We start from the raw sequence: 72,089 nt of genomic DNA, 5'->3' as shown, positions 1-72,089 counted from the left end.
AGGCAAGCACTGAGAGGTCCAATCCAATTGCGATGCAAGCTAAGAGAAGAGACAACTATAAGGGAAACTCCATGTACTATGAGAACTGTCACACGAGAAACCACACAAAGAGTGACTGCTATAGAATCATTGGATATCCTACAGAAAGAGACAATAAGTTTAACAAAAGAATGAGAGGCAACTATGAAGGGCATAACAACCATCGAGAGGGTTGGAGGAAAGACACATACAAAGATAAGTACAAAGGAGATAATAATGAAGGATGGAGAAGAGACACACATACTGCAGTTGCCAACAATGCAAGTATTCCTCAAGAAAAACACTAAGGCACAACTGACAGCCGAAGTCAATATGCCGATGATAACAGGAGAGATGATGGCAAGAGTGGACATTATGCTTTAGATGGCAAGGATTCTGCAGAATATCAAGCTCATATGACAAGTACTATAACTTGTCTGCTGTCTCAGCTAGCAAAGTATGAGTGGATAGTTGATTATGGTGCCTCCCACCATGTCACTGCAAATGAGAAGCTGTTGAAAGGCATACATAGCACACATACTGGTGGAGATTTGAAAATGCATTTGCCAAATGGAGACATAGTACCAATCACACACACAGGGTATACTGAACTGTTTGGAAGGGAGAAAATATCAAATGTGTTGTTTGTGCCAGATTTCAAATATAATCTTCTGTCAGTGTCAAAGTTAACTAAAGAGTTATGTTGTTCAGTCAATTTCTTCCCTGATCACTGTGTTTTTCAGGATCTGTATAGTGGCCGGGTGAAGGGGATTGGTAGATTGCAAGGAGGTCTATACATCTTTCAAGGATCAGATGAAGATGCAGAGTGGAAAGAAAGTGTAAAGCAAGCTCACCTAGCAGCTGTCAATGAAAGATGCAACTTATGGCATATGAGACTGGGCCATCCTTCCATCTCTACTATGAAGAACATACAAGAATTCAGGAATAAGATTGATGTCAATACCTATAACCATTGTAAGATTTGCCCTATGGCAAAACAAACTAGATTACAATTTTCTTTAAGTAATTCTAGAACTTGTAAGCCTTTTGAGTTGATTCATTTAGACCTATGGGTCCCTATAGAACTCCTACATTTGACAGAAAGAACTATTTCCTCACCATTGTTGATGATCACACAAGGTACACTTGGTTTATCTGTTGCAGTTGAAGACTGAAGTGATTGTTGTTCTAAGACAATTTGTTGCTTATGTTAATACTTAGTTCAATTGTAAAATCAAAGTTGTTAGATCTGATAATGGGATTAAATTTTTTAACTCGCAGTGCTTTGAGCTGCTGTATAGCTTAGGCATAGTTCATCAAAGCAGTTGTCCTTGCACTCTCCAACAGAATGGGGTGGTTGAAAGGAAGCACAGACATATTTTGGAAATGGTGAGGGCAGTCAAATTCCAAGCTCATTTTCCTACTAAATACTGGGGCTTTTGTGTCAAGGCTGCATTTTATCTGATGAACAGGTTGCCATCAACTGCTATGCAGAATAAAACTTCATATGAATTATTATTTCACAAGAGGGCTATTATTGATCATCTCAAAGTCATTGGCTGCCTATGTTATGTCACAACACTGCCCAGAGCTGACAAGTTTGCCTCCAGAGCCACAACAGCTGTCTTAATGGGATTTTCAGAAACACAAAAGGGCTACATTATCCTCGACCTATCTACCAATAAGTTCCTTGTTAGCAGGGATATGGTATTTAGAGAAATTGAATTCCCCTTTCTTACCACCTCAGATTTAGGTTCTGATTTTTTCTTTCCACCAGGCCCAGATATCACTTATTCTGATTCATCAGTCCAACCTAATCAACTCAAGTCCACACTAGTAGTAGCAAGGGATCCACTACCACCACCTGACAATAGGGATAGCAACAGCAATCCTTCACATGTTCCTGCTGCTATGGATCCTGCTGCCACTCTTGTTGAACAAGCCACTCCTGTTGAACAAGGCGAACAAATTCCATTGCGGGTTAATACTCCTCCTGTTGTGAATGCAAGACCAACAAGGACTACTAGGAGGCCTGGATGGTTGAATAACTACATTTCCAACAATAGCCATAATGGAACTAGCACTTATCCTATTAACAAATACGTGTCATATGCAGCAACATCAAGCAAGTACAAGAGTTATTTAGCAAAATTCTCAAGTCATTTTGAACCCAAAACCTTCAAAGAAGCCTCAAGAGATAGTAGATGGGTGGAAGCCATGAAGCAAGAAGTCAAGGCTTTGGAAGAAATCATAATTGGAAGGTTGTTGACCTTCCAAATGGGAAGAATGCAGTAGGTTCAAAATGGGTCTACAAGATCAAATATAAAGCTAATGGAGAAGTTGAAAGATTCAAGGCAAGATTAGTGGCAAAGGGGTACAGCCAAAAGAAGGGCCTCGACTATCATGAAACCTTCTCTCCAGTGGCCAAAATAATCACTATGAGGTCTGTAATTGCATTAGCAGCATCAAATAGTTGGAATCTTCATCAGATGGATGTGTACAATGCATTCTTGCAAGGAGACTTGTATGAAAAAGTGTATATGGAGCTGCCAGAAGGCTTCAAGAAATAGGGGAGACCAAGGTGTGCAAACTACTGAAATCATTATATGGCCTGAAGTAGGCATCAAGGCAATGGAACATAAAGCTGACTGATGCCTTAGTAGCTGCAGGATTCAGACAAAGTGCACATGATTACTCCCTCTTCACAAGGAAATCAGGTACTGATATTATAATAATTTTAGTATATGTTGATGACCTACTCATCACTAGAAACAACAACATTCTTATAGAAGAGGCAAAAAGGATTCTGCATCATTACTTCAAGGTCAAGGATCTGGGAGAGCTTAAATATTTCCTTGGAATTGAAGTCCTGAGATCACAGTCTGGCATTGTCCTCAATCAAAGGAAGTACATACTAGAACTTATATCAGAAATGGGCCTAGCAGGAACAAGACCAGCTGTTACACCATTAGAAGCTGGAAGCAAGCTGACCACTGTGGAGTATGACAGAATTAATGGAGTGAAGGGTGATGAAGTCCTTGAGGATGCTTCAAAATATCAAAGGTTGATAGGTAAACTCCTTTATGTCACTATTACAAGGCCTGATATCAGCTTCGCAGTTCAAACACTAAGCCAATTTATGCAAGTACCAAAGGTGTCACATTGGGAGACAACCATTAGAGTGGTCAAATACCTCAAGAATGCACCAGGACAGGGCCTCATCTTCAGATCACAACAGACATAGGAGTTGACATGCTGGTGTGATTCAGATTGGGCGGCATATCCAAACACAAGGAGGTCCATCACAGGATATGTAGTGAAGTTTGGAGAATCCTTGATATCCTGGAAATCAAAGAAACAAGAAATAGTGTCAAAAAGCTCAGCTGAGGCTGAGTATAGAAGCATGGCAGGAGTGGCAGCAGAGGTCACTTGGCTGCTGGGACTGTTCAAGGAGCTGGGAGTACAAATACATCAACCAGTGAAAGTTTGGAGTGATAGTAAGGCAACCATCCAGTTGGCTGCAAATCCAGTGTACCACGAACGTACTAAACACATAGAAATTGATTGCCATTTCATAAGAGATAAAATAAAGGAAGGAACTATCCAAACTGAGTTCGTAGGCATAGGTGATCAACAAGCGGACCTATTGATGAAGGGGCTAACCAGGCAACAACATTCGTATTTGATGACCAAGTTAGGAGTGCTGGACATTCTGCAGCCTCCAACTTGAGGGGGAGTATTGAATATTAGTTGATGTAAATATTGTGTGTGTTAGTTGGATTAGTATCATGTATATGTAGTGTTTGTTAGATGTGGGGCCCACACTAATTAAAAGGTAGTTAGTTGAGATTAGAGAATATACTTAGCTGCTAAGTATATGTAGTTAGTGAAGGTAGATATTTTGTATATTCTGATAACTTCTTCATCTCTCTAAACTTTACCTTTCTCTCAACCTTCTCTCTAAGTTTCTCCAAAGATGCATCATTTACGTTGGCTGCAATGGTGATTTCTACATGTTCAAATATTTTTTAAATGTTAAACGAAAATGTTGTTATAAAAATTATGTTACATCCTATGAAAAAATAATTCTAAACAGAATTTGACTGTGATAGTGAAATTTCATCGTTACTAAGAATGATTACTATATAAAAAATATAATTATATCACAATAATTTCCTATAATAATTTTAAAAAATCAAAACTTATTTTTTGATAATAATTATTATAATAATTAAAAGAATATCTAACAAACAATGTTGTAACGATTCGAAAGGGTCTAGTGTGGGTTAAAAGGTGACGTTAGAAGTGGCCAAAAAATAATGGTTGGAGAAATGGGGACAGAATTTGGCTGTCGGCAAAGAGGAAGCTACCTTCTCCTTATCCTTCTATGCATTATTGCCTCTAACAATTATTGGAAAATTTTATGGAAACTTTATAGTATAAATTCAACGGTGCGAAATAATACTTGTATATCTTTTTCAATCAAGTTGTAAACATAATAGTGGAGAAAGTATATACGTACATATCTATACACCGTCATTGTTCATTAATATGTATTGTATGTACGTATATGCATTAAAATACGTGCATTGAATACACAATCATACAAATCGAGGTTTGTGCGCACACATTTTTATTTTTGTATTTGTTTTTACATTCATATCTAATATTTATAGTAGAGTTCAATTAAATTTAAATTTATGTCAGAAAAATTTACATTAGAGAATAAAATACTCTTTAACAAAAGCAACTTTTTATATAAAGGAATTCGAATTTGAAACTTCGCTCAAATGTTGATCGGACGTTCGCACACATTTCACTCAAGCGCAATGTTAGACCATCGGTGTTACGACTTAAAGAGTCTAATCGGATCGAATAACTTTGTATATATTTATCTTAAATATCTATAAACTATTAATGTAATATTTGTGAAACATAAATTCAAATTAATCGCAATTTGAAGATGAATATAAACATCAAATAAGTTAAACAAGAAAAAGGATGAATATAGGGGACCATGGTGTTGGGTGGGGTGGGACACACGTGGCAATAGGGAGCACCAGCCATAGCAGGAGGCTTAGTTGACATGTCTACATCAAAGCACAGTACATCATTCCAATGAAATGAAATTGTTATCTTTTTAGGGCTTCTTTTACACTTTATAAAACCACTGTGTTGGGATTCCAACATTTTACTATTATCATGATATTTATTTTGACCTCTAAAATCTTGCTAATGTTTTTGATAATTTCTCAAAGTACCTGTCATATTTTATTTGTTGAGTTAAATTATAATTTTTTTGTTAATATTTTTTGCTCTATATACCCCCTATGTGTAGGAGAAGGAAAGAAGGGGATTAGCCTCCTCTTCTTTTCTTTCTTCTTCTTTTTAGCAGAAAAAATTAATCAATTATCACGTAGTATCCTATTTTTTGATATTGCAAAGAAATGAAGTTTGAATTTAATTGAATCTTAAAAGTTAATTCACGAGGGATGTGATTATATATTTTATTAGTTAACCTTTAATATTGTGGGGCTTTTTCATTCTTTAGCACTTTCATCCTATGTTCAAGATTGGACATTTTGAGCGTGAGACATTTAATTTAGACGTCAATATTGAGGATATCGATTCAGCTTTAATATTATGTAAAGAAATAAATTTTTGACACAGTTTAACTTAACTAATTCAATAAAAAATATTATCAAAGTTTATATAAGAAAACCATCGATTTCATTAACAACTGATTTGAAACCTTATATATATATATATATATATATATATATATAGAGAGAGAGAGAGAGAGAGAGAGAGAGAGATAGATATAGATATAGATATATAGATAGTAGACAAATCATGACTCGCAATAATAAATTTTAAGTTTTCATCCAATTTTTGTACGACAAATGAATTTTCAAAAGGAAATTTTAAACTATATTTAAAGGTCTGATCATCCAACTTTAAACATGCGACCAAAAACTTTGCAAAATCTGTTTTTTTTTTTGCGAGTCTTCTTTCAAAATTTAAACCAAATAACACCTTGTTATTTAGATTTGTCGTATTAGTAGTATTTTTTAGATTTTTATTTTTCATTTTCTATTTTTTTTTTATGTTTTAATTATCATATTATATTTTCCATTAAGGCTATATATTATTTTCTCTATCAATTGTCATATTTTTTTAAATTTTGTGAGTTCCTTTATATAATATTTGATATTCGTTATTTGAATCGGGTCTTTCAAAATTCGTTGCTCTGTCACCACAGGGTAGAAGGTTTTGTACGCTCTATCTTTCTCAAATTTCACTAGTAAAAATACACTAAGCATTATACAATGAGATTTTTACATTTATAAAAATATGCAATTAACAAAAAAATGAGGAATATAAAATTAAATTATTTTTTAATATAAAAATATTATTATTATTATCATATAAAAGTTACACTCTTAAAGTTACTTCTATGGTTTTAACATAGAAGTATTAAAAACACTCTTAAAGTTAATATGAGTTATTAGTTTCGTTCTTGAATTATTAACGGAACTAAAAATATCTCTCTATTTGACTGACTAAATTCAACTACATCCCCAATTTTTCGTTAAGTTTAAAGGTGTCTTCAACATTTCTCTCAATTTTTTATTAAGAATTTCATACTCCTATAAGTGTTTGAAACCTCTTGTTATGCCATGTGTCAAATCAAGAGTGTATTTAAATTTAATTAATTAAATACAAAATTATTTTTAAAACTATCAATAATTCAAAAACGAAACTAATAAATCACGTCAATTCAAAATACTTCTCTCGTCTCAAATGAAATGCAACCAAAATATTCACTAACTTTTTTTTTTTTTTTAAAAAGAAAATAGTATAATAATCTTGATGTTGAAATTAATCAAGAATACCTTTTTGAATAGCTTGAGTTGTCTTCTCGGTAGGGCTGGCTATCCTACGAATTTTATAGCTCTCCCAAAAGTCGCACACCTCACGCGCCTCCGTACTTCACAGCTCATCTTCCGATGCTATATCACGCGCTTCGGGTAGGCTAGGACAGTAGACAGAATCCAAAATGCCACGCGAGATGCACGTGACTCGATCTTTATTTTCTCACTTAATTCGTGGACCTAAAAAACACTACTCGTTCATCTATCATTTTAATTTGTTTGTTCTATTTTATTTTTTAATTTATTTTAAAAATTATAATTCATTTAATTATTTTTCGAAATAATTAAGAATAATATAGTTATAGTAATTATAATTTTTCATTTATTTTTAATAACATAAAAAAATATAAAGCTGACAATTAAAATGAGCTTAGGTAATGTTGTAATTTAAATATCTTTTGATTGTGTGGTCCGGGAGAACTGCCAAATAGAATATAGAATTTCAAAATCGGGGAAAAAAGTGATAGAGGAATGACGTTTGCTACCTTTAATTTTAACCATCAATGTACACATATTAGCGTAATCTTACAATAGAAGAAAAAGATGGTGTGTATGCTATGAAAATTTATAGTAGAAAAGAAGGCTTTGCATAATGAGCCATTGATTTGGATAACATAGAAATTGAAGAAAAATAATAATTATTCATACGATATTGATCTCAAAATATTTTAATAATAATAATATACTCAATATAATTTTATAACCGAAACTCGAAGGATTTCAAAACATTTCATATATGCTAAAGCGTAAAGCTTGAAAACCTTATATTATGATTGTTAATTATTCAAACGTTATTTTACTTTATTCTCTATATAAGTTGATGAATAATTGAGAAAACTATTTTCAAATTTCATGGTATATATATATATTCTTCAAGATAAGGTATACATGTACGTCCTAAAAATTATGGGCACCTTCAAGATTTTAATTTTTACAATGACTATTTGTCCCAAGTACAATGAATATGCAACTCAAAAATTTATAAAGCTTGATAACTTCACCTTCTTAATTAGACTTTTAGGTTAATCCATTGTGTCTCTTTCAAATTAATAGAAGAAAACTTGAAATATAGCTCCAACCTGACCAAATAATAAATTGTTGATTTATTGTATATGTTATTTGAGATATGTATGTATTAAATTAAACCATTTAGTACTCCAACCAGCAAGTGGTTGATTTAATTTCTAGTTAAAACTTATCAGTAAATGCTGTTTACGCTAAATTAATAGAGTTTTTCCACTTAACTAAAGTTAATTAAATATAGATGTTTTACCTGATGAAATCATTTGATAAGTCGATTTAATTTGGTATGAATATCTTGTGTGGATAATTTTTTACCCATAATTTCCTCAATTCTTAGAAATGATAATTCCTCATAGTTTATTTAACCTGATATGACAAAAAATGTATGAACTGTTTCATTTAAAACTTGAATATCTTCTCGTTTGAGCTGATGGCCTATTTACCCTTGTCATATCCGTGGAACTATGCTGATATATTGTTATTGTTTATTTTAACAAAATTAACGAAGCTGTACTCAAATACTCATCAGTATTAACAATAAATCCATTTTTTTTTATTTTCTTATGTCGGTTCTTTCTACATAATATTTAAGGCATGTTATAATGAAGAAAGATCTCCGCCTAACAATGTTATAATGAAGAAAGATCTCCGCCTAACTTTTTTGACAATGAGGGAGCAAATCTTTAATGAATCATAACTATTGAATATCAACCACATAATTTATATAGGGAAAAAGTTAAACTATTTGAAATAAATAAAAATGTCTTTTATTTATAGTTTGATTTTAAAATATTTTTATTATTAATATTTTAATTTAGAAATATTCTTATTGTTATTTAATGGGTCAAAAATATTCTTTTTTTAAAAATATATATTATTTATTTATTTTGAACATATTTTTTTTCTAAGAATATTTCTTTTATTGACAAATATTTATTCTACTTCAATTAGAAAAAATAAAAAAATTCTTATTTTATTATAATAAATTTTTATAGTTATTTGAATAAAAATTAATGAAAAATTTATTATGATCTTATATATATGACATATATTATCCATTAAAACTTAGAGTTTATAAATTATTATTTTTTTAATTGATCAAATGAGATTACGAAAAATAAAATAATTTCCTACATTTTTATTACTTAAATTGATTTAAAAAACAAAAATAGAGTTCCTTAAATATATTTATTCAGAAAAGGTCATTTTTGATCCTTTTTGTATCAATAGAGGCATTTTTGACCCATTATATAATAATAAAGTTATTTTTCTTTATTTCAAATAGTTTAAGGGCATTTTTGACCCTTTTTTCATTTATATATGGTATATTGAATGGTGAAATATTTTAGTTGGCTTAAGTCATGTACAACCCCTTCAAGTTGTTAACATATTTAACTTAAACACTTCAATTAAAACTATTACCTATTGAATACTTTTAACTATTTAAAACTTGTTCCTATTAGATATTTTTAGATAATCAGCAAAAATACAAAGTGTGTGTGATACAATCGCAATGACATAACAAAATAACTAATTAGAAGTTGACATGTGTCACTTGGCCCCAAAAATTATAGAAAATAAATTTTATATTAAAAAATAAAAATTATTTCAAATACATTTTCAATCTTTCTTTTATAAAAAACAAATAATTGACAATAACAACACATTTTACCCAGCCCCACCATACCCCACCCGCTTTCTTCTTCATTTTCTTTCCCAAACCACAAAACTCAACTTCTTCTTAAATTACTTGGAAATTCAATTTTTTTTTTAAAGTATATATTTCATACCTAATATGTGAGAGAGAAAGATATAGAGAGAGATTGGTATAAGAGTGCTGTAGAAAGAGAGTTTGTTGATGGATAATCATTTCGAAATCAACGATAAAGAGAAATCAAGAGGACCCAAATTAATTTTATCGAATTCTTTGATATTATTTGTGATAAATTTAATGGATTTACATTTTAATTTGAATGGTGGTGTTTGTTCGGAGTGGCCGAAAATGGCGATGGACGAACGTCTGCCAATTTTTTTTACTTCAATGTTCAAAAATCTTCTTTCTTCTTTGTTTTTGCAGATCCAATTAGTTGAGTAACAAAATAGACAATTAGTTCAAAAATGGACATTTTCAGTGGGCTTTGAAAACCTAAATGGGGTGAAGAAGACAATTGAAAGCTGGGGTGGGTTGGGGGCTTTTTTATTTTTGGATTAAGAAATTATTACTTTTAAAAATATTTTTTTTAAAATCTTTTAAGTTATTTATAATATCAAACGTTAATAGAAGAAGAAAAAGTGTAAGATTTTTCAATAAAAATAAAAATAAATATTATTTCAGACATTTTCACGTGCTAAATAAAAGTGAAGAACACTTTTTTTGCATTTAATCAGCATTTTGTGTTTAATAGGTACACGTTTTGAATAAGTTAGATGTTCAATAAGTAATATTTTAATTAAGATGTCTAAGTAAAATATACAAACAATTTTAAGGAATCCTCGATGACTTCAGCCATTTTAATTGATATAGGTAAATCTAAGGCATCAGTGTAGTTTTGCTAGCTAGCAAAGAATATTTCTTAACAAAATAAAACAAGGACCACTATTTTATAATGCAGAGGATGTGATTGTCAATCTTGCAATTTACATGAAAATCTCTGACTATATTCAATAATCTGATATAGTTGAACCAACTATAAATAAATAAATCATATATGTAACCTAAACCCTGAATATCTTTTTAACATGGGGAAGTAACATATTGAGAAGTTGAACACTCAACTTGAAGTAGGAAATGAACATAGAATATACATTCTTTTTGTGTGCGTGTGGGGGATGGAGTGGGGTGGGGTAGTGGTGAGTGGGGGCGGGGTGAGGGGGCTTCGAGGTTAAGGAAGGTTTTTTTGTTGTTTGGGGCATTGGCGAAGCTACAATATTAGGTACGGATTCAGATAATTAAAATGCAAACCTTATTCCTATCTAGTGATGATAGAAATAATGTTTCTAAAGATCCCTCTACATATAGATTTAGACAAATTTATTATTTTTACTTAGACTCTATGTATATTATTTTATAAATATTTAATTGTAAATCTAACAACTAAAATAAGTTATAGGTTCGCTGACGAGTTCAAAATCATAAATTTCAAATTCTGATTTCGATATCTTTGAGACATCAAAAATGGACAAATTCTTTTTCTTAGGAATACATACAAGATTCGTCACTACAAAAAGGATAATGGTAACTCTATCATTACTACTTCATTTATGAATTTCATAGTAATAGAAATACATGTCCTACCGAGATAGAATTTGGAACTTGCTATCTTCTTGCCCAGCAAACAAAAATTTACCTCTGTATAAAGGATGATTCATTCGAATCGACACGAGAGTCCAACTACATTACTTTTTTTTTCTTTTTTTACCCCCCATTTTGGAGGATTTATAGTGTTTCCACACTTCCCCTCCAGTGTGACTCGAACCCAGGACCTATCGGTCGTGGGTGGAGGTGCTTAACCAATTGAGCAATCCTCACTTGTCCCAACTACATTACTAGAATTCATGTTGTATATTTGAAAAAAATTGACCTAGGTTGGAGAGAAAAAAATAATAAAATCAAAAGGGTAAGAGAGAAGGGTGGGAATCTAAGGATGTCATGTGCTTTGGGAGTTTTAATTATAAATTATTCTATTAATCTAAGATTTTTATGTTTTGCTTAGTATATTATAATGCAAGATGCTTTCAAACAAATTGTAGGATGCTAGAGATGTACATCTAATTATAAAATGTTCTCAACTAGCCTAGAGCAATTAATTTCTTTTATTCTCCCACAAGGCCCTCTAGATTGAAAAATCATCACGTTTCAACTTTCATTCTTTGACCAATGGATTTAATTAAAAGTAACAGTCAAAGACAAAACTAGCTAACATGTAGATTAAAACGCAAAAAGGTCTTTTTGATTTTACAATAAAAAAATATAGTAAAATTGCTTAAGTCCTCACCAAAAAAATAAACAATAATAAACAAAAGATAAGGAGCAAAGTTAGAAGTTATTGCTAGTTTATGAGCCGAAATTGCAATTTTCTAGAACTTTAGTCTAATAAAATCAAGAATTTAAATTTTATACAGCATTGTGTAAGTAACTATTAAATTATCAAGACAACAAATGATATTTATAGATAAATCTCCTTAAAATATTAAAAATTGAAATATTGAAAATTAATAATTAATAAAATAAGTTATCTGCTATAACAAATAAAGAGAATCTAGTGATGTAAAGTTTCTTACACTGATGATATACAACAACAATAACGTAACAAACTCAATGAAATCTACGTAACCTTACTCCTACCTTACAAAGATAGAGAAATTATTTTTGACTTTCCTTTTGTTCAAGTAAAACACATTCAAATAAATGATAAAAGAAAATGCAATATAGAAAAAATCAAATAAAAAATAAAAATTTATTAATAACAACAATAGATAATACGATAATTGAATATGATGAAAGGAAAACTATGCATTGTCAATGTAGATACTATATAGGTACATGGAGAATTTATAAGCATCAAATTGGGCAAATCCAAAGAAAATTAAGCTACTCATTCAATAGAATACATTTTTGGTATTGTTCTTAAAGAGTCTTATTCATTAAACGATTTTTTCATAACAGAGTTGCAATAAATTTCTACGTAAACTTTTTTCCAGCAAGTAGGTGCTAGATTAATTATTTCAAGTATGAAAAAGATGGTCTATATGGTACATTTCTTAAATTACAAAGGAACAAAAGACTAGACAACGTGTATTAAGACTATATATATGTTACTCTTCTTCAACATGTATTTGACGGTTATTTATTAACATTACCTACAAAAGAAGAACATTTATTACCATAGGGATAATCATTTTTCTTTCAAAATGATTTATTTAATGTGGCCGTAAGTTGATTGCAATTGTAGTAACATACAATGGATGTGTTGAATGATTGAAATTTCGCTTATTCTTAATTCAAAGTTTAAATTTGAATTTCAAAAATGAAAAAAAAATCTACGTAGGAGTACCCTTTAATAAATCTACCAAATGTAAATTCATATTAATCGGGTCAGTAGATTATAGATTTCGAATGACAAAGGTGATAGAGTTAGAGTTTTAGTCGTGGATTTGATAAAATCTTGTAGATTCCACCAAAAGCATATATTTGTGTTAAAATTCACTTAATATGTATAAATAATTTTTAAATTGGCAAATTAATACCACTAGACAGAGTGTCTAACGATATTCTATTGTTATTAATAATAAACATGAATAAGTACAAGTAAGGAGGACTACATCTTACTTTACCAATCTTAATGAGGTAACAAAACTATACTACTTAACAAACATGAAGGAAATAAGAGCTAGAGAAAACTAGGTATTCAATGATCTTCACAAAGTTTATAATATACTTTATCATGATATTACAAATGAGAATCCTTAAGTAATGCAAAAATATAAAAGTAAAAAATAAGGTTGAGTTATCAGCCTCAAACTTCCTTTTATATATGTATAAATTATAAAAATAACTTGCCCATCTAAAGTAACCCGAAGGATTTTCCTTTTGTCTTGTTCTTCAAATCTACCCAATAACGTAACACTTGATAGCTTATCACTTCTTCTTGGATTTGTTTGATCTTTTTGAAGTTGTTGATACTAGTTATATGATTTTGTTTTAACAGCTGAATCGATAGGGACCTTGAAATAAATTCCTCAATCACCTTACCATCCCAAGTATGCTGTCTTCCATGTGTCGTCTTTTTAATTTTTGTTGCTTTCACTTCTTTGTTGTCTTGAAAATTTTTCATTCTTGACCACCTTATCCAAGCATATGTTCAACATATCATCTTCATTTTCCTCATCGAAGATGTCATTGTCCAAATCAATATTATAACCTATAGTTGAACTAAATTCTGAAACTATAACTTCTGGCTCATGACTCTTTTGCCAAAACTCTCATATCCTTGGTGGTAATGACCAAACTATTTTTAGAATTATCAATTGCATTCATTATATTCATATGATGAGAAAGAAGAAAAAAACACGAAGAATATTTCTCCAAGTTATGTATACTATTGTTGCATTAAAATTAGATGAAGTATTTTGTCAGTGTTATAGATGATTTTCTTACTTGAATGCATCAATACGGATGCTTTAGGAAAACTTATACCTAGGAGGTGAAATAATATGCTTATTTTCCTCAACTAAATCTCTCTACATAGGAGCATACCATGAGAGGTTGCATAATTTGGAATTGCTTGAGAGATAGGTGGTATATCTTTCACCAAATCTTTATCATTATTCTATGTGGACTTAGTTGTTGCTCGAAATCTCCTAATTTGTCTTGTTAGGAGCATCTCATTAATAAGCACATCTTTCATAGTAGCATGATCATTATCTTAATAAAATTTGTCTAAAAGAACATTAAAAGGATTAGATGAAATATTTTTTTTTAGATTCAAAAGTTAAACGTTAGGTGTTTTTATAGTTTAAATGTGCGAATCATTCTAAGAGGTTGTATCTAGCCTTGCATTCCGAGATGCTTTAGTATAAACTTTCACAATTATTGAATCTCTATCATGAAAACATATAATGTAATATGGATTATTCACTAATTATAAACCCATCTCTAATGTGTATTGATTAATTTCCTCCATCGTAAATTTAAATGTAAGTTCACCACGTATAATTTATATAGATTTTAGCTTTGTTATTGTTAAATTTTGACCAAATTGTTGGGTAGTTGGTTTAGATGAGAGAAAAGATACATCATCTAATTTAATATAAACTCAAAATTGTTGATCCATTTTTTTAAAAAAATAATTAAAAAGAATATTAGTTAGTTTAGTTCTTGAATTGTAGTCGTTACTTTTACATTTTCGATGAAAAAAGAAACAACAAATGTGAAGAAGAAAACAAAAAATAGAAAGAAGAAAAAAGAGTAAAGAGCATCTATCTTAAATTTCAAAACTAGATTTGTTTTTATTAGCAATATAATGCCCGTTTCTAACAAAATTATTTACTTTCCCAATAATTTTATCATATAGTGTGTGAGAGGGCACGCGTGGGGTGTTGGTGATGCGTAGGAAAGAAGGAGGGTGTGGGTGGGTGGTGAAAATAGGACAAAGAAAAGTAAATATATATAAATTTAATTTTTATATATAGTGATGTCGTCACGTGGTTATGCATCTTTAGTTCATGCAACCCACCACTCTATTGGCTTCTCTACATAGTCTCTCACAATAAAATCGAGTTTCTCCTTTCAAAATAAGTGATGATTAAAGTTTGGACACGTAATTATTAATTTTTTGAAAAATATCTTTTTAGTAATAATTTATCTATAATTAAATGAGTAATATCCATTTTAAGTTTTTAGTTAGAAACAATTGGATTAATCTAGTATTCAAATATATAGACAAGTTAATATTTAATACCTTGTTGAATATAAGGGCAAAGTGTGTATAAATTTCATTTTATAAACCCTACGAGTAAATCACATCATTGACATCGTTAGGAAATATGGTTAAATAAATAAGATTTACGATAGAATAATGTTTCTAGACATAAGTAATTTCAAAAAAAAACTTTTAATATAACATAATTATTTGTTTCGGACCAAGTTCTTATCATGAATTTTTCTAAATTCCTCAGCCAAATATCTTTAAAATTTATATATAACTTCTCATTTTTCCCCCAACTATTAACATATATAAGGAAAAAAAACAAAAAACATAGCTAAATTATGTAAAATTAAATAAAAATACTTTTATTATTAATAAATTTAATTAGAAATGACTCTATTGAGCGATTTTATGTCTTGAGTTATATCACAAAACAAGACTATATAATAACAGTATTTTAGGTACTTCTCCTACATGTAGTTAGTTCTCTTCTGCCCTTTGCCTTTTTTCTTTTCTCTCTCTCTCCAATTATTTTTCCCTTTCACCAAAACAATTAACTCCTAAAGGAGAAAACCAGCGTCTCTTTCTTTTTTTGAGGTCTGCTTAACTACACATATAGTAGTACTCCACTATATAGCTCCCCTATTCTGCTATACAAATTCCCAACACTTCTCACAACTCCCCAAACACATTTTATTAACAAAAACAACAAAACTGAAAGGAAAAAAAATGGTCCTTGCTCCTCTTCCAACAACAAATCATCTTCTTTCTGTCGGTTTCTTTAAATTTCTTGCTATCAAGTGACCCCCATTAGCCTTGTTCATAAAAAGGGTGATCTTTGGTTTCTTGATTTATTTTCTTGTTGGATGGATTTTGGGGGTTTGGATAGTGGTGGTGGGGGTGGGGTGACTTGTTCAGACAACAATACTACTAGTAATATATTTGCTGCCTCAGCTGAGACAAAGCAAAAGTGGTATGGATCTAATGGATTTAACAAACATGAAAGGTCTTCTGTTACTGAAGATGAATGGAATAATAAAGACAATAAATTAGCTAAGACCACTCATGATTTCTCATCTTCTAAAGCTACAATGTTGTTTCAGCAACTTCCAGTTTCTCATGAGAGCCAACAAATGCTTAGCTTTTCTACACCCAACTCTCAAAATCATGTCACAATGCCTTATTATAATCAGCACCCTTCAAGTGCTTTTGCTAGGAACTCTTCAGGTACTCTAAATTGTTTCAAGAAACATGAAAAAGGTCCTAACTTTATATTGTTTGTGGGGATGAAAGTGATAGGTTTCTTGTTTTGGAATCAAGATTTGTTTTTGGGTGTTGGAATGATTCTATGTTTTTAACTTTATCTACTCTTTGGTCTTCCATAAACTGCTGGATTTTTTAGTAGCAATGCATAGGTTTTTGTTTTCAAGAACAAGGAGGGGAGTCTTTTCATGTAAGGATGTGCTACTGTTCAAATCTTATAAACCAACCCCACAAATAAAAATAGAAAAAAGATAGCGTCTTTTTGCTACATGGTTTCTATTTTTAGCATTTTTGGTAATAAGTTTGTGGCAATGTTGATTTTTCAAAGGCATAATCAGATGAAAGTCCATAAAGAGAGTTGAGGACATTTCCTTCTTTCATTGATGTGTTTCCTTGGTATTAAAAAAATGCTGTGTACCCGCCCCCCCTTAAATGTTCAATAGCTTTATGTTTTAGGTATTCTATAATGCATCTTTCAACAATCTATTTTTCTTCTTTCACATTGTTGAGCAGACAGAAGAGCCATATTATTTTAGGTAAAACCAATTTTTATTCTTAAAGATGTGATCTTTTCTTGCTCAGGCTATGGTAGTGGAGCTTTGAATGCTGGAAATATGCATGGGCTAATAGCAGGAGTGAGAGGGCCATTCACTCCATCACAGTGGATGGAGCTGGAACACCAGGCCTTGATCTACAAGTACATCACTGCAAATGTTCCAATACCTCCTTATCTCCTCAACCCCATCAGAAAAGCTCTTGAATCTGCTGGTTTCTCAACTTTTGCAGGCCTTAGACCCAATGCTTGTAAGTCTTTGATTTTCCTTCTTACCATCTTGCTATATTAAAAAGATGCAACTTTTCCCCATTTGCACCTGAAATGTGAGATCTAAGGCCTGCAAAAGTTTAAATTTCTTGCTATCAAGTGATCAGAGCCAGGTAGAGCCGAGGGATTTATCCTAATCGCCTTTGGCAGAAAATTACATTGTTTATATATAGTTAATTCTTATGTATATATAAGATTTTCACTTCTTTGTGTGTTTAATTCTTTATATTTTGAATCTTCTTAATGAAAATTCTAGTTCTGCCCCTGTATCCACCATAGTCATTGTTTCTTGTTTTCTTAGTGTAAAATGACAGGATGAAGGTATTTTGATCATATATATGCTACCTTAAGTTAATTTTCTGCCTATTTGGCTTCGATTTTTTCTTTTCTTTTCTGTGAGTAGTGGATGATCTGTGTTCTGGTTATATTGGCAGTGGGATGGGGTGCTTTCCATCTAGGATTCTCCAATAGCAATGATCCAGAACCAGGAAGGTGTAGGAGAACAGATGGTAAGAAATGGAGGTGCTCAAGAGATGCAGTTGCCGATCAAAAGTATTGTGAGCGACACATGAACAGGGGCCGCCATCGTTCAAGAAAGCCTGTGGAAGGACAAACTGGCAATTCCGCCTCCGGAAACAACACCAGTGCTACTACTACTTCCGCCAAGCTGACAAACATATCATCTGCAGTATCAGCAGCTTTGGCTTCCGGAGGAGGCGCTGCTGCATCCAACAGTCTCAATCTCTCTCATCACAACCAACTATCCAACTTGCAGCCTGCTGTAACTAATCTGTCCACAACATCCCCTTATCTAGAGAGGTACATTTCAATAGTCTCCGTCATAGCTCAATTTAACATCAAGCTGATATTTTTGACTAAGTGATACTAATAAGAAATAGAGTTTTGGAGCAATCAAATAGTATAAGTATGTTCTTTTATTGCTTTATTTATTGTATGATCTAATTTAAATCTTCTTGGGCAGGAGTTATACGGCCAAGGAAAGTTTTGGTGAAAGGTATTCGAATACCAAAGGCCCTTCAACTGTTTCACCAAATGTAAAACAGAGCCAATATTCAAACCAGAAGGAGCAGAATCTTTATGGATTAACCTCCAGGTCTGAATTCGGGTTAGTTTGTGCAGACTCTTTGATCAATCCCTTGAATAAAAACTCTTCGCTAGTGAACTGCCGTGGTTATGGCAATTCAGATGATATCAGTGATCAAGAAAGTAAATCACAGCATCATCCTCTTCGACAATTCATGGACGATTGGCCCAAAAACCAATCTGATCAGTCCAATGTTTCATGGCCAGATATTGATTTGCAGTCGGATCCGACACAGCTCTCCATTTCTATTCCGTTGGTCACATCAGACTTCATGTCTTCCACTTCCTCTCCTGCGAATGATAAACTCACGGCCTCTCCACATATGTCTCGGGAACATGACGCAACTCAAATGGGACTAGGCATTGGTACCATCATCAGTGAACATAACCAAAAACAAGGAACTTGGATTCCTATATCATGGGAATCTTCCTGTGGTGGACCTCTTGGTGAGGTCTTGCATAGTACTAATAGCAGCTCGGGTGATTGCAAGAAAAAGTCAGCTCTTAATCTCATGACCGAGGGTTGGGATAGAAGCCCTTGTATGGGATCTTCACCAACCGGGGTCTTACAGAAGTCCTCGTTCGGTTCCCTTTCGAACAGCAGTGCAGGGAGCAGTCCTAGAGCAGAAAACAGTAAGACGACGAACGAAGGCTCCAGTCTTTGTAATGGTCTTCTTGGAACAACCCTTATGAATCCAACCCTACCTGCCATGTAATATGTAAAACTAGGTATATGCTATTTTGTAATTCTAGTAGTGAGCTCTTTCCCCTTTTTCCCCCAGCTCACACCCTTTCCCAAATCAATATGTACTGAAGATATTAAATGACTTGAGTATTCCAGTTAAGATTTGTTCATTTGTTTGCTTCTGTAATATTTTCAGCCTTTTGGGCTTAGTATGATCAACCAGACAGTAGTACTAAGTGTAGACCAATTAGTAAAACAAGCTGATACTACTGCCTCTGGCATAATTCTCAAGATTGCTCAAATTCTAGTTCAAAATCAACATCAGTGGCCTAATGAGTTTCAAGAAATTGGCTTTACTAACATGTGCTAGTGTCTTGTTGATTTGAGTTTTGTCAATAAAGCATTTCTTTTCTTTACAAGTTGGTAGGAGGCATGTTTGTTGGTGAGTTGTTACAATTGATAAGATATAATCCAGCTTCATAGTGAGCTTTTAAGGGTCTTAAATTTTAAAATTTCCATCTTTTCTTACCTTTTTTTTTTGCCTATTACAAACAAATGAAAATGTCCATTTGGTTGAGACAGAATCTTGAGTATTTATTTCATAGATGATACATCAATTTCAATCACTTTCTGTTGGACCAACTTATTTTAATTCCAGGCTGGTTAATATAAATTTATCTTTACGTTTGAGTTTCTCTCTTCTTTTTTTTGGGTACTTGGTGGCCCATGGTACGGCTCCAAAAATTGAATTTTGAGTGGCTTGCCTCCATGAATTATTATTATTAGTGTATTTGAAGTTTCATGCCTTTTCTATGATAGCTAAAGAAATGTTTCCGTAGATTGGCATTCTGGAAAGTGTGGACTGTAGATATTTAGGTTAAATTCTATTATTCTGAGATATTTTTTCTGCTTCTCAAGGGTTCAAAGTTATCTTAATTTACTCGATGTTAGACCCTCTTATTATATTGTTCATGCTCGAGATGTTTTATCCTAGAAATGCAGCTATGAGAGTGTTAAATCACATATTGGTTGGAAATTTAAATGGATATCTTTATATAATTTTGGATAACTCTAACGTTCAGAGCTAGCTTCTAGAATTTGAACTAAGACCCAAAATGTATTTCTTTATCAAAGATCATTCCATGGAGTTATCATCTTGGTAGTTTATACTTCATCTTTGTGTTACACATTTAGTTTTTGTTATAATATACTATAATTATTGTTTGATCTGCTTTACTACTATTGTTATTGTTACTGTTACTTAGAAGTAATGTTTAACTTTACTAGGACTGTTTCCCTTTCAGACATGAACAACTTTGGTTTCTTCGGGAATGGAGGGAAATATTTTTTTAACTTTTCCATGTTTAATTAATCAATTTTTTTCTCTAAACGAACATATTGAAAAAAACAAAAAAAACACCTTAAATAGTTGTATATGAAGACTTTACATGAAAAAATCAGAGACAACCAAAAACCCGAGATAGAAAAACACAATTTTTATTGGTTTCTTTGGTTTATAAATTTTGTTTGATTTATAAATTTAAAAATCCAACATAAAAGGTTTAGAGCCCATTTAAATTGGCTTATAAGTTATTTATAAGTTGTTTTCAATCTTTTTGAGTATTTGACTGACTAACTTAAAGTCATTTTATGCTTAAAATAAGCCGCAATAAATAATGGAGTTGTTTAGACAAACTTATTTTAGACAGTTTATAAAAATAAGTTGAGCTTCAACTACTTATTATTCTTATTGTTTTAATTTATAAGCAGTTTTTAACTATAAATTACATAAAATAAATCCATTCAAACACTCTTAGTTTCATACTAGAAAAAACGGAACCAACCCATTCATGTGCAACCCTAGTAACTATTTTTTTTTTTTAACTACCAAAGAATTTTTTTTGGTAGTATATTAAAATTGTAATATAAAAGTACATAACTTAAAAGAAAGGAAAGGCAAGAACAACTATCCTAATTTGAAAGTTAAACAAGGTGATGAATTACATCTAATGTTGAATGGAGCGTACTCTGCTGCGGATCCTCTGGCCTTGGCTTTTTGCCATTTCAGACACCTACAATCTCTCACCAGGTGCTATGGTTCAAAGTCAAAAAGAATATTTATTTAGGGCTTCCAGGATGGAGTAGAAATCCTTCGTATTCCTTGAGATGTAACTGCGAACATCTTGCATTGAATATTTTCATTGTCTCAGCTTACATGTATATCTACTAGCCAGAGCTATTTGGCTGTTGCTGCTGTTCTTCACCTTGTTGCTAATCACCAGGTATGTGATGATCTTTGGCTGGTCTAATCCTCATGTATGGTATGTGTAATTTTTCTGTATTTAAAATTTTCTTTGCTTTTACAGGTAGTGAAGTAAAGTTGTCAAATTGATGATCACCTACAAAATCAAAAGCAAAGTTAGTTAAAAAATCAGCCAGTCCATTTTCTTCTCTCAAAACATGCCCCACCCTCACTTCCTTATCCCTCCTATGCCTTGGGATGTCATTTATGATCATTGATATACTCCAAGGAGCCTCCCACTGCCCAGTTAAGATCATTTTCATAGTCAATGAGTCTGTTTCCAACACCACTGGCAGCATTGTGTGTGTAACACAGTATAGAAGACCTTCATGTATTGCCCTTGCTTCTGCTATCAAGCTCGAACCATCTGGTATCCTTCTTGCTGCTGCATACTGGAGATCACCTGCTGCATTCCTAATACAAAATGCCAGAGAACTTGGTTGGTACCCCTCCATACAAAGAAAGTCCCATTTCACTATCTTCCACAACCTCCATACAAAGAAAGAGATCTTAAATGGTACGCCTGGTATCCATATATTTTTATAGATATCTGATTTGGTTGCTTTGCTCCTCAGTAACTCCCAAGCAGTACCTAAACTGAATTTACCTGATGCTGTCATCATCCATCTTGGCTTATCCCACTCCTCATTTGGTTCATGAAAGTGCAAGTCTTCTAGTATATGATCCACAATATCAATAGGAAACAATTGATGCAATTTTTCCATATTCCAACCACCCTGCAACATTATTTGTTTTACATCTTGAATACCCTCATCTATTACAAAGTCTTCTGGGATGATGTAGTATAGAGCCCCCAGTTTTGTCCAATTGTCAAACCATATATTTGCAGTTCCACTCCTTGATTCCCACCATATTTCATGCTCTATGTTATCTCTAGCCTCTATCATAGCCTTCCATACTTGAAAGCCCCCCTTCCACTGCACAGTTTGAGGGTTGTGTCTTTTGTAATATTTGATCCACAAGTAATTTGCCCATAGTGTATTTGTTCTGCTAGTAACTATGTTCTGCTACTTACAAGGAAAAAGTTCCAACAAGACAACAACACGTTATTTTTCAGCAATCATTTGACATACAAAAAGCAAGAACATAGCTTTGTGATATGAAAAGCATAATTACACTGTATGATTCAATGGCCATCCTCTCCCTTTCCAGTTCTTTTCCCTTTTTGGGGGGGCAAGTTCATTTTCATTCCCTCATATGGCCAGGTGTGAAGCAACTCCTCAATCCAATGAATTTCCTAAAATCGGATGACACAATGCAAACTAGAATAGGCTGATTGATCCAGGTAGCCACATGCTCCAATCGAAAGAAACCGCACGTACGCTAGAAAGACGTATAGGCTAGCCTTTCTTTACGATCATATGGATCACTTTTCATGACTTTTCTTTCCATAGGCATAGATTGAAAATGCTTTAGAACAATTCAACATTGATAGGCCATTTCAATTACACAGCACCACCAATAAGTTTTTTCTATTGACTAGTTTGCAGCAATGATGATCTGAAATTCACTAGGAACAATCGTCTCCAGAAAAGAGAATCATTCACGATATCTCAGATGAAAATGTTCCCTGTAAACAAAGGTTAATGGAGATCTGCAAGGATGAATTACTTCACTAAACCATGTAAAAGATTGTTAAAAGTGCATCTTCACCAGCAAAGTCTTTCATCAAGACAACATCACTCTTCCATAACAATTGATACAAAGTATCAAGGAATCAACCTGGCAATGAATAATAAGTTATTTAACAATGCCTTGGGTTAAAAATAACTGAACTGCATTATAAAAGAAGTGTGGCAACACAACCATCACAGTGTGTCTACTTGTAAGAAACTTATAGTGAATTTCAAGCACTAAACTATAGTCATGTATTTGTGTCATCACTCAACGGAAGGGGAGAAAAAAAGGTCTAAACAGAGATCAAGGTATAAGATAAAAATATGAGGTTCTGATGTAGCTCGAAGATTCACCAACTGAACTATCGGGCAACGAAGAACCACTATTTACTATTCCAGACATTCAACGGTCAGCACAAAAATGACTGTGGTAGACACCTGTCTTAAGTCTGGGAAAGCAATGTAATTAGCTATTATTGACCTTGGTAAGCTATCAAAACAAATGTTCCGATTACCATGACAACAACCTAGCAATGGACACTACGTTAATTAATAATGTCCTGGACACTAAGTTAATTAAAAGTGCAGCAATAAGCACATCATGGTCTTCCATTAAGAACTAAGAAACTTACGGTGAGTTTCAATCAGGAAAATATAGTAGTGTATTTGTCTCAAACCTTAACGAAAGGGGAGAAGAAATGTCCAAATATATATAGAGAGAGGTCTCAGATAAAAATATAAGGTTCTGATGTAGCTCAAATAGTCACCAAATGAACTAGGGGGCAACAAAGAACCACCGTTTACTATTCCAGACATCCAACAGTCAGCACGACAATGAATGTGACAGATACCTGCCTTGAGTCTAGGAAAGCCATGTGAAGCTATTATTGACTTTTATAAACTATCAAACAAATGTGTCGATTACCATGACAGTAACTATTTTACATTCATTGCATAACTTGGATGAAACAAGAAACCAGAGTTCCTAGATGCAATCCAAAAGTAATGCAAGTACACCAAATGAGGTTAGTAGGATTCACACTCGTTAGATCCGTTTACATTGTTAACTCATGGAAAGTGGATTATCACACAAGATCTAGTCCAGTTACCATCTTATTGTTACACACGAAGAATTATGAAATTCAAATGTTAACTTTACCAGATGAATTGCCTATGGAGTCACTCAAACAACCAAATTCTGATCTACACAAGGATGACAAATTTTTTTACCTCATAACAATAAAATAAAAGGCACAATCTAACAAGTCACTTTCATTTGCGCTGTCACAACTTAAGGAACCATCAGCAAATCTTAGATCCCATAAGGCTGAATATTATAGATTACAACTCAATATATAAATGTAATGCCTTTCAATGCATCTAAGCATCATAGGTAATGCTAGTATGTTCTTAATTTGTTTTCGTTGTGATAGCTTTTATACTACCTGTTTCTGTATCATTATGAATTCACAGGACACCAACAGACTCTGATGCTTGTTATAAATCATACACAATTGTCAGAGCTAAATCCAAATTAGGAACAAATGTACAGCCATTGTTGTTCAACTACCTAATTTTTTTTTAGAAATTAAACAGAGTAAAATTTAGCTTCTCCAGTGTAGTCCAAACACAATGAGAAAAGGGTTATGAAGGAGAAATACAAAAGAGCAACACACTTACTATTGCTTCAAGGGAACGAGTTGGTCAAAAGTGGGATTATTTCTTGCGAACCAGATTAAGAAGCTTTCAAATCATCATAACTTAAAAACAAATCCATTGGATTCTTCTATGACAAACAATAAGCAACGGACCCATAGGTCTATGAAGATTTTGTGTTGTTTTTTAATAAGGAAAACCTTCATATATATTCAAAGAATTGTTGTATTCTTTTGTATCCAAACACGTTTTTAATCAATGATGTCTCCACACAATGCTTGTCCTATTTCACTTTTAACATATTTAAATAACTCACGTAAACTTCCAACATTACCACAGGCCACAGCCATTGGCCAAATATACACTTGCCGTGCATCAATTTCCTAAATAATTGTTAGTATCTTTTTTCTATTACAAATCATAAGAAGTAACTGTAGAGCGAGAGAAACATTTCATACCATAAGGATTCATCCCTCTATCAGATGTCCATCAACACAAATCGAAACATGCTACTAATCAAAATACTTTCAAAGGGCACGAAAAGTCTGCATCAAAGACCTTAAACTAATATTATGGACAATAATTTAGTACCCCAACGTCCAAATACACCACAAACGGAGCGCAAAGGATAGCGAGAGGAACAATCCTTATAGCTTCACTTGTAAAGTGACACACCACAAAGTGTGACCCAAATGATAATTAAGTAAAGCATAGCCTAAAGAGATTCAAACGATCAACACATGTTCAAATTCATATAAATGATGAAAAAGCTTTACAGTTAAAAAAATATTAAGGAATGCAAAACAATGGAGCAATTGGAATATGTGGAATAACTCAGTCCCTTAGATGTTCATTAAGAGTTGCGATCATTTTCGCAAATCATTACAGGTCTGTAGAGCTCATCAACGTTGTTCCACACAATTCCAACTCATTTGAAAATTCATAAAAAGATGTTCAAAGAAAATTAACACATAGTAACCATTTGTACATTAATTGGAGCAAATGGGTATAAACAAATAGGTGGTTGCTCATATTCTATGGGTGTAAAAGGGTCTATCATGCCATGGCAACAGCATTCAGAACGAGGAATTATTTTATAATCATCACAACCCCAACCATAATTTTTCAAAATTTAGCAATCAAAATACATCAACAGCCAATTAAACAACAAAATATAACACACAGTAACCAATTGTGAATCAATTGCTACCACTGAAGATTGATAAATAGGAAAAAGAGAGAGACGAAAAGTAGAAAGATTGGTGGGTGCTCATATTCTATGGGTGTAAAAGAGTCTATCATGCCGTGGCAACAGCATTCAGAACGAGGAATTGTTTATAATCATTGCAAACCCAACCATAATTTTTCAAATTTTAGCAATCAAAATACATCAACAGACAATTAAACAATAAAAAAGCATCACAAGCATAATAACATATTCATTCAATCGAAAAAACGAGAGAAATAGAGATGTTTCATAGGAGAAACTTAGAAGCTTACAGGGTTTGAGGCGATTTATTGGGTCTTATAGAGGAAGAACAGTGGTCAAATAACGGCTTCACCAAAAACCTTGCAAAACCCTAGATCCCTTGAGATATTGGGTTTCTGTAGGCCCAGTAAGAAGTTTATGTTCTTTTCCTTTTGGGCTGCAGTCCAAGAAGTGAGTCACATCGGCCCATATTTACACTTTGATTGAAATCCACATCTGATACACATTATTATATATGGAAATTGAAGTTTTATGACACCTTTTGGTTACATGACATGAAGAATAGGTTTAAAGAAAGTTTAAAATAGTGAAATTAAATATTTATGTAAATAAAATTACTGCCTACACTCTACTCAAAGTGATATATTTGTATTTCTCCTTCCAGAACTTAAAGCTAAGTGAGGCTAGTATGTGACTATCCTTAAAATTGATGTGCTGCGACAAGCTTTTATGTATATCGGAGCTTGTGCTAAGTTTTTGTATAAACTCATATATATAATTCTCAAGTATTTTAATGGGAAAATTATGTGGTATAGCAAACCTTTTTACTATATTACGCGGTATGGGCATAGTTTAAAATAATTACGACTCGCAGCAAATATATTTACTCGGTATGGCAAATCTCGCTGCCAGATATACAATATATTTACAAATATACATATACAATTCGACAGATATACATATACAATTCGCCTCTCTCCTACCTCTCTTGATCTCGCTTGTCTCTCTCCTACCTCTCTCGATCTCGCTCACCTCTCTCATCCTCTCTTTCAATCTTGCTTGCCAGATATACAAATACATATGTATATCAGTTACATATTTATAAGTTTTTGACAAATATACATATACAATTCGACAGATATACATATATAATTCGTTTCTCTCCTCCATCTCTCGATCTCGCTCGTCTCTCTCTTCATCTCTCTCAATCTCTCTTGCCAGGTATACAAATACATCTGTATACCAGTGTTTGTATATTTCGGTATACAAATAATTCGTGGGTATAACGATTATATAATTTGCTACAACTTTTATATAATGACAAAATTTATGCTTGTCATTATAAGTAATTCGGAAAACTATATATATATGAAGTAATTATACTTAAAAGGTTTGCCATATTTGAAAATTCCTCCTACATATCGAGGAATATGAAAAAAGTATTATAGTATGCAATAGTCAATAATTTAAAATGTTTAAAATGTATTTGCAAAAAATATGAATGATTTTGTGAGGTTTAGATCTTAAGCAACTGATTGTATGCCATAAATACATCTAACATTCAATGCTTAGGACTTTCCTAACAATTTTTACATAAACTACGTGTCAAATCTCTTAGTTAACACTTTTAATTTTCATAATTCCCTATAAATGAATGATGCTTAATAATTTTTTTCATCTATAAAAAATAAAAAATTAAGTATGACTCAAATAACAAGTATCAATGTTACATGTTTTTTATTTGAGAATATTGTGAGGGTGAATATCAATTAGCATTTTTTTGGTAAAACAGAACTTTCTATTTCATAAAAAAATTGGCTTTACAAAACTCATAGCTGTTGACCGGCTATATCTCTAAAATATAAAAAATAAAACAGTAAATACATACAAGGATCCTATCAATACAACTTGCCTATCTACAAGTTATGAAAATGAATCTATCAAAGCAAACTGAGTCTGCTAGCTGGGAATGGATCTTCCTCTGATATATATATGTACTACAATATCTCTGCATATTCTACTTGGTGAAGAGACCCCTCCTTGAAATTTGATTTGATTTCTATCTCTCCAAATCAAGTATACCAGCATCCCAAAAAACAATGGTCGCTATTGCCCAACGTCCAAATTTCTTTTTTGCACCAGTATTTACCCATTCTACCTCTGTTTGCCAATGAGATATTTCCCTGTCCAGGACAAGCCATCTTAGTAGTTTTTTCCATATTTTTTTGTGTAACCGAAGTTAAAGAATAAATAATCAAAAGTTTCAGTCTCTAGTCCACAAAATACACAATCCAGTAACACTACTATCCCAAACTTTAGCAATCTATCAACTGTGGCCAGTCTTCCTTGAGCTGCCAATCATAAGTTGAACTGATGTCTTGGATGCAAATATGTTTGAAGCACCATGTTTTTCCATTGTACTCTTTGATACTGATAGGTCATATTCTTATAGAGCTTCCTAATGCTGAACTTCCCATTTGAAATTTGCATCTGAGTCAGCCTTCCAGTTAAATTTTCTTGTAAGTTCTGCAGCCTCATTACTAAGTCCTTACTCTTCAGTATTTTACTAATTACCCAAGCTGCAGTCTTACGTATATGCATTGTTTCTATTTCTTGGTTCTTGATGTAGAAGCAATTAATCCACTTGATTCACAAGGAATCCTTCTTTTGTGTAATAACCCATAAATGTTTTGTCACTACTGTCTTGTTCCAGTCTTGGAAATTTAGTACATTCAGTCGTCGTGCTGCTTGTGATTTGCATATGTTTTTCTATGAGACTAGAGCATTCCTCATGATGTTTGACTTGCCAGACCATAGAAAGGATCTACAAATAGCCTCTATCATTTTCACTATCCTCTTAGGTATTAGGAATATTTGTGCCCAATAAACTTGGACTCCAAATAACACAAACTTGATTAGTTGAAGCCTTCCAACATATAAGAGCATTTGTGCAGACCAACACTGTACTCTTGCAGTAATTTTCTCAACACGGATCCAACATTGTTTTATTCCCAATTTCCTAGTAGCAAGTGGGATACCAAGATATCTGAAAGGCAATGATCCTTCAGAGTATCCTAATTCCTATAAAATGTCTTGTTTTAGTTGATGGAGAATGTCAGCTTGATAGATAAAACTCTTTTCTGCATTTACCTATAGCATTGAAGCCTTTGAGAATTATTGAAAAGCCCATTGCAGTAGTCTTATAGATTGTAGGCCAGCCCTACAGAACATCAACAAATCATCTGCATAGCATACATGTATAATCCCAAGCCTCTTTTATCTGGGATGAAAGTGAAATAGTCTATTATATGCTAACTCTAAGAACTCTCTATGTGAATACTCCATGTTGAAGATAAGAGAAGCTGAAGATATATATGAAACATGAAGCTGAAGATATATATGGAACATGTTATACAATCTGGTCCAATCAACGTACAACTAGAGTTCGAGTCACACTAGGACTAGACTCCTATATCGACTAGGCTACTACTTCTTGTACTAACTGGGATTGATTTTGATTAGATTATTTATAATTTATAATATTATCATAATAGTAATAGTTATTGTAGTAGGACTCTAATTATAGCTAGTTTAAGACTCTACAATTCACTCTTATATAAGAAGCATGTACTCTATAGTTTTAATTATCAATACAAACTTTGATTTCTCTCATTCTTTTGTTGAGAATTCTACATGGTATCAGAGCATTAAAACTCTTCCACTATCTTTGAGTATTGATAAAAAAAAAGAAATCACGCATTCAAACTATAATGACCACCTCCACCAATACTATGTCAATCTCCTCACTTCACCACCTTATTGCCTCTTGCTTTATTAAACTTAAATCAACAAACTATCTCATATGGACGATGTGGTTGATTCAGGTGATGAGACTAACATGTTTCATTACAGAGAATGAACCAACTAAAAGTAATTGTTCCACTAGAAAAGCTGTTGAGAAAGTTGTGGCTTGGGAGATGAAAGATGTGTTGCTAAGGGGTAGGATCTTAGGCACTTTGATAGAAGAAAACATGTACCTGATTTTGGGCTGCTCAACTGCTAAGGAGATGTGGGAATTCTTGGAAGAAATTTATCTTTAAGCAACAAAAGATAAAGTGTTTTAGTTCAAACACCACCATGGAAGTGTTAGGTTAGAAACCAAAAGGATTGATGAATATATTAAGAAATTCAAAGGCATATGTGATGGCCTTGCAGCCATACACAAACCATTGGATAATGATAGCAAAGTAATCAATTTTGCTAGAGTTTTAGGTTTCAAATACAAGACCTTTATAACTGTCATGCTAGGTAAGACACTATATCCCACTCTTAATCAATTTGTTTATACTCTCAAGGGTTTTGATATAAGGAAAGATGAAGAAGAGGTGTCACAACAAAATATTATCTTCCTCAATAGGAACAACTGCCACAAACGTATTACACGGACGAAGGCAACAATAGTTGGTGTACAACTTTTGGAGTGAACGTTGAATTGGGTTGGTAAGTGCTTGTGCAAGATCAACAACAATTAGGCTGCTATTCATACTGAAGCATTGACAAAACAGGTCTTTGCAGTTTTTTTTAGGTCCATGGATCAATTAGGTAGCTCTTTATACCGAAGCATTGACAAAATAAATCTTTGCTGGATTTCAAAGCAAGCTAGGAGTAACTGTTCTTCCACTCTCTAACTTGAGGGGAAGTGTTGAAGATAAGGAAAACTGAAGATATATATGGAACATGAAGCTGAAGATATATATGGAGCAAGTTATACAACTTGGTCCAATCAACATACAACTGGAGTTCGAGACACACTAGGACTAGACTCCTCTATCGACTAGGCTACTACTTCTTGTACTAGCTGAAGTCGATTAGGATTAGATTATTTATAATTTACAATATTATCATAGTAGTAATAGTTATTGTAGAAGGACTCTAATTATAGCTATTTTAGGACTCTTCAATTCACTCCTATATGAGGAGTATGTAGTCTATAGTTTTAATTGTCAATACAAACCTTGATTTCTCTCATTCTTTTGTTGAGAATTCTACACTCCATTGCAATGACAAACAAATAAGGGGACATATGATCTTTCTGCCTGATGCCTATTTTTCCTTGAAAAGGCTTAGTTAGACCACCATTCAATGTTAGAGAGTAGCTCACTGTTGATCTAGTTTACAAACTTTTGTGGGAACCCCAAATCAATGAACATTCTCCTTAGAAAATTCCACTCTAGTGAGTCATATGCCCCTTAGGTCAACTTTTAAAACACATCTTGGTGAATTCCTTTCATGGTGTATCCTTTAAACAGTTCATGGTGAAAATAATGTCATCATGATGTTTCTGCCCTTAATAAAAGTTGATTGTGGGCCTCTAATCAGGTCATGTATTACTTTCTTAATTCCGCTTGTCAAAATCTTTGTAATAATCTTGTACAGAGTAGTACAACATCCTATAGGCCTGTAATCTTTGACAAGAGTAGCATTAGTTGTTTTAGGTATTAGAATTACTGCAATACAACTTAAAGCCTTGAGTTCCAGTTTTGAAGAAGTTCATCACTGTGAATAAAACATCTGCTTTGACCACCTCCCATTGTTTTATGAAGAACTCAATTGAAAACCCATCCACTCGAGGAGCTTTATCTCTAAGCATGCTTTTAATGGCCCCTATGATTTCCTCCTCAGATACCTCTTTGATCAGCTTTAATTGTTGTTCCCTATTGAGGCACCTTTCTTTTTTAATAATCTCACTATTAGGGCAAATTTAATAGCTGCAGCCTCCCATGAGCTTTGCGAAGAACCTAATGAATTCATTTTCTTTTAAATAAATAGCCAAATTTACATTTTCACTTGTCATTGACCGTCATGCTTTTGTTTAATGTCTCAAAATCATTTTATTTATTATTTCACTATTTGAAAGCAATTTTGTTTTTACACATAAAGAAGGGTAGTATTAATTATAATATTGATAAAGATTACTGATTATTTTCTTTTAGTGAGGTAAATTAAATAATGTGATAGTAATATATTTTAAGAAATTGTGATTTTTTTATCGCTTGAAAGTTAAGATGTTATAGTTGATTTGCATCTCATAATAATCTTTATATCATCACATTAGTTATTCTTACAATCATGTTAGAATTTTTTAAAATGTATTTCTTTAATCGTGTTTTAATTTTCTTTAATTATTAATAAATTTTTTAAAAACATTTTTTTTATTATTCTATTTTACTATATTATAAATTAAAAATTTGAAGATCCATAGCCTTACGCCTCGTGCCTCAAGCTTATACCTCACCTCATATTAAATAAAATATCTCGCCTTACGTCACACTCCCACTTTTCAAAAACGGTTAGAGATCAAGTAAATAAAGAGAGAAGAAAAAAAGAAGGAAGAAAACACAACAATAAGAAGACAATGTGATTATTAAATTACGTACATCTTCCTCAAGTATGGAAGGGGAAAAAAGGTCCGTGTTTGGTACTGCGAAAATGCTTTTTAGTTTTTCCATATTTGATTGATCAAAAATAATTTTTTTTAAAAATATATTATTTTTTTTAAAAAAGAAAAACTATTTTTCTAATGAAAAGAAGAAAACTAAGTTTATAACTGATAATTCAAGTTCATTATGTTTTCTCCACCCCGAATCTCCACTCCCACTCTAAAATATTTTGTTAAATGACATAAAAATATTCTTAAAATAATATATTTTATTTATTTAGCAAATACTTAAAAATAGTTAGAACTTAGAAACTTAGTTACTGTGAAAAATATTTTTAATCATACCGATAACACCCAAAGTGTTGATCATTTTAAGTTAGAAAATTCGAATACGCGGTTTGAAACTTCAAACATACAATAACTAATTGATAATTTTGCGTGACTATTAATGTCATTAATCTAAAATTAGTTCGATATTTACTATAATTTCTCAAATTTGGCTTCATATGACCAAGCAAATCATATAGTATACGAGACATTGAGTCATTGAAAAGGACTAATTTGGACCAAGATCAAGGTTTGCTTAACTTAGATATATCTCAATATAATATACAAAGCTTTGTCAATATAATTAATAATACTGTTTTTGTTGCTTTTCTTGAAATATTTTCATGTTCAAACTAAACAAGTAATTAAGCCGCCAGAGAAGGTAAATATTAGTCAAATGCACTTTTAATACGTTTAACATTCTATGATAGTGAATTACAAAAAATAATAATTTTAAGTACCCCTTATTAGTTAAAAATAATAAAATTTATATCCTTGCTAAATTGGAATATTAGGCTCATAATTTTTTTTATTCTTATTTATGTGCTCTTTGGTTGACTGATGGGTCAGGAATGACTTTGTTTTTTTTCAAGGTTTTTGGACAAATTTATTAAAAACTTCAAACATGAAAAAGGGAAAATAATTAGAGATATTAATGATGAATTATTAATTTTATGTTACCATTATATTTAGATATTAATTAAAAATACGTTTTAGATTCCTTACTCTTTCTTTCTATAATAATATCAAATTAATTTCCATATTCCAAATTTCAACATCACATACCCAAAGTGATGACTAAGTTATAAAAAATTGAAAAAAAGCTTATAAAGAAACTTCTTTTTATATCCATCTCAATTGTATTAATGCCAATACAAAACATACTTTTAATTAAATACCCCACCAACTAATTTATCCTTATTAATCAAATTAATCTCAAAAAGACTTTATGATATACAAAAATTACGAACAATTATATTGCACGTACCAAGTCAAGCTAGAATTTCCAAGTTATATTTGTCATGTTTCTTCTAACTTCTTCTTTACTCATACTTTTCTACTCTTTTTTTTAATCATGACGTAGACATGAATGATTTAAAAATAAATATATTTAGTCATTTTTTCCCTTCACATTTTATTTGTGGAAATATTAGCAGTTAGAGAGCATGGAGTACATGAAAAGTCCATAAATAAATCCCATAACTGATTTTAATTAATCTCTCTCTATATATACACACTTCAATTACTTCAAAAGTCTTTATTTAATTTTTGGTTTACTATTTACAAGATCATCATCATGAGTACTAATGTACCCTTTTCTTGGGAGAAAAAACCAGGGGTTAGTAAAGTAATTACACCAACAAAAAATTCACCAAAAGTACTACCACCACCGCCGTGTCCGGTACCGGAAAAATCAAAGGTGGCACCACTCCACCACCTACAAATTCCACTTCCACCGTGTACTTTTGACGCGCCGCCGCTGTTGAGAAGTTCATCTAGACGGATTTTCAAGAAACATGATGATCCATTCTATATGGCTCAAAAAGAGTGTATAAAGAGCTCAAGAAAAGGTAATAATTTTTTTGGTGGTTTAATTAGTAAAGATGATTTTGGATTTGGGATGAAGAAGAAAAAAAATAGTAGTAGTATGTCAATTTTCTCATGTAAAAAATCATGTAGTGTGATGGAAGGTAATACTAGTATTATTAAAGTGTCACATGAGCTACCTATTTCAAGATCTTTAAGATCAGAAAAAGGGAGTCCATAGTCCATACAATTTTTGAGACATAATTTGTTCTTTAATTTGTCCATTATATATATTATTATCCCTATATTGCTCTATAGTTAAAAATATAAGTTTTCTTTTAGAGTTTGGCTCTCTTTTTAGGTTGTACTCCTTGGGATTATGATCTATTTTATGATCGTGATTATTTTTTTTCTTATGTTGTGTACTTCGTAGAATAAAATCTTAGCCTAAATTTCCTCTGAAATCAAAATATGAACTTTGTTCCCAAACTGTACGTTATAATAAGACCACACAGATATTGTATTATTGATTAATGAGTTTCTATTTCCTTTTTGTGTTTTCCATTGACGACTAACCGATAAGTTTATTGTTCATAATATAAATAAGATTTAAAAAAAAAAAGAGTTTTAAGTTGTATATATGTACTATGTTATAAAAAAACTCACATCTATAAGGTCAACATTAGTAAAATTCTATGTCTCGACAAACTTTTCTTTTTAGTTATCCCAGAAAAAATGTCATATTTTCATAATTGAAAATAATTAAACTTTAAGATTCCCTTTTCAAATTATGCTACATACTTAAGTAATGTAGTAATTTGGTAAAGCTATTAGAAATTTAAAACCCATTGATGGTGTAGAAAGTCTTTTCCTCGGGGTATATAATTTAAATTCTAGTGGAGATTTTTTTCTTTTTTGAAATTTTAGTTTTTCCCTTGAATTGCTATCAATATTGATAGAGATCTGTTGTAATTGAAGTGACTATTTCTGGTCAATTTCATCAACTGCAATTTTGACGTTCTTTAATTTACATTCTACATGCTGCTAATAAATACAAAAGTTGTTTGTCAACAACTACGTATATAACTCTATCAAGTAGTTAGGATTCAATTTGTTTTAACAATATGATAATCGATGAAACTGCCCATTAATATTAAGTCAAATACCAACAAACATGAAAATCATCAAAAGTTGTATGTGCTCAATTCAACAGTGTGCACACAACGGCCTCAAGTTGCAATTAACTGACTTGCACTTGCAAAATTACAAGTAATTAAAAGAATCATCGATTCTTTAAGGATGGCAATGAGACGGGGCGGGCGGATGAGCTTCTATGCGGGAAGGGTGGGGCGGGGCAGGGCGCTCCTAATAAATATTATTTATTATGTTTTATGTGGAGCGGGACGGATTACAGGTTCTAAAACTTAAATAGCTAGACACAATAAGGGGGGTAGTTATCCATTAATTTCACATCATTATTCATCGTTTAGTCTTAATATATTTAAAAAGTTATTAAAAATGATTTTTTTTAATACTTTTCATATTCTATCTTAATTAGCTACATGAAAAAAAAATTAAATTATCAATGTCTTTTATCAAATATTATAAATATATATTGTACATATGTATCAACAAAAAATAGTCTACTTTTCGATCAACTATATTTACATTTTCTAAATTATAAAATTTTCTACGACCTCTGTCCTAATAATTGGCACTTCAATGGATATAAACCTTAAAAATGATATATATATATATATATATATTACCAAATAAAAATGGCAGCAAGGCTTTGCTCAGTTTTGGTCACATGTAAGTGTAGATTTCCTCATCCCCCTCCCCCTCACACAAATATATTACTGAATTGCTATGTAAATAAAAAGTAGAAAAAAGTAAATAAATACTTATGTGGGTAGGGGTGGGGCGAGGCGGAACAGGTTCAAAATAAATACTAGTGTTATATTTTCCTTGTTTAAAATTCTTAATTATAGATATGCGTGTGAATTCATATTCGAAGTATCACATAATGAATAATGATTGGATGCATCTCTTTAATTAAGGTTGAAAATTTAAATCTTATACTATCTATTTTTCTAAAATTGGATAGCACCTTTCTAATTAGTTATTGATCGCTTTTTAAATTTTAATTAATATTTTTTCTTTAATCTTTCAAATTTTTCAAGTCTATCATATTGAAAATTCCTAACTTTTGTTAATCACGTTAAAAAAATTTAAATGATTAAATCAAATGTTATATTAAAACCAGTACTTTCAATAAAATTAAACTATATTATTGTTTTTGTTGCTTTCTTGAATTTTCTTCACGTTCAAACAAGTAACCAAGTGGCCAAATAAGATAAATATTAGTCAAATGGACTTTTAATACGTTTAACATTCTATGATAGTGAACTATACAAAAAAAAGAAGGGAAAATGACATGAATTAACGAACATATATTTAGTTAATGGATATACATGGCTATAATTTAAGTTAATTTTTATTTGCCAAAACTTTTTTCAATAATTTATATATATAGCTATAATTATCCAAAATTTATATAATTAAGCTTCCAATTGTATAAATTCAGAATTTGTTTGTATAAATTTAGAATTTTCTAATTGAATAAATTTAGATTTTGTATATGCTTACCCTACCATGTATATAATTATAATATTCATACATTTGATTTGTCTAAGTTTTAAAAAATTCCTAGAATGTATAAATACAGAATTTGTATATACTTACCATGTTTATATATTATCAGTGAATTATACAAACGGATTTGTATATTCGCAGCGAATTATACAAACGGGTATGCGAATTATACAAACAGTTGCTATAACTATAGTTAAGGAATGTAATTACCTAAACTGTAGCTATTTCGACCTATTAAAATTTTTATAGTAGCTATTTGTAAAATTTATCCTATTTATCCCGCCATAGCGAGAGTATTCCAGACACAGCGATGCTGCTATGACGACATCATTCCCGTCATAGCGGGATAGTCGGGGGCAGTATTAAAATCAATTATGGATTTAATGGGCTTAATATAGTAAAATCAGTTATGTATTTAATGGGCTTAATATAGTGACCAAATAACCTTGTGTTCGGATCCTATATTGGAGCTTCGACTAAATTCGGATCGTGCATTGAAGAGCCCATAATACGGCTAATCAATATACACAAAATAGTTATAAAATTATGCAGTTATATCAACACACAAAATATACTTATACAGAACACATATGTATATATATATATATATACAAATAACTGAGTAGAATTATATAGAAAGATATTACCTGATTGAATTTGATCTTTCATTCCTAAATTGAAATCGTTGTGCAATTGCATATTGCTCCATCACAACCTTCAATGTAGCTTTATCATTGTATATATGATCTTCCTCAACATACTTATGATACGGATCTAAAATTACCATATCATAGTTATCAAATTCTAATGCAGCTAGTGGATCTACCAAATTAGAGATCGCAAGCTGTTGTTGTTCAAACTGATCAACCCCAATTATACAAAGTGATCCGAAGCTACTCGATACCCCGTGAATTGATATTCCTTCACACAATTCATTGTTTTGATTACACCTATCCAATAGAGTTATGCAAATTGGATATTTGTTAAATTCATTTTTAGCCTTTTTTAACATTACATATACTCTCACACCCATGTCATTGGACATGTGTATAACCATTGGAGTGTTGCTCTCTTCTACCTTAAATTCAATTTTCAGTGTCTTGACACCCACATCTACACTTACTTGTAGTGCAATCAAATTATACAATTCTATATAAGATGCATTTTTTTTAAAAAACTACCTCCTCAATAATGTAGTTTACATAACAATTTGCATCATTTCATTTTTCAGAATGCATTAGCAAGATAGCTATGACAGTCATTGCTGTATATAATTAAACAAGTAGAAGATTCAGGAATTTCGACAACAATATATAACTATAACCATACATACACATTTCAATACATATAGAGGTTTTTATACAACTCATAAAGTCCAATTACATATACATAAATTTATACAATTTAAAATACGATACATATATAGAATTTTATACAACTCATTAAACCAATTATACAATTAAACTGTATTTATACAAATATAATTTCACATAAATACAGTCGATTTATACAAATATAATGCAACTCGACTCGTGTCTTCCATCATATACCAAAAATCTCATTAATACAATTATACACAACACGATCTCTTCATACACAGCTGATTCACAATCGATCGATTCAATCCAAAAACTTAGAAAACACGAAGTGAATACAAAATTAATTGAGCAAAGAAAAAAAATGAATCCAAACTATCGATTCTACATTTGCAATTAAAACTAAAAACGAAAATCCAATACAGTTCATTGATTATACAATTCGTCGCAATCTTTTGATACACATACAACAATAGATACGAGAATGCGAATTCAATGTATAACGTACCTTTTTGTATATTAAGCGAAGAAATCAATTGATTAGTTGTTGAACTGCAGTCGTCCTTATCAGAAACTCATAAGGAAAACTTTTAACGGCATGAAGGAAGTCATATTAGTGTGAAATTCTAAACAAATACTGTTGCTTGATTTAAGGGATTTATTTCCTTTTTGTAACCGAAATTCCCGCGCCTAATTAATGAAAATTTTGAATTACCAAATTGTATAAATTTTAATGAAAAACGCAAATTATACAAAAAAACGGGCGTATAGCAAACTTAAAGTCTAGCTATAGAATGGAATTATCCAAAATGTAGCTATAGAGCATAAATATTATTTTTATAATAGCTATTTGTGAATTTTTTATAATTTTTTATTGGTTGCCCATATTTGGAAGTCGTAATATCACGCAATTTTTTTTTAACTTCCATTAATGTGCGACTTAGTTGACTGATGGATCAGAGATGACTTAGTTTTTCTTCTTAAAATTATCTTCAAGGTTTGTAAAGGAAAAAAGAATAAGAATTAGAGAAATTAACGAGAGAGTTATCAATTTTATTATATTCCCATTATATTTAGATATTCAAAGAAAATAGTGGTACAAAACCTATTTTAGGTAAAACTTTAAAAACCTATTCCTATACAACTTTGACTTCTTTGAACGCAAACTAACGAATTATCAAATATTAAATTCTAAACTTTTTTACTTCACGTTAATATTAGCAGTTATAGAGCAACAGGGAATACACGAAAAGTTCAAAAATAAATCCATAACTGATTTTAATTTGGATAGGAAAGCCATTTCCATTTTAAAGTGGGACTTTTCAAAGTAAATTCAAATTATAATTTGGATAGGACCTGAGTACTTTCCCTTTCAAAGTGGGACTTTAATTTCCAAAACAAATTCAGATTATAATTTGGGTCTCTTATATACACTTCAATTATATCAAAAGTCATTACTAATTTTTTGCTTAATATTACACAATCATGAGTACTAACAAGAAGGTTCATTCCAAACCAAATGTCCCCTTTTCTTGGGAGAAAAAGCCAGGGGTATGTAAGTTAATTAAACCAACAAAAAATTCACCAAAAATACTTCCACCGCCGCCGTGTCCGGTGCCGGAAAAATCAAAGATTGCACCATTCCACAACCTACAAATTCCACTTCCGCCGTGTGCTTTCAACGCGCCGCCGCTGTTGAGAAATTTATCTAGAAGAATTTTCAAGAAACAAGATGATCCATTCTATATGGCCCAAAAAAAGTGCACAAAGTGCTCGAGAAAGGGTAACAATTTTTTAGGTGGTTTATTTAGTAAAGATGAGTTTGGATTTGAGATGAAGAAGAAGAAAAATAGTAGTCTGTCAATTTTTTCATGTAACAAGTCATCTAGTGTGATGGAATGATAATATTAGGATTATTAAAGTGTCACATGAGATTCGATTTTTTGTTTCATGGGTTCAATTTTAGAGATTTTTAGTACCCAACTCATTATGATTTTAAAGTTACAAATTCATAGCATATTATTTAGTATAATTTCACGATTTTTTTAGTATATAATTTTTTTTTTACATCAAAAAATATTGAATTCAGATGAATTCATTATCAGTACTATATCTACATCTGCTGCTAATAGATACAGAAGTTGTTTGTCAACAGCTACGTACAAAACTCTCTCAAGATATGATTGATCAATGAAACTGTCCATTATATGATTACATCAAATACTAACAAACATGAAAATTTTCAAAAGTTGTATTAGCTCAATCCATGAGTTGGCACAAAACGGCCTCAAGTTGCAATTACCTAATCACTTTTACTTGTTCATTATTTTAAAAATATTTTTATTTATTATTTTTAATATAAGTATTGTAATAAAATATTCATATTAATCATTATTTTTAACGGAATGCACAAAGTTCAGAGTGAACACGTAAAATTAAATGGTTCATCGATTTTAGTTGAAGACTTTAGAGAGTTTTTCTTAATTAAAAATGTTCCAGTTAGACACAAACAACTAAAAATGTACCAATTAGACACTCAAAACTAACATGGCATGAAGTGTGAACTAAAAAAATAGCATTAATCTCTGGAAAAAATCGATTTCTAGAGATTATTTTTTTAGTGCGAAAAATCGAGAACTCCACCTTGTTTTTTTTTTTGCGGTGAAAGTGCAATGAGTATTGACCTATGCCATTAAAGGTGAAGTTCACCTGGTCGTTGTTGTTGGGGGTTAAAGGGGACCAAGATTTGAAGACAAGAGAGGCACTACAATAGGCTTAGTTGAAGCGATGTCACATAACATCGCCTTATTTGAAATATTTATTAAACACAACACTCATAAAACATAAAATTGATATACTAATGCATTAATATAAATGCTACTAGCTATTCCAAAGGGAATGTGCCTTTTTCTTGGGAGAAAAAGCCAGGAGTAAGCAAAATTACAACAACAAAAAATTATGACACCGGTGATTTTTCACCAAAATTCCACCACCGACGTGTCCGGTACCGGAAAAATCAAAAGTTGCACCTCTCCACCACCTACAAATTCCTCTTCCACCGTGTAATTTTCAACCGCCGCCGCATTGGAGAAGTTCATTTAGAAGGATTTTCAAGAAGAGAGATTATGATCCATTCTATATAGCCTATAAAGAGTGCACTAAGACCTCAAGAAAAGGTAAGGATGATTTTGGATTTGAGATGAAGAATAAGAAGAAGAAAAATAGTATGTCAGCTTTCTCATGCAAGAAGTCATTCAGTGTGATGGAAAATAGTATTAGTATTTGTTAGGAATATATCCCTTTTAATATAATTTTTGTTATCGTATGATTTATAGCTGATATGATTTATAATTATTAGCTTCCCTATGATGCTTTGTAATTTTGATTATTTAAGTGTCACATGAGCTTTCCATTTCAAGACCGTTAAGATCAGGAAAATGGAGTCCATAAAAGTTTTGAGGCATGGAATTTTCTTTTTGTCCATTATAATTAATTCCTACATTGATCTATAGCCTTGTTCTATTATTATTTTCTTCTAGCGTTTTGCTTTAGTTTTAGGTACTACTTGGGATTATGACCTTTTTATTGTACCACAATTCAATTTGTTAGACCACTTTATAATTAATTTGTACTTGTGACATTGTAGACTTCGTGTAATAAAATATTAGCCCTTCTAGTGAGGCAAAAGTTTAATTAATTTCCTGTACTTCTTCAAGCTTAATACGAACTTTGTTTTAAAGACACTTGAAAACCTTAAAGATATTTGAATTAGTAGCGTCAAAAAATTTCAAATATTGAATAGTTACATCAAAACAACAACAGCAACAACAAAAAAATGACTCTGCAGATATCCTAATTCCTATGTTTGCTTGATTAATGAGCCTCAATTTTCCTTTTGTACTATTCAATAAATATTTAAAAATTATTTCTTGGAAATCTAATACCAAAATAAGCTCTTAAAAGCTTTGCTGCCTCCTCAGTGAGGATTCAATTCCCCTTAAACACTTACAATAAAGATTGTTTCTTTATTTAGTTACATCTGAAAATTCATAAATTTTAAATCTTGATCCTCGAATCAAATCATATTTTATTTTGACTTGTCCCTTCTCTATAATTGGTAACGTATCATTTTATCATTGGTTTTCTTTGCCACATCACAATTAGTGATGTCCACGCAATCTATCTTACGTAGAATTGTCCAAAATTTGTTCAGTACGTAATTAAACGTTTTGAGTTACATAAGTGTTCAACTGATACTAATCTTAGTTTTCAAAATTGACAAACAAGTTTGAACTAATTTAATGGGTTACGTATGTAATATCCTATAAAAAAAAATTAACCTGAAGAGGTTCCAAACAAAATATTCCGGAAAAAAAAGTCATGTATATTATAAAAAAACTTAGAGATGTCACGGATTGAATATTTTCTGAAATGGTTAATGAATCCAAGACAAGTTAGTGCGCTATTTTAGATTGAGCAATAATGATAATGGACTGAATGTAAATATATTTTGATGTACAGACTTAGAGAGTAACCAATGACCGATGTTGACACTGATAAAAGAATCTATTTAAAGATGTCGATAATATGTGTCGGATTCTTCAAAAGTAATGTATATTTGAAAGATATGAGTATACGATAAGGGTGCTGCTAAATTTTTGAAGAGTCTGATCAAACATTAACTTTTGTCTCTTCGATATGAGAGGTCAATTAGTGATCATATTTGACTTAGATTTAAATTGATTGATTTTTGTCATTTGGTATGAAAAAATCACAACTTAGAAAATTTTAGTGTATAGTTTTGAATATATAAATATGTTTATATGTGTCCTAAATAATGCCCCCATCCCACCCCCCCCTCACAAATCCTTTAATTTGGCAGTTCAAACATCAAGATCTACCATTATTCGGTTCCCAATTTTAGCTCTTCCAAAAACCTATTCTCAAAGGATGACTTTTAAAAAATTGCTCAAATTCTGTTTAATTTCACATTTATTCATATATATAGGATTTAGTTTGTGTATATGGACATTGTAATTATTTTTTGCTTTCTCTATATACGAAAAATTCACCAGCCAAACTAATTGAGATTTGTGTCAGGTAAGTCCACTAAGGATGGGAAAGTTTTCCTATCAAGAAGTTTTCAACTTTCACTTGGACGATACTTTTCTGGAAAATGTTATATATTCACAACTCATAAGTCATGTTTACCAATTATTTAAGTTATAGGTTAATCATATTTTAACATGAGTTATCATAACTCAGTATGTACTAGACTAACAGATAAAATGAGATTCTAGACTGCTCATAATTCAGATTGCTACATTTTGTCAAACACCAGACTTCATTGGAAATAATGTGAAAAGTCACCCCTATTTCGATGTCCAAGAAGCTGTTGACTAATGACCTAATTAGAAGTGCGTGACATTATTTGAAATTGCATGAGCGATCCTTTGCATACACAATATTGCATAGCAATGATAGGAGATTGACCGGTCGGGTCGAGTGATCTCATAGGTTTAGGAGTGCTTCTCCTGCTGTGACTTTCCATTTCTATTTGAAAGATAAAAGCCCACCAAAGAAAGTTAAGCATTTTCATGAATGAATGCAGTTTATTTGGAGAAATTAACAAAGAGATTACAATATAATTTGTCGGGGAATCATAACTTGTGCTGAAGGAGCACTTTGTTTTTATCTCACCACTGTCTGGTATCCGTATTGGGATCCTAATGCACTTTGTATAAGGCCTATTTAGGAGTAATTACTCTCTAACATTTTTTTTTTATATTAATGACTCGAATCCGAGATAAAAATCCTTAGTGATTGGCAATGATAAAGTCATTGGATTCTGCTAGTTATGAATAATATATTCTAGAGTTGGTAATTAGCATGAGTTGTTAAACCTTTCTAACAGCTTGCATAATAGCAATTACTAACAAAATTGGAAGAACTAATAACAAAAACAAGAAAAAGACCCTTATTATAAAATTCTTTATAATTTTAACTTCTTTTTTTCTTCTAAATTCTTCAAATTCACCTTGAAGAATAATAATTTAACATATCTAATACAATGTCATTGCTAATATCTACAAAAATTAAATCACTAACCACCTTACCTATTTCCCTTTTCTCCTCAACTCCACTACTTAACTCTTCAAAAGAAGTCAACATATCAGAAATCATTAATTGTTTGATATTAGTTTCATTTATGGCTTCTTGGCTCCATAACCAAATATTCTGTAATAGAAGTTCCCATAGTTGCTCAGCTCCTAAAATTCTTTGAAATTGTTCTTCTTTCCCTTTCTGATTCTCCACCACTTCTTTAACACACTCAAAAAGGAGCTGTCTTGATAGTTGTATTGCTTTCTTGTTCTTAATATACTGAGACTCAGAGCTTGTTTCCCCTGAATTTGAAACTGATGGGCTTGAAAATTCCTCTTGTTTCTTAGCCTTGACACATTCTTGTTCTGTTTCGTTTTTTTCATAAAAATTAGTTCAAGGTGAAGTAGTAAAATGTAAATTTACATTAATTAAGCTAGCGTTTGATCATATATTATTTTAAAAAAATTATCTTTACATCTGTTTTTCTATCTGCCAAATTAGGGGTAAGGTGTGCTTATAGAACTATACTAGGTATGTTGTGAAAATATTTGTTTGATCATAAAATTTGATCGGTTTGGAACCCTAATAGCAGAATGAAATCAGTTTACCGTGTTGACTTCCATGCCAACACGAGTAGTTTAACTCATCACTACCTCGGGCGTTGAGAATTGTTTTTACTTTTTTTTTTTTGCTAAAAACTTTGAAAAAAATCTTCAAAGAGCCTTTACATAGTTTGCGAATTCTGCTTAGTAGGGACCTAAACACAGAAATTTCTTTTCTCAGAGTCAAATCACGCCTTATGACGAAAGGGGAGAAAGGACGGAACACCTGTCTATCTGTGATCAAAATGTGATATTTTCAAGTTCCCAAAAATTGAGCCGACTCTGCTCAGTTTTTGGATTTTTGTAACTTCTGCTCATAAAACTTTAAATCTTTTTCAAATAAAATATTTATTCAAGCACAAATTCAAATTCTAAAAATTACAACTTTAAAAACTCAAATTAAATTTCGAAAAGTAGTTATTATCATGAAAAAAACTAGTACTACTTACTTTTAACATGTGGAGAGTCATCATCATCAGAAGATTCAGTTTCTTCTAAAACTGACACAGGGCTGAGTTGCTTACTTTCTTCAAGAAACTCCAATCTTAGCTTTCTTTTGTCTTCAGAAACCTGTTACCTTATCAACAACACCAATCTGAGTTCATAACACTAAAGTCACAATACTTATTTTTGTTACACTAAACTTAACTAATTTCACATATGGTGCGTTAGTGACTGAACTTTATCCACTGTAACAATAAAGTCGCACAACTATATTTTTTCGACGAATTACACCTATTAAATGTCATAAAAACAGAGTTTTTACCTGTTTTTCATGTAGAAAGTTGTCATCTGCAGCATGTGGTGATGATGATATATCTGCTTCTTCTGCACCACTAGAATCATAACAAGAATTGAACACAGTCGTGCTACTTGCTGAAGAAATTTTTTCATCATCTGCAATAATATTAGTATTGTTGCTTGTAGAATTGTTGTGTTCTTGATCATTTGTCAAATTCTTGATTTTTTGGTTATGGCTAAATGTAACAAGTTTGTTAAGCACAGACTTTACAATCTTTGAACAATTAGGAATGATTTTCCTTCTCTTCTTTGCACTACAACTAGCTGATCTCTTCAAGAACCTATAAGTAGTAGAATTTGTTGAACAACACCGAAAATCGCCATCCGAAATAAGGTGTTTGTTTCTAAATTGACCTCTTTCAAGAAGATAGATTTGTAAGGTAAATGGTTCTTGTTGTTCTTGAAGGAATTGTCCAAGTTGTTTTGACATAACTTTTTTTTGAACTAGCTAGCTATGTTGGTAGTAGTAAATTTTGAAATATAACTAAATGGGAAGGCTAGACAAGGCAAAAGGATAAAGAATTTGGGCATTAATTGGGAGAGACAATTAATACATAGGCATCTCTGTCTAAGTTACAAAATGTTTGTTTGGATCAGAGAGATGAAGAATAGTAGCGCAGATTTAAATTTAAAGGCATGGGGGAATTGGAGAAAAGACAAAAAAATGATTCACTTTTTGTGCAAGAATTGGATTATTTTTTTCATATTTTATTTTATTTTTACCTAAATCTTTTTTTTTGTGTGTGTGACCGCAATCTAAAGTCAGTGAGTGAGTTAGCTAGGTATTTCTATAGTTAAAGCTACCAAGCCTCGAGAAGGTGGGTGGCTTATAGTGGTCCCGCCTCATAGAAAAAAAATTTAAGTTATATCTACAGATAATATAAATATTCTTTACAATGTTAGTGTAGTTTAGCTTGTGATGATGAATATTCTCAATATTATGTATTGAAGAGGATGTATTATTAGGAGAAATTGCTTGAACCTCCAAGCTTTTTAGCATGAGTTTTTGAGTCTCGCGTGTTTACTATTTACCATCAAGGCAAGGGTAGAGCTATAGTGGTATCAGGGTGGTTAGTTGAACACTCTTTGCTAAAAAATAATAAACTGTATATAGAGAGTGGTAGCTCAATAGCAAGGGCGTGCACATATTTGTATGGTGCCTAGGTTCGATTCCTCTCATTCACATTACACATCCACGTTTTTGAATACGTTCGTGAAATTTCTAGATACTGTACACCATTCAATCAAGACATCTTGAAAGCAAATCATGTTCTATGTATGATGTCTATCTAGGGTAATGTATGAAAAAGATGGAACTATTGATCCGTCATGTCATCTAGGTTTGAGTTGGACAATTAAATCTAATTTTTGATTCACTCAAGAGGTGAATAGGATCTCTATTAGGTGACTGATTAATGCTTGTAACTGATCTGATCATGTATATATTCTTTTACATTGAACTTAAATTAATGGAAAAAAGAGGAACAGAAAAGGCAAAACAAGGATTGGATTTGTTTAGTATATATGTGGTCCTGATAGATTTTGGTTTTTGTTCAAGCTAAGAGCAACCTAGCTAAAAGAAGCAACAAAGGAACAAAAAAAGAAAATAGAAGACTTCTGCATGGCAACTTTAATTTGGTAATGTGTCTGGTTACTGATTTGTCTAAGCAATAAATTAACATATAAGTCCTTCAAATAGGTTAATTTTTAATTTTTGTTCTTTAAATGAATTGATTTTTTTATTTTTTACCGTTTAACATTCAAACTTATGTCTTATGTCTTATGTCTTATGCCTAGAGAAACAAAAGTTCTTTAGAAACTGAAATCATGCTAAGATATATTTATGACATATTACAATATGAACATATAAATTTATGTATTGTAAAAAAAATATTTTATTACGAAGGACATCATTAAGTACCAGCACAATATGACAAAAGTGCAATGACCCATGGGCCGTTTGATTTGAGTTGTGGAAAGAATATTTCCCACATAAATTTCTGCATTATTATTTTATAATTATAGTTGTTTAATGATTTTTAAACAACAATCAAACATCCAATAATAAATAATCCCTATTACCCTATATTTACTAATTTGTATATAACTTTCTTATAAACCAAAAGGAAAAATAAATATTTGCACTATAGAATATATTGACCACACAATTTGGGGAAGATTTCATATATATATATATATATATATATATATATATATATATATATATATATATATATATATATATATATCGAATGCTCACCAGTCATCACCATAGTGAAAGTTAGTGAAAGTTTAGATAGTCAAACAACTTAACTCCTAAAGATTCTGGGAAAGATTTCATTCATAAGTCATAATCAACAAATTAAAAATTGGGCATGGAGTTTGAACAAGTAGCTAGGGGGAGATAATTTGTCTCTCCTATCCTATATGCATGTGCATCATCCTCAAACTTCTTTTTCATGTCCCCTTATCTTTTCCCCCTAGTTACTTCTTTAATTAATTTTGACAACAAATTTGGTGGGAAAGTATATATATGATCTTATTCTATTATATTTTTCTTGGAAAGCCACATGGTAACATATAACACTCAAACCTACTTCGTTTCACCATTTTAAATAATTCATTTCAATTGTGAAAAGTTGTAATGGGAAATTCTTGATAAGTTTGTGATGTAAATTAATAACCATTCAATACATGACTAACCAAGTTGCATCACTTTTGTGCAATGTCCAGTACAACAACGAAATTCCATTAAAAGTGAAGCCGGAAAAAATAGAGTGTATGCAGATCTTACTAGTTACCACTATCTTGTGGAGATAAAAAAACTGTTTCCAAAAAACCCTCGGCTACATCAAATTCAAATAATAAAAAAAAGAAAATAATGAAAAAAGTATCACAGTTAATCCGATACATCTATCTTGTCACGATATGATATTAATTTTTTGTCCATAAAAATTAAGTGCCGTAAAAGACCCTTTTAAAGTATCTTTTCATATCCACACGTCTGTTAAAAAATTGGCATTCAAAAATAGTTGTTGGAGTATATAAATTGAAACATTTCGTTTATTCCTTTATTGTTTGTGTAATGTATTAAAGACATGAAATCAGTAGTGAAGATTAATATGTCAAGAATTATATGGTTTTACGTGTGGAAAAAGAAATGAAAGAATAAATTCGATGTATAAACATTGTGTATCAGCTACCATTTGATTATATTGTACCAACAAACATTAATTGTATAGTATGATTTTTGGAGCATATTTCCTCAATAATTGTTGAGACAAAGCGCTGTTTGTTTTCATTATTAATAAATTACATTTCTTTTCGAGTCCCAATACGAGGAATTCTGTCAAAATCTTCCATTTTTGTCTCATGTATGTATTATACTCCCTCTCCATTCTATATTAAGTGAATTTTTGAGGAATTTTTCATTGTTCAAAATAATTAAATTGTTCAAAGTTCAAGATAGATATTTAAAACTTCTTTCATATTTACCCTTTCATTTATTGAAGTTTTCATATTTTCTAGGAGATAAATCACATTACTTGCAAAGTTATATTTATGATTTTACAAAGGGCAATAGTGAAAAGTATGATTCAAATTATGTCCTTGAATATTTTTTATAATATGTGTGCATTGTCTCACAAATTCACTTATAAAATGGAGGGAGTATTAATTAAATCACCAAACACATCTCTTTTACCGAAAAAATTAAATATCGACAAGTGTAATTGATTAATTCGAATTTGTGTTGGAAAGTTTAACTTGATAATAAAACACTCGCTACCAAAGGCTAATTCGTACCCAGAGTTTGATTCTGAGATCTCTGACAATTTTTAATACTAATTTTTGAGGCTCGATTAACCCAAATTCTCTTCGTAAAATCTAACTTTAACATCTCTAATAAAAAATAACGGAATACGCACTTGCTACCATACCGCAATCGTACCGGGTGATTGCTCGTTTCTATTAATCTTCCTGAAAGCTCAACTCTTTAAACTAAAGTATTTTTCAACAAGGACAGTCTTTTATTAGGGCGTTTAATAGAGTGACACTGGCAAATAATGACCAGTGTAAAATATCTAATTTATGTGCCTTTTTCTTTTCATTTCATCAATATCTGACGAGGACACCTATGCTAATCTCTACTTTCTGGTGAAATTGGGGGGGAAAAAAATCATGAAATAAAGAAAATGATATAATTGAGCTTCAATGTTGAACGAGAGGATATAGAGAAGACACGTATTACATCAATCTTCATTTGCTTTCAAGAACAAGATGTCTACCTGCTAGGGAGGAACCAAAATTTAAAGTTTATGGGTTATGAACTTATCAAAAGCTCATAACTCTTGTCTTAGTTATTGGTTTTATAATTATATATAAGGAAAACAACACTTATACCCAAAAAGGAAAAGTATTTATCGTTAAATGTCACGTTACTTTCATACCCTTTTTTTAATTTTAAAATAATATAAATTTATTTCAAAATTCAAGCGCTGACGTCAACGTTCATACCGACAGAGTATCACGGAAGATTAAACTCAGTTTTATATGATATTGATATAATATCAATATAACAACGAAGTGTCACAAAAAATATATTTCTACTAATTTAGAGTTTAATAAATAATATTGTGACTTTAATAATTTTTTCTTAATTGTTTCATTTTTATTTCTTAAAAAAAGAGCTCAATCTTATATGATACCGATAGAGTAACAATATACCAATAGAGTATCACAAAGAATTAAGCTCAGTCCACTTTGATACCGATAGAATATCACATAATACGCAAAATAAGAAAGGAGAAAGTGGGTAAGAAGGTAAATAGTTTGAGTGATGGATCCGTAAATAATTTGGGTTGAGTCCAATTTTGATAAATAGTTTCACAATTGGGTATATTTTGTGTAATTTTCCCTTATATATTTATACATATTTAATAAATTTTTATTCCCGTGCCCACATGAAAAGAAAAAAAAAAGGAAATGCAAAACATAAAGGTACAAATATACTGGAGTCTTCAATGATTTACTCATAGTAAACCCGTGACTTTGCGGGAACATAAAAATTCAAAAATTTAAATTAATAGATGCAGAATAGCAATTTTCACTATTATTCTTTTGTGATAAAGTATTTGCAAACTTAACATAAATGTATATTTTTTAAAAGAAAAATTCAAATATACACCCTGCCCTAGGAATGGGGAGTCATGGGGTCCCAAACACAAATACAATTGTACTTGTTACTGTTAGTATCATAGTATGTATGGTACATAGGCAAATGTAACTTTCTGGTTTAGAGTTCACCTGAACTCATAGTATTTGACACGGAGTATAAATATATATAATATAAGTAAAAGTTTTACGTGTTAAGTTTAAATCTTGGATTCGTCTTTGCCATAGTTGCCATATCGGCAAGTAAAAAGTTACTGGCTAGAAATCAAACATTCTCTGAACAGATAGAAAGAATCCCCAGCTTATTAATTAGCCTTCAGCAGATTGTTACAGTAAAAGAACTGGCAGAGTTATGGGCATACAGTAGATGATTTTGCTAATGACTTGACAATGGAAGACCATACTCTTCATGTGCACTTATTTCAAACTTCAAACATGAAAAGTCAAACAGATACCAAATCTACAGGTACTATCTTCATTTCTTCTCAGGACAAAACTAGTACATTATCAATTGTGCACTAAAAGACATGCAGAGACTTGGGACAATGAGTTTTTTTTTTTTTAAAACCTGTTACCATTATAATCCTATTTCCCAAGTATGGCCATCTGACGAAGTGCTCTGTATATGATGCATCACAAATTTGTGTAATTTGCATTCTTTGATAGAGTGATTTTACATATAGCAATTTATTGTATGTGTTGAGTGATCGTTTGCAAGAGTGGTTTTCAAGTGAGGAGGTTCAAAAGTTAATGTAGGTACATAACGGTGTAAACTCGTATAACAACACGACTTAAAAGTTATACATATAGGTTAATCAATTTATAATGTGCTCTGGAATTAAGTTATCATTTGAATACATAACAAGAAGCAAGAATAAGACAGCACTAACAAATTGTGCACGAGTTTGGGAGAATTTCAACTCTCAGAATCCAGGAGATCTGGATATTGAAATTGGCTTCTGCGCCTTAAAACTGTCAATCACGGAATCGAAATCACTACAAAGGGAGACAAGGGATCTCTGTCGACATGCAAAAGCAGCACTAAACTGTTTAATCTCTTCTTCAAGGTGTTTCCTTCTCTTAACTTCGGCATTCAAATCGTCCAATACCTTTTCGATTTGGTTAGTAACCAGTTCGAGCTTCTCGCTTGAAGAGGAAACATTTTGCAACAATACATCCCTCTCTTCTTTCAAGAGATGAAACTCCCTTTCTAAGTTATTATATCTATCCCTGGAAGCGGCAAGACGCTGATTATTGAGGTCCAACTCCTTTTCCAAGTTTTGGTATTTTTCCTGGATCGTTTTGATATCTTCATCCAGTTTCTTCTTCCAACAAGCAATTTCTCCACCCAGAGTGCAGTCCTTGATCATGTTAAAAACATACACTTAAGAAAGGAGGAAAAGCGTCTATAACTATCAAGACGTTTAAGCTAAGACATGATTCCCCTTTTGGTTTAACTATTGATGATCATGGACCTCACAACTTAAATTAGCATGAGCCTTTAACTTAGCAGATAAAATCCCATTGTCAGAATCGAAAAACATGAAAGAATTAACAAGTGACACCTTGAGAACTGTGACTGGGCAGCTACCTTATATTGGGAGCTGAGTGGAGGATTCCCTGAGATTTCATCATCTGATAGTACAAGTGATGAAATTGTTCTATTCAACTTATCATAAACCTTGATATGTTGAACTTCAATTGAAGAATTACTCCTGGTAGAGGACTTATCGCTTTCCATAGCTTCTGAGAAGTGAGATTCAAGAGTTGCAAAAAGACTAGTACCAATCTCATTTGTTGTAGAGAGCAATTTGGCAATTCCCGATTTATCCGTAACTACAAAATTCTGTTCAACGGAATAGAGAAGGCAGATATTACAAAGAGAACTTTCACCAGCCACAGTAATTAGCCAACTTACACTATAAATAGGCATTACCTGTATAACTGAAAAGACATCCTTGTATATATCTTTACAAGTTGTCACAGACTCGCACAATCTTTGAGGGATCTCACGGATCAAAAGTGCCTCTTGCTGGAGTTCAGATAGCTCACTCGTTAGCTGTTTATTTAGTGATACTTGTTCTGTATGTAGTCTCTGAAAAATATAGATTAAAGGATAAGCTGAGAATTAATGCAGCATAACAAAAGAAAAGAGTTTGTCATGTGTCTCCCCAAATGACTGGTTCTGTACTTCAATAAGTGATTATCACTCAGAATTTAGTCTCTTGAAAAGAACTTGAAGCAGGAAGCATTAATGTGTTGAACATCTCAATCAAGAAAAATGTCTTAAACAGTTGAATGCTAAACAGGTGGCCAGTAACAAGTCAACTAAACAAGCTTTAAGTAACAAGAAAACAATCTCAACAGATACTTACCCTAAGTTCATCTCTTTCCTCTGAAACAAGTTCCAACTGCCTTCTGAGATTCTGTACCTCTTGCTTGTAATTCTCTGTTGACAAATCCTGGTAGAAGTTCTGACAAGTCTTACAAATATGCATGTACAAACTTTGTTTATCAAAAAGGTTTGTTAAATAATTGGAGGACAATTGAAACTGCACATTACAATATCCAATACACTTAATCCATGTTAACAATTATTTGATGAAAAAAATGATTGCCCCATTCTCTACCCCATTCCCCTCGGAGTGCTAAGAAAGCAGTTATAGATAAAGAGTGAGAACCCTCATAAACTCGTGGTAATAACTATTTGCCCATCAAATTGTGCATATAATTTTTCCCATGTAATTGAAATTAATATAAAGCAAGTTGTCCTGCAGCCTGTTGGGGAAGAGAGAGCAAACTTTAATGGATCACAATGGCAGAACTACTAGAAGCTGCTGTAGACACAGTTTTGGTAAGATGTAAGATTGCAGCATACGTATGCGAAAGTTGACTCACATCATTTTCATCATCGGGTAAAGATGATTTAACTTTCACTGCAGGAGTCATGTGAAGTGAATCAAGATCAGCAACAAAGCCTTTATTCATTTTCATCCATGTATCTTCATCTGCAAAATTGCTTAAGGCATCTGGCATAGGGCTGTATTCTGCCTGTTGAGACCGTTGTGATCTCTTAGCAACAAAGGCATTGGGAACCGTCTTCAAACAAGGGGTACTAAAAGCATCTTCCTGGAAACTGTTACTGTTACCGCTTTCCTCCTGGTTTAGGAATAGAAGAGCTCTACAAGTTTATCATCATGATAGTACGAATTGCAAGAATATGAGAAAATTTTAAGGTTTACCTTCTCACATAAAAACTAAGTAGACATTACGCACAAAAGCTAGCTAAAATCCTACATGGAAATCAAGATGGAACAAAAAATGCTAAATTTATCCAAATGTGTGGCTCTTAGTTGCTTCCTTTGTACAGATTATGGCTTACATATCTCTCTTCTTTACAAACCATTTTTTTGATCATCAAAGTTCATAACATAAAAAGGTTTCTAATGAAATGAGGAATGGAGATAAAAAATGCTAAAACCCCAGAAATTTCAATGTGAAAGATCTGGCACTGGTAAAAAACCCGTACAATATCACCCTCATGCATGGGATGCTTAACCACATAGAACAAACCGGAAAACACTTGTATTTAAGAGATGAAAAAGAAACGGGAATCAGGACATGAAAGCCAAGCATCTCATTGTGTCCTAAGTGGATTGTTATTTGAAATTCTAAAAAAGAGCTGAGCTCGGGACAATTCAAAGAGTCAAGATAGTAAACACTTGTATTCTAGAGATGAAAAAGAAATAGGAATCAGGACATGAAATCCAAGCATCTCATTGTGTCCTAAGTGGAGTGTCACTTGAAATTCTAAAAAAAAAAAAGAGCTGAGCTCAGGACAATTCAAAGAAACAAGATAGTCTAAGAAAGTCCACAACTGCTAAAACCCCATTAATGGAGGTTCTCAGTGCTCCATTAATGGAGGAAAATAGAAGAGAAGAGACGAGGCTAGAGAGAGAGAGTGAGGGAGAGCTTCTTAGTTTAGAGAGAAAAGAGAGAGAAAGAAATATCTCCCAAGTTGTGTATTCCACTCACTGATACATGTACATATATATGTATTTGTACTAATTTTTGTATTGTGTACACATACACTCTAACAGAATTTTATAACTAACTAACAACCTATTAGTTAGTATCTAACCACCAAATAACCACTCTTGTTAGCTTAACTACCATTAATTAGCCATGGTAGCTTGACTAACTATACCTTTAGTCAACACTCCCCCTCAAGCTCATGGCTTAAACAAGTCCATTACTCCTAAGCCATTTAGAAGTAGTTGATGTTGGGCTTTGCCAAGGCTCTTTGTGAGTAGATCAGCCAGTTGATTTCCAGTAGGTGTGAATTCAGTTTTCAGGACCCCTTGACATATTTTTTCCCTTACAAAAATGACAGTCTATGTCTATGTGTTTGGTTCTTTCATGAAATATTGGATTTGCAGCAATTTGTATGGCAGACTTGCTGTCACACACCATTCTGACTGGGAGTTCAATTTGAATGCCAAGTTCTTTGAATAAACCAATTAACCAAGTTACCTTAGCTGCACAGTTTGCCATGCTTCTGAATTCTACTTCTGCTGAACTTCTGGAGACTGTCTCTTGTTTCTTAGACTTCCAGGATATGAGGCTTTCACCAAACTTAACCACATAACCAGTGACAGACCTCCTGGTCTCCAGGCATGCACCCCAGTCTGAGTCACAATAGGCAATGAGCTGTTCTGATGTTTCTGATGGCATGAATAGCCCAAGCCCTGGAGCTTCTTTAATGTATCTAACTACTCTGAGTGTTGCATCCATATGTGATTCCTTGGGGCAATGCATATATTGGCTCAGCTTCTGAACTGAGAATGCAAGATCAGGCCTGGTCATGGTAAGATAGAGAAGTCTTCCTACTAGCCTTTGATACCTGTCAGGGTCCCTCAGTGCAGGGTCTTCATGTTCTCCTTTTGGAGCAATAGCTTCATCATACTTGGCAGAGGTTAGTTTTAAATTTTGTTCTAGTGGTGTAGCTGCAGGCTTGGCTCCCCCTAGACTAGTTTCAGCTATTAGCTCCAGTGCATATTTCCTTTGAGATAGATGTATGCCTTTGCTGGATCTGGCAACTTCAATCCCAAGGAAGAATTTAAGTTCTCCTAGGTCCTTCATCTTGAATTTCTTCTGCAGGTCACTCCTTGTGCAGTCTATCAGATTTTGTTTGCTATCAGTGATTAAGAGATCATCTACATAGACCAGGACAATCACAATACCACCCTCAGCTTGTCTAGTAAACAGTGAGTAATCATAATGGCTCTGGATAAACCCCAATTGTACCAAGGCTTCTGTCAATTTAAGATTCCATTGTCTGGGAGCCTGCTTGAGGCCGTAGAGTGACTTGTGGAGTTTGCAGACCTTGCCTTGCTCCCCCTGTCTTGCAAAGCCAGCAGGAACAGTCATGAATACCTCCTCCAAAAGATCACCATTGAGAAAAGCATTGTGAACATCCATCTGATGAATGCACCAGCCTTTGGAAGCAGCAAGAGCAATAATGGATCTAACAGCGACCATTTTAGCAACTGGGCTGAAGGTCTCACTGTAATCAAGTCCCTCTTGTTGGCTGTACCCTTTGGCCACCAGCCTGGCCTTATACCTTTCAACATCACCAGAAGCCTTGTATTTCACTTTGTATACCCACTTGCAGCCAATGGGTTTCTTGCCAGGGGCAAGTCCACCACACTCCAAGTGTGATTCTCCTGCAGTGCAGCTATCTCCAGTTCCATAGCCTGGATCCATTTAGGATCAAGGGAAGCTTCAGAGTAGGAGGTAGGCTCAGTTACAGCTGAGTAGGCAGCCAGGGCATGAGCATAATGGGGAGACAGATGGGCATAAGAAAGATGATCAGATATGGGAAAAGGAGAGGAGGAACCATGATATGCAGTGACAAAGTCCTGAAGCCACAAGGGAGGGTTGGGTTGTCTGGATGACCTCCTAGGAGGAGGAACATTAGGAGGTGAGTCAGGGTCAGGACATGAGTGAGAAGGAGGAGGAGGAGAAGGAGGTACTAAGGAAGGCAGTGGCATAGATGGGGAATCAACAGTATGTGGAGGTAGAGTGAGAACTGTAAATAAGGGATTAGAGGAGGCTTGCAAGTCTTTGAAGGGAAAGATATCCTCCTTGAACACTACATTTCTATTAACAAACATAGATTTGGAGTGCAGATCATAGAGGAGATAGCCCTTTTTGTGACAGGGAGTATCCCATCATGACAGCAAGAATAGCTCTGGGGGCAAATTTGTCTGAGATCTTAGGACAGGCTGCATAGCTCAGGCAGCCAAATGTTCTGATATGGGAAAGGGAAGGAGGTGAAGAGTGAAGCACTTCAAAGGGGGACTTATAGTGAAGAAGTTTGGAAAGAAGTCTGTTAAGAATGTACACAGCAGTGGTGACACACTCACCCCAAAATTCCAGAGGCATGCTAGCTTGGAACCTGATTGCTCTAGCCATGTCTAGAATGGTTCTATGCTTCCTTTCAGCAACCCCATTTTGTTGAGGAGTGTAGACACATGTACTTTGATGAAGGACACCAAGACTAGAAAGTAGAGATTGAAATTCATGGCTAAAAAACTCACTCCCATTATCAGTTCTGAAGGTTTTAATAGTAGTAGAGAAAACATTATGAACTTGTGCAAAGAACTTTCTCAACACCACTATAGTATCAACTTTGGAGGACATAAGAAATAACCAAGTAAACCTAGAAAAATCATCCACTAAGGTCACAAAGTATTTCATTCCAGAATGAGTGGGAACTCTGTAAGGGCCCCAAATATTACAATGAACTAGCTCAAACATTGATGTAGAGACATAAGAGCTAGTTGGAAAAGGTAGTTTAGTTTGTTTAGCTAAGGGGCAGACAATGCAAGGTAAAAGTACAATAGTATGACTTATATCAAGACCAGAGGACTTCTTTATTATGTCTATGAGGGCATGGCCCAATCTTCTATACCACAAGGAGTCAGATTCAGCTTGACTTGTTGAAGTAGAGGCAGTATGTGTTGATCCTGCAGAAGAAAGAGAGGTTGGAGCTGAGCTGATGAGATTTTCTTTGAGGATGTAGAGGCCTTGATCTTCTCTACCAATCCCCCTGACCAGTCTATTTGAGAGGTCCTGAAAAATACAGAAATCAGGAAAGAAGGCTGCCATACAGTGAAGCTCCTTGGTAAGTTTTGACACAGACAGTAAATTACACTTGAACTCTGGAACAAACAACACATTACTAATACGTTGACTACCAAGTACTTTTGTGCTCCCAGTGTGTGAGACTGATACTACATTACCAGTAAGGAGGTGAACTTCTTTTCTCTCAGGACTAGGCACAGGGTGAACTGCATCAAGCACATCAAGACTGGCTGTCATATGATCAGTAGCTCCAGTATCTATTATCCAGTCCAAAGGCATATATTTGGATACTAAGGCAGATAAGGTACTACCTGCAGACGCTGCTTTAGATGAATGCTCCCCTGCATTCTCACTTCCTTTTGCCAGCATCTGGATGATTTGTTGATATTGATCTTGTGTGAAAAAAGTTGCAGTTGGTGGAGTTGAAGGATTTAGAGTGGGCAGGCCATTGTTAGTAGATTGAGAGACTTCAACTTGATTAGCATGAGAGCTTGTGCCTCCACCTTTCTTCTTTGATCTCCAACCCACAAGATAACCTTTAACCTTGAAGCACTGCTCCTTAGTGTGTCCCTTGTATCCACACACTTCACATATAACTTTCTGAGCTTTCTGAGCCTGTGGCTTGTATTAAGAGTCATAGTGTCCTCTGTTTGGATGACCATCACCACTTCCAAAGTTTCCATTACTATGAGAATATGCTTTCTGACTGAACAGGGTTGCACTTTCAATAGTTCTGTGAAACGAGACATCCGAATTGGTATGGACTAGATTTCTCTGACTTTCATGATCTAAGATGAGTGAAAAAGCTTTGTTTAGGTTTGGGGTAGGAGTTTGAAGTAGAATTTATCCTCGAGCAGCTGAATAGGATTCATTCAATCCCATTAGGAACTGGAGTAACCTTTGACTCAAAGTGTTCCTTGAATTTTCTGGATTCATCACAGGAACATCCTGGACATGGCATGATGGAGTCGAATTCGCTCCACAAGCTCTTAAGTGTGGTGTAATAATCAGTCACTGACATTGTTCCTTGATTTAAGCTGTGAATCTCCTTGTGAAGGTGAAATACATATACCCCATTGATCTTGTCAAACCTCTCTTTTAACTCACACCATACTTTGTGAGCATCATCACTGTATACTACACTGCTAAGTAGATCTGGTCTTACAGAGTTCATAATCCAGGACAACACTACGGCGTTGCATTTTTCCCAAATATCAAAGTATTCAGAGGGAAATTTTGACTTAGGATATCTACCATCCACAAACCCTAACTTACTCTTACCTAGCAGTCCAATACGCATGGACCTACTCCATATTGCGTAGTTTTCTGAGCCGGTGAGTTGCACGGAGATCAGTGAGCTTCCTGGAGTATCACTAGGTTGAAGATAGAGTGGATGATTGTGGTCTAACACCAGAATGTTGAATCGAGCTGCCTCAATGGTGGCATTTGTGTTTTGGTTGCCGGTTTCCGTAGATACAGCTTCAAATCCAGCTGTAATCGCCATTTCTTCAAGCTTAGATTTTTTTTCCTTTGTTTGTTGTTGTTTCCTCTTAGCAGCTGACTTGCGATTCTAGTGCTCCTTGGCTTTGAATCTCAGCAGCAGGTTGCCGCACTTAGTAGATCGTAGTGCAGGCTCTGATACCATGCTAAAACTCCATTAATGGAGGTTCTCAATGCTCCATTAATGGAGGAAAATAGAAGAGAAGAGACGAGGCTAGAGAGAGAGAGTGAGGGAGAGCTTCTGAGTTTAGAGAGAAAAGAGAGAGAAAGAAATATCTCTCAAGTTGTGTATTCCACTCACTGATACATGTACATATATATGTATTTGTACTAATTTCTGTATTGTGTACACATACACTCTAACAAAATTTTATAACTAACTAACAACCTATTAGTTAGTATCTAACCACCAAATAACCACTCTTGTTAGCTTAACTACCATTAATTAGCCATGGTAGCTTGACTAACTATACCTTTAGTCAACAACAACAGTTGAATTCACATATTTTACCTGTGTAGCATGCCCATTAGAGTCTGAGACAGATGTAGGATTACTGAGATTATGGATTTTCTTCTGTTGCTCAATGAGGCTTTGCTCTCGCTCTTTCTGTGATCTTCTCTCCTCCTCCAATTCCATGGCAAGCTTCTCTCGCTCTAATTCGTACTGATGAATGAAGAATAAGCAGTCATGAGCTATATCAATGCAAGATAAGGTCAATCTTTTACTCTTAACAAAAACAAAGAAGTAGTAATAATAATTACCGTCAGTAGGTCATTTCTGAGTTTCAGTATCTCTTGCTCAAGCACCTCAGAATGTGATCCCTATGTAAGAGGTTTTATCCCATATAAGAAGTTTTTAAGCAACTTATGAATATGAATCCTGAGAGACAAGACAATTACCTGAAGTTTCATGCGTAGTTCCTCTATTTCCCTTTTTTGCCGCTTTAATAAGGCTGCATCATTTAGTATCTACAAAGAAGTTGAACTATAATAAGCTCGGCCTTAAACGTCAAAGAAAAGAAGCTAGTAATTAAAAAGAAGTTCCATTATTTGGTTCCACTGGGAAGAAAACCTGCAACAAAGGATTCTACAAGGATGAAACTTGAGATCTGTAAGATAATGAAAATTAAGACCAGTTTAAGACTGCTCTGTACTGCTTGTAGGCAAAACTCGCCTCCCTTTTGCTTTAAAAATTGGTGCTTGAATAGATGTTCTATACCACACTCTATATTATTAATATACTGGAACAAAAATTAATTGTTGCATCATTTATGAACTTTCAGAAAAAGGAATCCTTTTGGCAGAGATTTGTTAAGCTTGGTTCTGACAGAAAAATAATGTTGTGCCTAAGTGCAGAAATTGCATTGGAGCGTGATTTGAAATCTTTGAATGCAAGTTCTAGTGTCTTAGCAAATAATACTAAACTAACCTTATTATAGTAGCAGGAACACTTCTATTCACAGGAACATACGTGACCATTTAATCTCATTAAGCGTTCTCTAGAGTGGATCATGAACTAGTAATTAAATAAAAAGAATAGTAAATGGAGGCAGACCTCATTCACTTGAACACAGTTGGTGATCCGTTTAGCTCTGCTAGCAAATTGGAGTGTTCCCTTTGATTCCTCAATGTGAACCTAGACATATGTTTTGAACTCTTTAAACAGATGTCCAATTGATTTTTTCTACTGTCACAACATGGGTAATAATAACTAGGTTACCTCTTCTGGTGCTACTGTGCAAATTATTGAAGTTTTAGCATTGCCACCCAGAGCAGGTTGAAGAATGCGAGTTAGTTTACTGTCGCGGTAAGGAATGTGTGCCCTGCTCAAGTACATAATCAGTGATACATTTGTTCTGTGCATGAACATACATTCAACAGAGTCCTCAAAAACAACTACCTTTGCTTTCCACCTTCACTTAGCTTATTGATGACATTACCAAGGATCATTAGACTCTTGTTAATGTGCTTTCCTTCCTTCAAACGAACTCCCCCAGCTCCAGTTTTGGCAATACGTTCAGACCCAGCTAAATCTACTAAATTCTAGTTTCAGAGAAGAAAATGTTCACAAATTAGACAATAAAATAAACACTATAAATGAGGGTAAAAGGCTAGAAACATGAAGGACCAGAAAGCTGAAAAGGACAATAATGTTTGGATTTGGGATTCATGCTCTCCAACCCAATGGGCTTCTTAATCAACTACAACAAATCAAAACCAAATGATATGCATTTACTTGTTGCACCTAATAAGAACATAAATCAGATGATTAGAAAGAACTAACATTCAAAATGACCTAGAAAAGATACTTCCAACAATAAATACAAACTTTAAGAATTTTCGAGATTCTTTGAGAGATACATTATGAGCTTAGCGTCTTTCGGAAACAGTCTCTCTACCTCCACGAGATAGGGGTAAGGTCTGTATATATTCCACCCTCCCCAGACCCCACTTGTGGGATTTCACTGAGTATGTTGTTGTTGTTTGAGAGATCCGTTACTCCTCAAAGATTTCATTTTTTAAAGATTTCTTGTAATCAATTCTATGAATTTATAATAAAACCCTACTAGAAATTAATATGAAATAATAAATTGTTTCCAGAGAACTTGAAGAAATGAATACCAACCAAAACAGAGACACGGACAGCTTCATCAGGATTATGCTTTCCTTTGCTTTCAATTACCTGATTTAACAGAAAAACAAAGGAAAAAGAATCACTCAATATTCTCATGTAATAATTGGAGTCAATATACATAAGAATTCAGTGGAAACATAACAAATTTAAAGTTGGCTCAAGATTATTACCATCCTGAAGATGGTGTGAGATCTACTGCTTCTAACGTTCATGTTAGTTTCACCAAAATGCCTGTTAACTGCAAAATTTTACCACATGTATTGAATTGGTAACATGGATAAAAAAGTAACTACATTAACTATAATAATCAATAATAAGTAAACTAGTTCTGCAGAGAAGAGTGTCATGAATTATTGTTCATGATGTCAAACCTTCTCCACACTGAATGAGCTCAAGTACTTGCTCAGCGTCATTTACGATTTCCTCCCTCAGTCCTGCAACAAAAACTCCACGCTGGAAGATAATATACATTAAGCTTTCTTTGACATCAAAATAGAATTGTCAAAGGATATGATGTACTGCACATAACTTACATCCAAACTTTCATGAATCTGCAGTTTCTGGTTCTCTACAGCAAAAAGATCATTAATGTCTTCATTGTAGATTTCCATATAAGAGACTCGAATTAGAAACTCCCTATTAGTCGTCTGAAAAAACAAGAAGTGAAGTAACGAAAAGGAAGCTTTATTTGCAAATACCAGTAAGCACATACAAGAACAAAAGCTGGAGAAAAAGAATGTATTTATTCATCTGATAACATAATTTATTGTAACAAATTAAAAAGTAAACAAATACCATCTCAATTTTCTGAAATATTTCATTGACTGCTCGCTGGATGATTCCTGGGTCATTCTGAGTACCGTTCATAGTAAAAGTTTTTCCACTACTGGTCTGTCCATATGCAAAAGCAGTTCCTGAACAGAATTTCAACTATAACATAAGGACCTTTCGAGTTGAGTGACTGTAGTTCAAGAAATTTTTCACATGGGAGTAATAACAAACACCTTCTCTTTTCTAAACCAGAAAAGTTATTTCCCAAAACTAGGATTCAAATGACTACATAACAGATTAACTTGTTATTAAAATTCTTAACATAAAGCTCAAAGCAGCAAAACCAATTCCAATGAATATGTGAATTCTGCAAACGCTGATCAGCAGATGACACATTGATCAAGTTCTTCTGTATCTTCCTACTGAAATGGACAAACTTAGCTACGTGGATTCCTCAGTCTTTCCAAAATAAATAAATTTGGCACACTATTCCTTATAACCTCTGAAAATGTTATAAAATCACTTGTTATCATAATCCTTAACATAAAGCTCAAAGCAGCAAAACCGGTTCCAATGAATTTGTGGATTAGGCAAATGTTGAGCAACAGAAAACACACTGATTAAGTTCTTCTGTATCTTCCTACTGAAATGAACAAATTTATTTACGTAGAGTTAGCTGTCAGTCCTCACTCAGTCCTCAGAAAATGTTACCTTTAAACAAAACAATCAAGTTAACTAAATCAAATTGTACTAAAATAGACGCAGCTACAAATACAATTGTCTCCAAAGCAAAAGCTGAAAGGAGCTCAGACACTAAACGAAACAACACAATGAGCATACCATTGAAACCTTCAAGAGCAGCATGAATAACATCCTTAGTAAGAAGATCATAAACCCTAGCATTCGAACAATCCTGATCGAAGACATGATCTGTCAAATATCAAACAAAACGGATTAAATCAACACTCCAATTTCACATACATATGTAAGCTAATCGAAGAGAGACGAGGAAATATGGAATACCGAAAGTGTATGAGACGCCGGAAATTGGAGTTCCGAGAGACTTGTGAAGAGAAATCCGATTGTCTTCAACCTTCCAGAAAGTTCCATCGAAGTTCTCTTCGTTACTTCTCGCAGGTCTCACTCTCACTGCTACGCTGACCTTCTCCATTTCTCTCCCTCACTCACTCCCTCACTCACTAACACACACAAAAGCTGGATCTGAATTGGGGATTACAAAATTTGATAACGGCTATGGCCTTTACAAGCGGGGTTTCATTTGAATCATTTCTAACCAGTTGTGTTTTGAACTTAGTTTTTTCCTTTTACGAAAGTGCCCTTGATCCTGTCTAGTATTTACAAGTTAAGTTTGATGGGCTGATGAAAAATATTCTTAAAAATTTTAGGAATCACGTACTGTATAAGCATAATTTCATTTTATCCTAATCCTTTTTAATTTTACAAAAATCTCTTCTAATTCGAACACGAATTGATATCAATCTCTTTCAATTCGCATCAGTTTCAAATCATTCAGAATTCAAATTTCCTTCAATCTCCAACACAACCCAATACGTAACTGAGATTGTTTCTTCGAAAAACAGATGTTGATACATGATGAACTTAACTATTTTGTTGAGGCATTCTGTAATTTGGGAGAGTGATGTGAGTTATGCCTGATACAAGAGCGAAGGAATAGTTGTTAGTCAAACAATTTCGTTCGTGAATCTCAAATCTACAATTGCAGCGGAATTAGATATCGATGAGACGAGGAAAAACATAGAAATCCGATACATAATTGAAGAAAATTCATCTCCAATGATAATTAAAAATGATATGAGAGTAAGATTGTATTTGGAGGTGAAAAAAAATGAGCCTAGAATTGGAATGTATTCATTATGCATTGATACAAATGAAAAAAATGGTGAAGAGATACATTGCTTTGATCCTTCGTCAGGTGAAATTTTATGTGTCGAAGGTTTAGGAAGAGATACACAAACGCTTGCTTTGGTTGAATAAAAAATTAACGATTCATGTTACATTCCTGAATTAGAAATTACGAATTACATAAGTGATTCGAATAGTACAGATGTGAATGAGAAGCAACTATATAAGAATAAATCAACACTGATCTCTATTATGGCAAAATACAAAATAAAGCACAACTTCCATTTCAAGGTAAAGAGATTTGATGTGAAAAGGTACGTAAGTCGCTAAGTGTTCTATGTATCTGATACAAAGCTATTTTTATTGTTTATAGATTATTATGATACACTTCTTTTTGTTTACTGTTAATGATACATTGTTGTTCAAAAAATACTCATGAAATTGTAGATATGTACCTTTTATTGTGATATTAATAGGTGTTAGATACATGAGAATATGTATGTATCTGATACGTATTAAAATGTCAAAGTTTAATTTGAATTGTAAGTGAATGTATATCAAAAGTAATGATTTAATTAAATGTATCAGATACATCAAATAATAATACATTGGGTATTGATACATAGTCTTTCAACTGAGATTTAAGCTTGACACCTTGAATATTGATATATGACCTTTTGCTGATACATTTATGTGATACATCTGAATGATTTGTCTGCTATAAGACATGATACGTAAGGCCAAAATTCTGTTTTGGATATGATAAAGTTCATGAGAATTATTGTATATGTGATTGGGTATTTTTTTGTGAAATGTTATAGTTATTGACTAATACATGATACATTTTTTGAATTGACATAAATCTGATACATGCAGTTATGTTTTAGTGTGTTATTCTGTTGATTGTGGTTGGAATTTGAAGGCATCGTGTCGGAAAAAGTCAAAGATATTCAAAATCAAATACTTCAATAGTGAACATACCTGTCCATTAAGAGATAGTATGTTAACAAAGGTTCAAGCAACAGTGGAGGTTTTAAGTGGTGTAACTACTCCTAAGTTGTTCAATCATAAAAGAATACATACTCTAAATGATGAAATTGAAGATATTAGAGCAATTTATGGGATTGGGATTTCTTACTAACAAGCCTGGCGAGCTAAGGAATGTGCATTAGAGATAATAAGGGGTAAACCTGCAGATGGTTATAAAAAGATATACATATACATACATATGCTCATTAATATATACCCAAATTCGTATATAAGGATGCACAAGTAAGAAAAAAATCAATTTATATATTTGTTCATATCATTAAGGCCCTTTATGAGGGGGTTTGATTTCTGTAGACCTATAGTTGTGGTTGATGGTGCACATATTAGTGCAGCTTACAAAGGAATCTTTGTATCAGCAAGCACACTTGATGGTGCAAATAATTTATTTGTTATTCATATTTTGTTGTATTTATTTTGATACACCTTCCAACTATTAACGGAAAAAAAATTAAAATTTGGCTGGACTTTTTTTATTGGGTTATATATTTTCATTAGATTATAGAGTTGACGACATCGAAAATAATTTTTCATTGACCTGGTTCTTTCAACAATTCAAAAATGCATTTGGGGAGAGAGAAAAAATATGTGTTGTATCAGATAGAAATGAAAGTATAATGAAGTTTTTAAACATTATTTTTTCAAATGTTCCTCATTATGCATGCATATGACATCTTTGGTAGAATGTGTGTACAAACTTCAAGATGAGCAAAAACACGCTGAGTGATCTATTCTACTCAATGGCCAAATTATATAGAAAAGAAGATTTTAAAAAATTGATGGCTAAGGTGGAAGAAATTGATTACCGAATTAAGGAGTACCTAGAGAATGCTAGGTAGAAAAAATGGTCAAAAGTTCATGCAAAAATAAATAGAGGAAGAATGTTGACTTCTAATATCGCTGAATGTATCAATGGATTCCTTGTTAAGGCACGATAGCTACTTATATTAGAATTCTTGGAAGAGGCTAGAATTCTATTTGGTTCTTGGCACTACAAAAACAGAGAGATTTTCTCGTATACAAAGAAAACATTAAAGAGAAGACTTGAAGAGATTTTGATTCTAAACGCGTCTAAAAGTTCAAGAATGAAGGTGTGTATCTTGGCCTCAAAAGGTTGTGTATCACCAGTGAGGTAATGTATCAATGTCTTTTTCAGATTTTTCGATTTAGATCATGTAATGTGTCTCAAAGTTTCTTAATCTTTGGAGGTTGTTCCATCATTTGAGTTTATGTTTTCAGTTTATGAATCTGGGAAAAGATACATTGTATGCCTTGAACGAAAAATATGTAATTGTGGAGATTTCAACTAGATGAGATACCTTGTGCACATGCAATTGCTGTTTTAAAAAGCAAAAATATTACAGATATGCATTCATACTGCTCTGATTACTACAAACCAGAAGCATTTGCCAAAACTTATGAGGTTTCAATAGTTTCAATGCCTGATAAAAAAGATTGATCTATTCCAGATTATGTTTCAGATGAATTAGTTTTGTCGCCTAGATTCAAAAGGATGCCTGGACAACCAAGGAGGAAAAGAAAAATAATCCAGATGAGAAGCTAACATCAAACACAAATTGTTGTGGGCGTTATGGGCAAAAAGGTCATAACCAACAAACTTGAACTTTTTTTTTATGATACATTAATACTATTGATACTTTGATCTTTCAATATAGATTTATGTTGAATTTGAATAAATGTCATTTAATCGCTTGGATTAACAATATATCTTATTTTTTGAATTATTGAGAAATTCAATATAGATTTGTCACTCAGTTGAGTAACTGGTTATTTTTTAACATATGAATATTCTATATATCAGAAAAATAATTGAAAATTAATAACTGATACATGCATGGTTGATAATTATTTTCATTGTAATTTACTTGATACTCAAGTAGTAAAAGTTATTAAATATCAAAATAAATAGATTAAGATATTTAAGCTGATATATGTCACTAATACATCATTGTTATGAATTTGATACAAGAGACAAAGTTATATAATCATTTAACAGATATATGAAAATGATAAATTCAAAAGATGTATATAATACAAAGAGAATGTGTCAGATATAAATCTGATATTGATTTATGCTTATTTGTTACAAAAAACTATACATTTTTTATTAAAATGTATCAGATACATTAAAGATTGATACATTAAAGACTGATACATTAATATACTGTTACATGACCTTTCAACTTATATTTGAGTTTGGTACATTGATTACTGATGCATGATCATTCGACTGATATGTAGGATTAATACATTGAAGACTGTTGTATAAGCTTTCAACTGTTATCTGTAAATGATCTATTAGAATAATGTATCTTCCACAAAAGATGATACATAAACATTGTTATGTATCATGAACAAAACTGATATTAATTTAGACTTATTAGATACAATGCATCACAAATTCAAAGTGTTTATGATCTAAATTTTTAGATTGATATATTGAAGACATGTACATAAAATTGATACATAAGAGAAATGTAACTGATATAAAGGCTTATGTTATGAATAACAGAAAGTTATATTTAACAACACCTGCTAAATAGTTACACAGCAAACTATTAACATACTATTTTTTCAAAAAAAATCTTACAAATAGTACATAACCAAAAAAATATTTATTGTTGGTGCCAAAACAAAAATCTACAATCTACTACTATCAATTTCAAAAAAAGTACTTGACATCCACCGGTTCTCCTTGATTGGGAGAGATGAAATCTCTCTTATTTTTTTTTGGATCATCATTTTCACTAACATAACCAACATTGGCCTTTCGACAACCATAATTTCACAATAGCGAGACATATCTTGAATGAAAGTATTTGGCATGTAGTTCAGTAGTTAAAATAGAAATTCTATCACTAAGATATTCAGCAAAAACAGTCACGAACACACCACAATCCCTGCAAATAAAGAATTAACCAACTTTAAAAAATAAATGGCATTTTAATGAATTAAATATGCATAATTGTTAATACTCACAAGCTATCGCTTCCTTGTTGCGCAATGCCTTCAACATATTCAACTTCAAAAGGGTGATGTGCTTCAAGCATGTTACCGGTTGATTTGTCCTTGTATGAATTAAGTGATGACCAATCGGTACGTTCATTCTTCTCAAAAAAATCACTATTCTGAAGGTATGTAGGTAGCATTATTGCTATCTTTTAAATCTCTGGAAAATGTTTCTACTTCTTGTTCCAGAAGATGAATCATAGACACGTATCAACCTCTTTTTCAACACAACTACTGTCAGAACCCAATGAAAATTCCTATCATAGTTTATCAAAATGTATACCTCATCTACCAAATATCATGGCAAATCGGCGAAAATTGAGAAACCTCTTATTATGTTCTTTACAGACCTCTTGTGATGAGATGCAATGAAGGCTCCTGCCATGTCTTATTGGGTAAAAATATCAGATGAAATATGATAGTATCGTGTATGTGTAGATTCAATATAAAATTTAAAGATACAGTTTATTGTTGTGTATCGATACTGATTGACCAATTGCATCTTGAACTTCTTTCGAAGGTTGTAAAATATTACATCGATGAGCTGTACATTTTAAGAAAATATTAGTTATACAAACTAATATATAGTTAGTAAACAGAATAGAAACATCTGTCTTAAATGTTTCTTATCCATAGTACTTATGTATCAGACAGTGCATCTAAAATGTATCAGACAATGTCTTGTACTATATCAAAAAATAATTACCTCATCATTCCAGCATCTGTTCAGTTGTGACATGAAGTAGAATCAGTTCTTATCTTAAGAAAATGCCACTACAAAGTTTATTTTTTCAAATCGAATGAAGAACACTTTGCTTTGTAGTGTTCCTCCTTTGATTTCCTGAATGAAAACTTGTATTAAAATGAGAGTACATATATAATAAACAGCTTGTATTAATATAAGTTGTAAATATCATACTTACTTGTTGGCATGCGGTTTTAATAGTTCCTTATCTATCCATTGAAAGTAGTCGTTGATAAGCTCAATTGAGGGACTATATCATATGTCAAAACCTTCAAAATGGTGTGCTTGATATCTATCAGTCGACATTTTTTCCTTATCCTTTTCACTCAACCCAAAATTTGTTATGTATGGTGATTGTAAGATCTCATAAGGCATCCTACTTCGTGAAAGAGGTGTCTTCGCATCATCTGGCAACACAACGAATTTGGACGGAAGAGTGGTAGGCAACTGGCTATCACATAGTAGACATTCAGCCTGAGCTACTTGTTCATGACTAATGGTATTTAATGGCGTGACCGATAATGAAAGTCCATATATTAGAGCATCTACCACCTCTCGAGTTTCGGACGATATCGAGATTGAAGTTATGGGATCCTATTTTTTAAGAATGATAAAAATATTATGACTTTAGTATAATAACATGTACTAAATTTAATGAATCAAATACAAGTGTAGAATATTATCGATACACCGAGGTTAATTTTGTCTTTATTAATCTTCTCAACATGTTCTTCAACTTGATCAGTATTATCAACAACCGCTCTTACATCTTTCATGGCATAATTTGATTCTTCTAATGCATTATCCTAAATTAAATGTATCATGTCAATACTAAACTTATTAATGTTGAATGTATCATAAGAATTGATCTGGTACATTACCTTTAATGTATCAGAAGCAATAGGCACTTTAAAAGATTTTGCAGTAGTTGATTCCATGTGATGTGCTGATACATTCTTCAATTGTTATGGAATATTGAATTGTTCTGCTTTCTACAAATATAATAATAATAATAATAATAATTACTTATAAAAATGACTATTAAAATGAAAAATGAAGGATCTAATAAATGACCATGAAATGTATCAAGAGCTATAGATCATCATAGATATATCAGATACAAGAGCTATATAGCATCAGATTGGTCAAAAAATTAGTTCTGCTACATTACTTTTAATGTATCAATAGCAACCTGCTCCCCATGGGATTCTACAACATTTGATTCCGTGTGATATTCTAATACATCATTCATTTCTTGTATCATCTTGGATGATTCTACTTCCTACAAATATAATAACAATTACTTATGAAAATAACTATTAAAATAAAAATTAATGATGTAATTTATGACCATGAAATATATAAGATCTATAAATTATCACAGATGTATCAGATACAAAAGCTATGTAGCATCAGATTGGTCATAAAATTGGTTCTGATATATTACCTTTATGTATCAGTAGCAACCTGTTGTTCAAGAAATTTTGCAGCATCTGATACCATGCGATGGTCTGATACATCCTTTATTTCTTGTATCGTCTTGGATGGTTCTGCTTCCTACAATTATAATAACAATTACTTATGAAAATGACAATTAAAATAAAAATAAATGATCTAATATATGAACATGAAATGTATCAACTAGTTTAAAAGAATATCAAAATAGAAAAAGCAGGATTATCAAGAACTACATGATCTATCTACCTGAATATCTTTCTGGCCATGAGATTGGTCATGTGCTATAGGGGATTCAGATTTATTTGGATCATTGTGCTCCTCCAAAATAATAGGTGCTTGTTGTTCTTCAACCACATAGAATGATTGAACAAAATCATCTTTTTGAATTGGAGATGATGTGTCAGTCATGTGGTGCACTATATTGTCAATGGCTTTCAAGAGATCGCTATAATTTGAATCAATTTTATTCTCTAGTTGCTTGAACTTCTGGTCAACCTTAATACAATAATATGAAAAATCAGAATGTATCAACTTATTAAAAGTATATTGACTAACTTAAATCTTATACTAATAACTTACGTATTTCTTTAAAGACCTCTTTAAGGCTTTGAATTCCACTTGAGCAATTTGGTCCATTGACCGGAAGATTCACCTGCAATCTTTGTCACTAGTTTTGAATTATTGAAAATATGCTTTTTTGATGATTTTGGTGGAAGAATATCTTTGTCTTCATTACCTGTTTCTACTGATTTTTTTTTTATCATGGACAGTTTTTATTCTTTTGTGAAGAGGTGAAGAAGATGTATCAGCAACAAGACCGGATCTTCTTAACAAATCTTTGGATGA

The 72,089-nt window shown here is 32.5% G+C and overlaps 4 protein-coding genes and 4 non-coding genes across 10 annotated transcripts; 1 reads left to right on the top strand and 7 right to left on the bottom strand.

The window, feature by feature from the left end:
- Positions 1 to 15,892: 15,892 nt before the first annotated feature.
- On the top strand, positions 15,893 to 19,458 carry LOC129904073 (growth-regulating factor 1-like). The gene is made up of 4 exons (XM_055979601.1): positions 15,893 to 16,630; positions 17,249 to 17,470; positions 17,924 to 18,308; positions 18,472 to 19,458. The coding sequence occupies exons 1-4, from the start codon at positions 16,270 to 16,272 to the stop codon at positions 19,307 to 19,309; spliced, it is 1,806 nt and encodes a 601-aa protein (XP_055835576.1). The 5' UTR covers positions 15,893 to 16,269; the 3' UTR covers positions 19,310 to 19,458.
- A 1,640-nt stretch (positions 19,459 to 21,098) lies between these two features.
- LOC129903954 (uncharacterized) lies at positions 21,099 to 26,456 on the bottom strand. Of its 3 annotated transcripts, none has more exons than XM_055979477.1 (2): positions 26,374 to 26,456; positions 21,099 to 23,171 (listed from the first exon to the last, which is right to left on the bottom strand). In XM_055979477.1, exon 2 carries the CDS (start codon positions 22,486 to 22,488, stop codon positions 21,550 to 21,552), a length of 939 nt encoding a protein of 312 aa, XP_055835452.1. In that variant the 5' UTR covers positions 22,489 to 23,171; positions 26,374 to 26,456; the 3' UTR covers positions 21,099 to 21,549. The 3 variants fall into 3 exon arrangements, with proteins under 3 accessions (XP_055835452.1, XP_055835450.1, XP_055835451.1); XM_055979475.1 differs by having other exon boundaries at positions 21,099 to 23,323; positions 26,374 to 26,455; XM_055979476.1 differs by lacking the exon at positions 26,374 to 26,456 and adding an exon at positions 25,332 to 26,367 and having other exon boundaries at positions 21,099 to 23,323.
- LOC129904859 (small nucleolar RNA snoR136) lies at positions 25,454 to 25,585 on the bottom strand. The gene has a single exon (XR_008770525.1). It is a non-coding gene; the product is annotated as a small nucleolar RNA snoR136 (small nucleolar RNA).
- Positions 25,702 to 25,786, bottom strand: LOC129904830 (small nucleolar RNA SNORD25). The gene has a single exon (XR_008770501.1). It is a non-coding gene; the product is annotated as a small nucleolar RNA SNORD25 (small nucleolar RNA).
- LOC129904855 (small nucleolar RNA snoR8a) lies at positions 25,896 to 25,986 on the bottom strand. The gene has a single exon (XR_008770522.1). It is a non-coding gene; the product is annotated as a small nucleolar RNA snoR8a (small nucleolar RNA).
- On the bottom strand, positions 26,139 to 26,228 carry LOC129904856 (small nucleolar RNA snoR8a). The gene has a single exon (XR_008770523.1). It is a non-coding gene; the product is annotated as a small nucleolar RNA snoR8a (small nucleolar RNA).
- Positions 26,457 to 44,327: 17,871 nt separating the features above from the next.
- LOC129903232 (uncharacterized) lies at positions 44,328 to 46,441 on the bottom strand. Its single transcript, XM_055978737.1, has 3 exons — positions 45,818 to 46,441; positions 45,501 to 45,621; positions 44,328 to 44,814 (listed from the first exon to the last, which is right to left on the bottom strand). Exons 1-3 carry the CDS (start codon positions 46,280 to 46,282, stop codon positions 44,381 to 44,383), a joined length of 1,020 nt encoding a protein of 339 aa, XP_055834712.1. The 5' UTR covers positions 46,283 to 46,441; the 3' UTR covers positions 44,328 to 44,380.
- Positions 46,442 to 51,817: 5,376 nt separating this feature from the next.
- LOC129904163 (kinesin-like protein KIN-7N) lies at positions 51,818 to 64,358 on the bottom strand. The gene is made up of 18 exons (XM_055979707.1): positions 64,103 to 64,358; positions 63,920 to 64,009; positions 63,104 to 63,222; positions 62,842 to 62,955; positions 62,680 to 62,761; positions 62,479 to 62,546; positions 62,300 to 62,356; positions 61,574 to 61,716; positions 61,394 to 61,496; positions 61,229 to 61,309; positions 60,574 to 60,642; positions 60,436 to 60,495; positions 60,185 to 60,337; positions 53,923 to 54,183; positions 53,400 to 53,486; positions 52,961 to 53,119; positions 52,616 to 52,870; positions 51,818 to 52,385 (listed from the first exon to the last, which is right to left on the bottom strand). Exons 1-18 carry the CDS (start codon positions 64,248 to 64,250, stop codon positions 51,948 to 51,950), a joined length of 2,487 nt encoding a protein of 828 aa, XP_055835682.1. The 5' UTR covers positions 64,251 to 64,358; the 3' UTR covers positions 51,818 to 51,947.
- Between the last annotated feature and the right edge of the window lie 7,731 nt (positions 64,359 to 72,089).

Source organism: Solanum dulcamara, chromosome 9 (genome assembly GCF_947179165.1).
Source record: "Solanum dulcamara chromosome 9, daSolDulc1.2, whole genome shotgun sequence".
NCBI lineage: Eukaryota > Viridiplantae > Streptophyta > Magnoliopsida > Solanales > Solanaceae > Solanum > Solanum dulcamara.
Note: the sequence above shows the minus strand (reverse complement) of the source record. Positions and strands in the feature narration are given on the sequence as shown.

Coding starts and splice junctions, on each gene's coding strand:
- LOC129903954 (XM_055979477.1), bottom strand. CDS start 22,488: ATGATAGAGGCTAGAGATAACATAGAGCATGAAATATGGTGGGAATCA.
- LOC129904073 (XM_055979601.1), top strand. CDS start 16,270: ATGGATTTTGGGGGTTTGGATAGTGGTGGTGGGGGTGGGGTGACTTGT. Junction 16,631..17,248: donor TTTTGCTAGGAACTCTTCAG/GTACTCTAAATT, acceptor TTTCTTGCTCAG/GCTATGGTAGTGGAGCTTTG. Junction 18,309..18,471: donor ACATCCCCTTATCTAGAGAG/GTACATTTCAAT, acceptor CTTCTTGGGCAG/GAGTTATACGGCCAAGGAAA.
- LOC129904163 (XM_055979707.1), bottom strand. CDS start 64,250: ATGGAGAAGGTCAGCGTAGCAGTGAGAGTGAGACCTGCGAGAAGTAAC. Junction 54,184..60,184: donor CTAATGGGCATGCTACACAG/GTAAAATATGTG, acceptor TTCCTAAACCAG/GAGGAAAGCGGTAACAGTAA. Junction 53,120..53,399: donor AGGAAAGAGATGAACTTAGG/GTAAGTATCTGT, acceptor TATATTTTTCAG/AGACTACATACAGAACAAGT.
- LOC129903232 (XM_055978737.1), bottom strand. CDS start 46,282: ATGTCAAAACAACTTGGACAATTCCTTCAAGAACAACAAGAACCATTT. Junction 45,622..45,817: donor ACTTTCTACATGAAAAACAG/GTAAAAACTCTG, acceptor ATAAGGTAACAG/GTTTCTGAAGACAAAAGAAA. Junction 44,815..45,500: donor TGACTCTCCACATGTTAAAA/GTAAGTAGTACT, acceptor AAAACGAAACAG/AACAAGAATGTGTCAAGGCT.